This window comes from Pistacia vera, unplaced genomic scaffold (genome assembly GCF_008641045.1).
Source record: "Pistacia vera cultivar Batoury unplaced genomic scaffold, PisVer_v2 Contig320, whole genome shotgun sequence".
In the NCBI taxonomy this organism is placed as follows: domain Eukaryota; kingdom Viridiplantae; phylum Streptophyta; class Magnoliopsida; order Sapindales; family Anacardiaceae; genus Pistacia; species Pistacia vera.
Window position 1 is genome coordinate 2,101,084 of NW_022196136.1, and position 72,089 is coordinate 2,173,172.

General features: G+C 33.3%; 5 protein-coding genes across 10 annotated transcripts; 3 read left to right on the plus strand and 2 right to left on the minus strand.

Moving 5' to 3' along the window:
• Window positions 1-2,685: 2,685 nt before the first annotated feature.
• LOC116137108 lies at window positions 2,686-5,947 on the minus strand. The gene is made up of 5 exons (XM_031422799.1): window positions 5,786-5,947; window positions 4,911-4,964; window positions 4,235-4,338; window positions 3,158-3,196; window positions 2,686-3,078 (listed from the first exon to the last, which is right to left on the minus strand). The coding sequence occupies exons 1-5, from the start codon at window positions 5,868-5,870 to the stop codon at window positions 2,938-2,940; spliced, it is 423 nt and encodes a 140-aa protein (XP_031278659.1). The 5' UTR covers window positions 5,871-5,947; the 3' UTR covers window positions 2,686-2,937.
• An 11,231-nt stretch (window positions 5,948-17,178) lies between these two features.
• On the plus strand, window positions 17,179-23,358 carry LOC116137042 (allantoinase). Of its 2 annotated transcripts, none has more exons than XM_031422727.1 (16): window positions 17,179-17,553; window positions 18,701-18,794; window positions 19,048-19,168; window positions 19,444-19,517; window positions 19,606-19,682; window positions 19,843-19,879; window positions 19,955-20,040; window positions 20,410-20,469; window positions 20,584-20,732; window positions 20,955-21,081; window positions 21,296-21,451; window positions 21,531-21,641; window positions 21,741-21,851; window positions 21,933-22,031; window positions 22,857-22,993; window positions 23,079-23,358. In XM_031422727.1, exons 1-15 carry the CDS (start codon window positions 17,467-17,469, stop codon window positions 22,983-22,985), a joined length of 1,518 nt encoding a protein of 505 aa, XP_031278587.1. In that variant the 5' UTR covers window positions 17,179-17,466; the 3' UTR covers window positions 22,986-22,993; window positions 23,079-23,358. The 2 variants fall into 2 exon arrangements, with proteins under 2 accessions (XP_031278587.1, XP_031278588.1); XM_031422728.1 differs by lacking the exon at window positions 17,179-17,553 and adding an exon at window positions 18,372-18,376.
• Window positions 23,359-25,176: 1,818 nt separating this feature from the next.
• LOC116136924 (endonuclease MutS2) lies at window positions 25,177-31,258 on the plus strand. 3 transcript variants are annotated; one of them, XM_031422596.1, is made up of 6 exons: window positions 25,177-25,752; window positions 26,766-27,717; window positions 27,802-28,326; window positions 29,010-29,471; window positions 30,518-30,866; window positions 31,023-31,258. In XM_031422596.1, exons 1-5 carry the CDS (start codon window positions 25,262-25,264, stop codon window positions 30,827-30,829), a joined length of 2,742 nt encoding a protein of 913 aa, XP_031278456.1. In that variant the 5' UTR covers window positions 25,177-25,261; the 3' UTR covers window positions 30,830-30,866; window positions 31,023-31,258. The 3 variants fall into 3 exon arrangements, with proteins under 3 accessions (XP_031278456.1, XP_031278457.1, XP_031278455.1); XM_031422597.1 differs by having other exon boundaries at window positions 31,058-31,258; XM_031422595.1 differs by having other exon boundaries at window positions 30,518-31,258.
• LOC116136925 (stem-specific protein TSJT1-like) lies at window positions 30,872-32,705 on the plus strand. Of its 3 annotated transcripts, none has more exons than XM_031422599.1 (5): window positions 30,872-31,257; window positions 31,338-31,587; window positions 31,905-32,145; window positions 32,225-32,345; window positions 32,495-32,705. In XM_031422599.1, exons 2-5 carry the CDS (start codon window positions 31,388-31,390, stop codon window positions 32,692-32,694), a joined length of 762 nt encoding a protein of 253 aa, XP_031278459.1. In that variant the 5' UTR covers window positions 30,872-31,257; window positions 31,338-31,387; the 3' UTR covers window positions 32,695-32,705. The 3 variants fall into 3 exon arrangements, with proteins under 3 accessions (XP_031278459.1, XP_031278460.1, XP_031278458.1); XM_031422600.1 differs by having other exon boundaries at window positions 31,383-31,587; XM_031422598.1 differs by having other exon boundaries at window positions 30,872-31,587.
• Window positions 32,706-34,542: 1,837 nt separating this feature from the next.
• On the minus strand, window positions 34,543-38,969 carry LOC116137051. The gene is given in 7 exon segments (XM_031422740.1): window positions 34,543-35,089; window positions 35,517-35,589; window positions 35,821-37,472; window positions 37,584-37,691; window positions 37,843-38,039; window positions 38,150-38,350; window positions 38,824-38,969. Coding segments are annotated over 6 exon segments (2,295 nt in total). The 5' UTR covers window positions 38,256-38,350; window positions 38,824-38,969; the 3' UTR covers window positions 34,543-34,930.
• Window positions 38,970-72,089: the final 33,120 nt, after the last annotated feature.

The following is a 72,089-nucleotide window of genomic DNA, read 5'->3' on the forward strand; positions in this document are numbered from 1 at the left end:
TAATATTTGATAATTTCATATAGTTTTGAAATGTGTGTAATTAGAAAAATAATTCGTATTAAAATTATATTAATTTAAAATTTAATTTATTATTTTCATAATAACTAAAAATAGCAAAATATAAAATAGGTGACCAAAAGCCAAGGCTAATGCCATTGTGGCCTAGCTTGGCCTAAGCAGAGCCACGCCAAGTCGCCACCCTTTGCTAGTCACTGAAATGGCCACATATGGCCAGATTGGATATAGCCTAAACCACCTGATACCTCCATCGAGTTATTTTTTAAAATGCCCTACGGTACTCGATAGGATCAAATAGGAAAGTATCAGGCTAAATTACAGAATATCCAATTCCCAATACCTTTTGATATCACCCTACGAGGGGTTTCGTCACCACTTTAAATTGTCGCCCACTTGTGCCTGATGAGGGCTGTCGAATAGGTCGTCACAGTCACAAAATTAAACTTAAATATCGTAGTTAGTAGTAAGCAGGGTCGAATCCACAGAGAGCAAGACTAACAACCTAATGTATTTTGAGTAGCGGAAATGAAATTGGCAATGTGATTAATTAAACTAAACAAACTAAATACAAATAATAAAAGCGTGAAATTAAAACAAATGAACACTTTATAATAAAAATGTTGCCGTTACAGTTTGGGTTCAACACGAGACTGACTCACACAATTCTCCTCCACCCTCTACGATCCCCTAAACCTACAAGGTAAGGTAAATCAATGAAATGGCTTCCTGGTACTCTAGGTATAATCTATCATGTCTCACCCTATCATTCAAATTCGATTGGTTAAAGACTATAATTGAACGTCGATAAACGCTACACGACAATGCCACTAGTTGGTACGCGATTAACAAATACAATTTGTCAACACATATCTTCCAATCAACCAACTTCACAATAAACGCATCAATAATAGAAATTAAATTAAATCCAAACACAGCTCAATTACAATTGATGCGAAGTAATGAAAAGTAATATTCATCATTCAATTATTTCAAACCAACGTTTATCATTCAACCAGTTCTATGAAAACATTAAATCACAATAGACAACAATATTCATCACAAATTATGCTCAAATCATATTAAAGTATCGAAATCAAACATGAAACGAAAAAAAATATAATTCGAAACACAATACTACCAAATGTTCGAGAGCTGATGAGCAGAGCCATGGAGTCAATCTCGATCTCACCTACGCCGTAACAGACAATCGGAAACTCAGCCGCTCATGGTGGTGATGATGGAGGCTGAAACGGTGGAAACGAAGCTGATCATGGCGGAGAGGAAGTAACCGATAGCGATATGATGCGAAGAAGGGGCGAAAACTACCAACGGACAGCCCGGAATACGAATAGTTGCACTCACCGGAAATCGTTAATTTTCCGACGGGTCTTCCGGAAAATGGTGGCAAAAATGGGATCCGAATGTACCAATGGAAAGCTCTGGTGATGGAGAGTTTAGATCAGGTCCTGAGGAGATGAAAGGTCGTCGGAAATGAGCGAGATCGTGGCTGGAAAATGAAAAGGCGCGGCGGCTAGATGGCGGACTTCGGCGGTTTTGGCAACAGCTGAAGCTTGGAAGTGCTAGATCCAACCGTGGGGAAGGAAGATCAATAACCAAGAAGCTGAAACATCGCCAGAAACTGCAGAAATCACTGCTGGAAGATGAAGAGTTGCGGCGGCGATTGTGCGTGATTTGCGGTGGTGATAACGGCTGATGAAGATCGGTGCACAGGGAAGATGGATCATCGTTGGAGGCCGTCGGAAAGGAAGACGAAGAGTTTCCGGAAAATGGATGAACAGCGCACCCCCCTGTAACGTGACCTTTCTTTTTCTTTTTATAGACAAACTGCAAAATTCTTTGGTCCCTGCATGATTGAAAAGTGACAAAATCAACCCTTATAAATATGACAATTTACCCCCTAAAAAGCATAAATGAGACAAAATCACCCCTAATCCATAAACCATAACATAATATCAGCTCATATCTTTTCCAAAATCATTCCAAACATGTTAAATTCATAAGAAAAATATTAGGAAGCGATTTTCGTGAATAAATTCATAAATTCTTTAATTGTCTCAATATACTTCAATTTAATCACATTTGGAGTATTTTTATCACCAAAATAGAGTCACTTTCATGACTCTAACAAGGGCTATTGGGCAAAATTTGCAGTCCATTTCGTGGCTACCTATCACTCCTATTTATTAGTTTCTTCCAACAAAACAACAAAATCACTTCTTCACAAACACCTAATCCCATAATCAAGCAATAAACTTTTTCTATCAATTCTATTATGTGATGATACATCTTATACAAAAAATTTATTCAACCTATTTCATACAAACCAACAAATAATTATTCTTTTGTGCATCCAATGCATGTAAAATTACCCAATGAAAGTGTACCATACCAGCATGCGTGTATGAGTATGACATATGCCCCCTTACTAGACAGTTGTACGTGCATCGAATGTACAAAAAATTGTTCCTACGCTAAAGCAAATGAAAAAAAAGGCAAACACGTTGAGCAGCATGAGGACGGTTTTTCAGTCGATGGAACTCTATCTCAATAGAAATTTTCACTTACCTCTAAACTAATCTTTAATTTTCTTTTTACCAAAATCTGGAGATCAAATCCAAAGCTTTATATAATATATAAATCTTCTGAAATTATCAATATCAACAGATTCCATCTGCCATTAATTTAATGTATCAAATTTTACATTTCCAGTTATCTCAGGTGACGGAGAAAGCTTATAAACCCCGACCAGGACAAAATCTAAGCCTCAGCTGACGAGAACCAAAGACTACTGATTTATATCATCAGTATGCAAGTAGCAAGTATAATGTTCCCGCAAACTATTAAGCCAACAAAACTTTTAGTATAAATTTCTCTGCTAAAAATTGCATTTGTATCTGACTATGCTGAGGTGGCAGGTACATCTTCTGAAGGTCCACGGTGTTCCACAGTGGGAGGATGTGGCTTTGAGACAGGGGGAGGTGGAAGTGGAAGTGGCCTGTTTGGACGAACTTGATCAACTTTCTCTGGGTGAATGTCAAACTACAATGCACAGACATCAATGAGTTTATGAAACTCCGGGACCAAGAAGTAACCAAAGGCCTTAAAATTGACAACCAACCTTATAACCACAGCCAGCAACACAAGCATGGAAACATTCCTGTATAAAGAAAGAGATCAGTGGTCATTAAGAAACTGCAATACTACACAAAGACAAGTCGTGCGACTAAATTTAACTTGAGATAAATTTAACTTGAGATGTCCTTAATAAAATGATTTAAACATAACAAAATTCTTTTAATACTAATTTCTAATACTAGAGGCAGAAATGTATAAAATCCCAAATAATGACATCGGCCATTGCAACAAGCAGCATTTCATCTTTGGTTTGGAGTTTATAAGTGGTTAGCATAATGGACTGCTATTTGTTCTTATCAAGCTCACCAATGTTGTACAGGTTGCAAGATGGTGTGGTATAAATCAAAACTCCAGATGAAGCTCAGGCCCTTTTGTGACAGGCTTACACTAGCTCAAAATACATGTAAATCGAAAGTAAACCTTTCAAATATACTAGCTTACTTGAAGATGGTGAATTTTTTCTTAGCACCTCAATCGACCTAGCAAAACTACTAGCTACAAATTGGGATAGTACCAAAATTGCATTTAAGAGACCATTAATTACCCTCCATATGCAACACTTGGATGAAATCAACAAAACTTTCAGATACAACATGTCACCCAGACCAAAATTTGTTCAAACTTCAAATTTCTTCTCACACTCAGAATTTTATACAGAACTTGCAATATCCAGATGACATATATTCTGAATTACCAAGTACGATCTGTTTGATGCGACCCAGGTTGAATGGTGGAGGACACTAGCACAGCCTTAGTGCCTAGGAGTTTCAAACTTCAGATGTTACGAGAAGATATATATAATTTAAAATGCATGACTTCTATTTTCAGCATTTCATCTACATTGTCTCTCATTATTCCCTATCTGTTCCAATCTGCTTACTTCCTAGAGCTATCTATCAGCTTCAAAGTACAATTTCATAGAATGCAGAGGTCATCAGCCTTTGTTTCTTATCATTGTTATGATGTTTAAATAACATCACATTAAGTTCAGAAAGTGGTATAAAATCACGAAAATTACTGGGATGTATAAAAGTGTGAAAATAGCTAGAAGATAAAATACCTCAGAGTAATTAGCAGCTCCAGGAGAACGGTCAATGTATGCACTCCATTGGTGGTCCTTTAATACAGGATCCTTATAACAAATCTCATTACACTCTTCCAAGCCTGGAGATCCAATAATCATAACAAATGAAGCTTACAGGAACTAGAAGCCAATATATTGGCTCTACACTCATCTTTTTGCAGTATTTGATTACTTGCAAATTATCCAGCTAAATAAAAGCATACTTCAGATTGCTCTTCAAACCAGTGATATCTTTATGTACCAATTTCCAGTTAATGAACAGATTATTAAAATCAAAGAAATTACAAGCCATGAACCAACAATAAGCTGTAAGAACATCATTCTTTATATTATGAGATAAGTGCATTCCTACAATAATTTCAAGCATCACTACAAGGAAAATACTGCATCCTACATAAAATAATCACATTCAATGCCAAGTAATATTTTCTTTTAAAAGAAAAGAATAACGTATAAACAGAACCTGGATCTCAATAGATTCTAATGCTATGCAAATCCTTAATAAAGGAAGCTGTAAAAGTTGTGTTAATTTGAAGCTTGAAAGCATTGTGCGTGGTGGTCAGGTCTGAACATACTATCAAATGCATAATCTCAATTCTAAATTCCAAATAAGGGCAAACATAAATAAATAACAAAGCAGAGAAACGCTTACATTCTTCCCATGTGTCTCCATCAGCACCACAACCTTTTTTGCAAAATACTCTCCCTAGAAAAAGCCATAACAATTAGTACATTGGTTTACAAAAGCATTAGACACAATTAAAATCGATTGTGAATAATCAAGAAGCAATATTAAAATACTTGAAAGCAACCAAAAAATTTGTTTCAACCTGTGATGTCTATTTAAAAATAATTCAAGTTTGCAAATGAAACTATGAAGGATCTTTACCACAGTTAAATAATAGACAATGAGACTCCTACATGGAACAATTTGGTAAAAGAACTAATACAGGTAATGATATGGTCCAGTTGGTTACCAAGGAACAATTTCAGACACAAAAAGTAAAAATTCATTCCATACTAGAAAGATCAAATGTAATTACATTGCATTACCTCAGCTATATCTCTTACCAAAAGACAAATGAACGCGATTTATTATGCATATTGAAGACATGGAGTAACTTGAAAGATAGTTCTACAATGACTGAATAATTTTCGAATTTTAAGAGTGAGCATTCCATTTGAGGTATGTAGAAAGGGAGATCCAGCTACTAACTCCCAGAATAGAGAGAAAACATAGTGAAGTTATTATTTCCAGAAATTTCAGTATAAAGTATCAAGAAACTATCATCAATACAGCACCAAACAATACTAAATTAAATGTCAAAACGTCAGAAAAAAAATTTAAAATTTCCACAACATAAGCATATAATATAAATCCATCCACGTAAAACATGCAAAATTCGACTTTAATCAACAAGTAATATACGAAATTACGGATCTAATGAACAGAAATTGGCGTATTAAAATTAAATTAAAAATATTAAAATTGCATTGCTTTGACGAAAGAGTGAAAAGAAATGTTACACGGAATCTGCGTGAGAGCTGCGTACTTGTGTGTGCATTGATTTCCGCAGGGAGACGCCCATTGTTGCGGTATCATCTGATTCATAATTTTTTCTCTGTGTGTTTCTATTGTCCACAAAAACGAGGGGAAATGTAACGATGGTCGATGAAGAAGGAGGTTCGAATTACCCAAAAAAATTCGTTTTAGAGGGATATTTTGGTCATTTTGGTTTTGACTTTGGACCATGACTTGCTCGCTGCTAACCGGCCTCAGCTTGTGTGGGAAATGCAAATATGCAATGCCAATGGATATGTGAATTTAGTATTTAGGGACATTTTGAAGGATTTTGTTCACTAGTTTAAGGGGCGCTTGGTTCAAGGAAGGTTGGTTTACTGGAAAATTAAGGGTCCATTCGGTTCTTTATTTTCTACCATATTCCCAAAATAATTGTTTGTTTCATTATTTAGGAAATACTATTATATTTTATTTAATCTTTTAGAACCCTTAAGTTTATTAATTTAATCAAACACCCCCTGAAAAAAAGTTTAAAAATTAACAAAAACACCGCCATCCACCCATAGTTGTTAGATTGACGGTGGTGGCCGGAATCTATCACAATGGCATAAAAATGATCAGAACTGGCCGGTAATTCACCGATCTGGCCTTTTCTGGCTAGATCCATTTTGGATCTGGTCGGAAAATGCCAAATCTAGCCTTCGTTGACTTGTTGACCATCAACGACGGCCATCTCTTTGGTCGTCTTTGACAGCCAGATCTAGCCTTTTCCGACCGTTGACGATTAGATCTGGTCATAGATATGGCTTTTTCCGGCCGTTGACGGTTAAATCTGGTAGTAGATCTGACCTTTTCCGGCCAGATCCATGGTGGATCTGGTCAGAAAATACTAGATCGATGCACGACTGGCTAGATTTGACTGGTATGCATCGTAACGTTAGATTCCGATGGTGGTAGCTGGAATCTGGCACTGTGGGTGAGTGGGGTGTTTTTGTCATTTTACAAATTTTTTATATATTGGGGTGTTTAGTTAAATTAGCAAACCTATGGGGTTTTTTGCTAAATTTTAAATTTTACCTCTTAATAATTACCCTATTCAACTACCCAATACTATTTCCAAAATCCTATCTAAAATAACAAACCAAACGAACCCTAAATTACCTTGAAGATTACTAGGAATATTTAGGAAAATGTGTTTGGTTAATTGGTAGGTATATTATATTAATATGTTTGATTGGGAGGAGTAAATTAGTGGGTATGTTATTTAAATTACTGAATTGTCCTCTAATTAAATATTATTATTACATTATTTTTTTAATATTGATTATTATTTAGATTATATAACCCCCATCTGCATTTAAAAACTTAGCAAAAACAACCCCATAATAAAAGTTTGGAAAATCAACAAAGTACCCCCACCAACCCAGCCACTGTCGGCCGTTGGCAGCCACCACAAGCCGCCGGCATCCGACAATCTAACGGCGCACGAAAGGCAGGAAATGGCCTCTGTGCGTCGTTTGACCATTTCTAGCCGAAAATGGCCATATCGATGCACTGCGGCCATTTTCGGTCTTTCGTGCGTCATTCTAGCTATGACGGCGGCTGGCCGCGGCAGTGGTTGCCAGCGGTAGGCTGCGGCAGGTAGGTGGGGGTGGTGGCTTGGGTAGGCTGCAATTTATTTTGAATTCAAGGATAATTTTGTCCAAAAAGTTAATTAATTGGGGTGAAATAGTAAAAGTCATATTCATGTAAATAAATTTAAAAATAAGGGCATTATTGTCCTAAAATTTTATTAATAAGGGATAGAATTGTAACAAAAAAAAAGATAACCCTAGTAATCTTAAAATACTTAAGAAAATGGAAGTAATCAGATTACCTCCAATATTACCAATAGTAACCACTATTGGTATTTGAAGATTACCGCTATCTTATATTACTTGACAACCAAACATGGTAATTAAGTAATATAAGATGACTTAACCCTAGTTGTAACAACTTCTTTCTACTATCATATTCATAAAATATATTAATAAAAAGACAAGTATATTTATCAAAATGATTGGGCCCAAAAATTTTCTTTACTTAATAAATATATTCTTTACATACATCATCATTTGTACAAAAAGACTCTCAAAAACAGTAGACAGTGCAGCCAAGTCTCCCCGCTTGCCGACGTCCATCCGACCACGTCCTCACCTGTGTCCTGCAAAAACATAGAAAACAACGGGATGAGCACAAAGATGCTCAGTAAGTAATCCTCTACTCCGCTACCCCCATGTGTCACTTTTCAATTCTTTCCTTACTCTTGTCACTTTCTCAAATTCAATCTCTCTTGTTCTTTCTCTGTTTCTACTGTTCTTTTCTTTCTTTCTATTCTTTCTTTCTCTCTATTCTCATCAGCCATGAGAGATATCATGCTAACATGTACGGATGAGATGCATATGCACTAATGCAAGGCAATGCATTTTCTTTCTTTTCTTGTCTTTCTCATTCTTATTCTTATTCTTATTCTTTCTTATTCTTATTCTTTGCCGATCGGTCTTGGTCGATACATGGATTCGTAACCCTTGACCATGTGAGTGTACTCTCTCTCGTGTATAGCTCTCATCTGCATGTATTCTCACGGCTATACAAATTCTTTTTCTCATTCTCATTCCGCTCTCTCAAGGCGAAGACCGCTCTCTCATGGCGGTTACACGCAGATAATTTCTACACTCACAGGCTCCTTATCGCACAATCTATTCTCTTTTCTCTTCTGTAGCACTTATTATTCATTTTATTCTCTAGTGCTAATTCTTTCTTTCTCTTTATTCTAAGAGAATTAGTTCTTTTCTTTATCTCTATTCTTAAAGTGTTTCTTTCTCATTTCTCATATTTCTTTCTTATGTGATTACTCAATTAAACATATGCATATGGATGGCTCATGCCTAAAATCTTTCTTATATGCATTCATGAAATGCAAATATGCTATGTTGCATAAAGTAAGGTTCTCTACTTCTACTCATGCTTCTTTTAGACATTTCATCAAACAATATGTGTGCATACATAAACGTTATTCTAACTTTAATTATACTTCTTTCTTAACCATCCAAAATTGGAGTTCAACTCCTTTAAATCATCACACATCCTGCAAAGAAAGCACACTTCAAATATTCCTCTCAAATTCTTCTAATTCTATCCATACTTCTACCAAATTTTATCAACACAATCCACCTTCTCATGGTGGAAATTTCTCCATAAATCAACATTAAATTCCTTCATAAATCCATCAACTCATTTCAAATATAAAAATCCAAACATTTATCATATATAAATCTCTACACATCATTCAATCATGCAAATCACAAATTAGGTGCATTTACTTACCTTAGGCTCAAGTAGAATCCATTTATGCTCTCTACTCTTGATGGCTTGATACTTTCTCTTAAACCTTAAACACAAACTCAATAAGGATCCTGCTCTTTCACCAATAAAATTCACATCTAGAGTAAGGATTCTCACCTTTAAGTGCTTAGGATCAACTTGTATCAATTTTTGGTCAAAAGCTCTTCAAAGATCCTTGGAAAATTGAATGAAAGTTTGAAAGAATTGAAAGATGAAAGAGGCGGTGGAAAGGGAGAAATGAAAAGGTTTCTAAAGCTAAACCCTTCATATCTCATATTTTCTCCACTCTTTCCCATTATACCCTTACTCCTTCTTAGAAATTCCACCTATGCCCTTTAATTCTTTGCAAAAACATCCCCATTCAAACTATTCTCCATGCAATTTCCTAGCATTTCACTCCCCATTTTTCCTGCTAATTAGGGGTAGAATGGTCATTGAGCCCCAAAAGGAAGAATTCTCTAAAAACTCAAGGGAAATTTCAGCCGAGTATTCACCCCGGCGAAAACTTACAGCAACTACACGGGGGTTGTAGCACTTCATTGCCGCGGCAAAGCCTCTTCTTCGCCCTAGCGAAGACTGTAACATTAAGATTTTGCCAAGTCTTACAATTTTTAGGGTAAGCACTCATCCAAACTAATACACCCTTTCAACCAAGGGCCAACCAAACAATATTAACAACATACAGACTCAAATAAGGATAAATCAATAAACATTCAAGCCATTCATCAAATCTTAACTACGTACCTCAAGTGGGGCATTACACTAGTAATCCCACATAACCTCTAACCAAACGCCCCTTAGGGTTAAAAGAATAGAGTCTCTTAGGAATGATAAAATAACAAAAAATTGCTTGAGGTTTTGAAATAACAAAATTCCACTACTGTCAATGAACTGTCAATGAGCGGTTAAAATTTACATTTTTAAAAGTTTGTAAATATTATCAAAATACTCTCTTCTCATTTATTTTAATGTTTAAAAACTTAATGATAGAAATTTATGCTATTTCCGAAATCTCAAAGATATATATATATTTTTTTTTGTCACATTTTTGGGAGATTTGATGCCATTAACCCTTAAGTTAATAGGTCTCAATTTGAAAAATAAAATAAAAAAATAAATAAGTCTAAACGTGTAAAATCGAATAATATGTTTGGTTTTTTTTTTTTTTTTTTTCATACGTAAATAATAATTGTTAAGCTGTTTATTTTTATAGTGATGTTATTGTCACACACTTATTACTTATTAGCTCTTGCTTTCAACTTTGGTAAAGGTTAAAATTGGAAGTTACTTTTTTATGAGTGATGTTATTAGCCCCCATAATTTATCATTTTACATCCCAACTATTATTATTGTTATTTTAATTACAATTTTATCCCTTAGTAAAATTATTAAATAAGACATAAAAAAGTTTTACTTAGTTGGTATTTAATTTGATAATAATTGTCTTCTCCATGTTTTAGCATACAACAGGTTTTATTATGTCTTTTACAATGGATATATAAGACCGTGTTATATCTTTGTTTAGTTTCATTGAAAAAAACAATAAAATATGTCCATTGATAGTTATTTTCAAGTGCAAATGTCCAAGTTCTAAAAAAATTCTGGATCAAAAATCAAAACTGGCAATCAATTATCACCTTATATTTTTACATTTCCTGGACTTTCAGTAAAGATTATTATTTCTATTTAAAAAGTTTCTTATAAACCATAGATACCTGTAAACCCTTTTTGCGGATCAAAGGTTTTTTTTTGTTTTTGTTTTTTTTAACCACCACTTTGTGGCCTAATGGTCAACTAGGACTCTTGGGTATATTACTTAAAAGATCTTGAGTTCGACCCACTTGAGTTGCTAATAGAGAACTTCAGAGCCTTGATGTATTAGTTGAAGTGCACATAAGCTGTCCGGATACCCCTTGTCACGAATTTTTTTTTTTTTTAATCACCGGACTATTGATCGTGTAAGAGCCCTAGTGACCACCTTTATTAATGTCTATGGGAACTCGAACTTAGGAATTCATAGAAAATCATTTTGCTCTTTTACCACTAGACCACCTAGTGGTGGTTCGGATCTAGGGACATAGCCAGGATTCTAAGTCAGTGGATTCAAAACATCAAAGTTGATAAATTTACAATAAAATATATACTGAAGTAATAAACATAAAAAATATACTTTTAAAAGTTATATATACCAAATTATCAATTCTATAATTGTCCTCGGTGATTTTTCATATTTTGAAAACGTTGCATAATTGCTTCATTGACAATTCTATCAAATCTCTCTCTCTCTCTCTCTCTCTCTCTCTCTCAATATATATATATATAATGAGACAATCATTTAATAATTGATCTCCCATTTGATTCTGTAGTCGATTTTTCACAATCTTCATCGCAGAAAATATTTTTTCAACACTTGCAGTTGCAACAGGTAATATCAATGCTAATTTCATGTCTAAAAAGATAACAACATTAACAAAAGCACTTTCTTTTTCTACACTATACTCCAACCAATTTGCATATTCTCTAAACCAAATGGGATTAAAACGACGCATTAAATTCTCAATTGCTCGCTTTTTAAAATTATGATTGTGTGGTTGGCAATGTTCTTTTTGCAAGTATGTCTTCTCACTTCGTCTCTATCATTAGGATGATATTCTAAAATTTTAATCCTCAATCCAGGATCTGCAGGAAGACTACTCAAGCTAAGTTTAACATATGTTTAGGGCTGTTCAAAAAAATCCGATATCCGATATCCGATCCTGATCCGCTCCGCTCCGATCCGAAAAAAATCAGATATCCGAAAATTCAAATCGGATACGGATCATAATTTTAGAAAATCCGAATATTCGGATCGGATACCGGATCGGGATTGTTAAAAAAGCGAATATCCGTATCCGATCCAAATTTTACTAAAACTACGTCGTTTTGATTTTTAAAATAACCCTACAAACACAATTTTAATTTAACTCAAACTCAACTCTCTCAGTCTCTCTCGCTCGGCACTCGACAGACGACAGTCACAAACTCACGACTCAACCTCACCATCGCCATCTTCATTCTTCAGTCTTCACTTACAGTCACTAACTCACCATCGCCATCTCTCTCACTCACTCCTTCCACCATCAAAGCGAAGATCGTCAACAACCCCAAATCGTCAGTTCCTCTCCTAAATCCCTAATTGAAGCCCCAAATCGATCGTAAGTATTTATTCATCTCCATATCTCATCTCTTCTTTTACCTTCCATCTCCATATCGTAAATACAAATAATCCCTAATTTTTTGTAGTTGTTGGTTTCTTTTTTTGGTAAATACCAAGAAATGGGTTTTTAAATTTCTTTAGATTTGCTGAATTTTCTTTTTCCCTTTCGAAATCGTAGTGTTTTCCATTATAAATTGCTGAATTTTCTACCTTGTTTTGTGATGGATGCTTTGACTATGGATTGTTGGATCTTCATTCATAGTTTGTTTTCTGCTACAGGACAGTGAAGAAAAAAATGGTTTGTTTTTTGATATCATAATGATAATCTTAAATACAAGTTCGATTTTTGATCTTTCTGTTTTTATGTTAGGGTCTAATTGAAAATTGCTTGGAGTTTAAGGGGAAATTTTGATTCAAACTGCCTACATTTTATGCATTGATCTCAATGCATCTGATGCATTTTAATTTCCTTGTGTTCTTGACATTGAGGCATGTGATTCTGAATCATTTATAAATTAAGATACAGCTGAATTGTTGCGTTCAATTTTTGAATTCAATTTCCTTAGTTATTTACATTTTGAAATATTTATGAGTTTATGGTTTGATTTGAAGTGGGAATTCTTATTTGTGCGAATGTTCATCTGCAGTCATTTGAGTCAAATTATCTTTGATAATAGAGGGACTAAGTTAAAGCTTGTACTTTTCGTGGGAAATTTGATGAATTTGATGATTAATTTTGTGGTTCAAATAATTGAAATAGGTGGATTACCAGTAAACAGGTTAAATAATAGGTAAACATTTATATACGGAATCCAAATAAAAAGTTTTTGCTCACAATAGGTTCAACATAAGACAGAATCCGATGGTAATACATTGATATTGACATATTGTTTCTGTAGTTTTATGATCATTGATGCTTTTTTTAAGACTTAAAGTTGCAGGATGCTTATCTTGTTCACTTATGAAATTGAACTACTTCTGTTCTACTGTACTACCTACAGTTATTATGGACTACTTTATTCAGTATCTGTAATACTTAAAACTTGGGACATGGTTAAAATTCCTTTTGATTTATTCTCCCACCCCAAACAAAGAATTTGTAGGTTTGGTATATTGATCATCTTAAGGCTAAAAATTATGTGCTCTTATTTGTTTATACTACTTAAACATTAGCTATTTATTGATATCATAATGATAATCTTAGAAGAGTCATCTATAATCATACACAAACTTACCCTGCTAATATAATGTTGTCTTTATATATTAGTAGGCTGAATTAAATTTTAGGGATGAATAATTAAAGAAGCATAATTCTAAACTTAAAGTTTGTATTTTGTAAATTATAGGTAGCTTTAACTTGAGAATGAAGAACCTTGCTCGCACTTCAGTCCAGGAAGGAAATAGAGTGAAGTGGGTGTGATGAAGTTGGCATGAAGATAAAAAAAAAATGTATTAGTATTAAGTTGGCTATTTTGTTTGTCTTTTTATTAAATTTGTAATTGTAATTTGGGTAATAGACTCTTTGTTAAGTTGGCATTAAACAACTTGTGGATTAATTTGTGGATAATCATGCATTGTATTTTCAATTTTATTAGAAGAATTATTTGATTTTAATTTTTTAATAAGAATTTTCAAAAATTCGGATAGATTTCGGATATCCAGTTATCCGATCCGAAAAATCGGATATCCGAAAAACCGGATATCCACATATTTCAGATCAGATACGGATCAGGATATATCCTGATCCAAAAATTCGGATAGGATCAGAAATAAAGCCATTCGGATCGGATATCCAGATTTGAACAACCCTACATATGTTTGTCTTGAACTAGATTCCATAGGCTCATTGTGAAGACTATCTTGACGCCTTATGTTTTGTTCAATTATAGTTCTTCATTAGAAAACTTTCTTTCAGTAAAAAACTTGTCCATAACTAAAAAAAATAAAAGAATTTTTATTATCAAAAATACAATTTATTTGCAATTACAATTAAAAAACAACACAAAGTTATCAAAATTCAACTCATAACTTAGGTTTTTCAAACAATTTCTACTAAGCCAATAAAATTCAACTTATAAACCCATAAAAACTTATCAGATCCAACTCTAAATATCAAGCAACTAACCAATATATCGAAATTAAACAAAATCCCCAAATCTCTAAAACTTAGGGTTTCATCAATTCTTTAAACCATATTCAAAATTAACTAAATAACGAACCACAATTTATCAAACCCAACTTAAAACAGCAATTAATTAACCCATACCCCAACATAAATAAGATTAAATCAAAACCCATATCAAAATCTAGGAATTATTTTAAACTCAAGAAAAACTCATAACTTATGATATTTCATTAATTAAGAAAACTAAAAAAAAAAAAAAGAATTAATTTTAAGTAAACAAATAAAAATAAAATTAGTATCATCTTATCTTGTAACCTAAAGGAATAACATTTCTTGAGTATCCAACCAAAGGAAAAATATAATATAAGAGGAAAAGAGAGAAAATAAAGAAAAGAGAAAAGTTTAAAAAATATTAATTAATAATTTATTTTATGGGATTAACATGAAGTTAAATATAGTTAAAATTGTAAAATCTATAAATTATTATACTTTTTTGAAATTTTTGAAAAGTTCAATTGAACCCACAAACCACTATATGGCTACGTGCCTGTTCGGATCAAAGTTTATAAACAAGAATATACACATATCATGTCATAATCTACGATTTTCATTTTCATACTTGTTATTTGAGTCTAATGGTGTCTAACCCGGTTTACATGCATCTCAATTAAATTTTTAGAACTCTGAAACTACCAATTAAGTAACAATTTCATTCGGTTTACGTGTATCTCAATTAATTTTTTAGAACTCTGAAACTACCAATTAAGTAACAATTTCATTTGCCACCTCTATTAGCAATCGATGAAGGACTCAAATTCAGAACAGTTTTAGTAATACATTCAAGAGTTCCTATAAAACCACTAAACCACTTAGAATTGGTTATAATATTTCAATTTCACTTTAACGGAAAATAGTTCTTTTATAATCACAAAAAAAGGTTTAATAATTATTATTTTTTAACGGACAAATCAAATTGATTATTAGCTTTTTTCTTTTTTTTTTTAATTTTTTAGTATTTCATACCAATGCTCTGATTAATAACATTATCAATTTTATGAAGACAAAAAAATAATTACATTATTATTAAAGGATAATTAGTAATGGGTTATGAAATTGTTTTTAATAATTGTGAGTAGCCATTATATTAATTGATCCCATAATAGTTATATAATAAGGATACTACAGTATATGGTTTTTGTCTTAAAATAAGCCGCCACTTTTGAAATATTATAAAAAGTTAGAGATATGTAAAATCACAATCACAAAGCGATCATGCTTTAAATTACTTTTCAAACTAGGACACTATAGAGAATTTGAAATGATAACCTTTTTGATTCCTTTTATATTATTCAGATTCATTCATTAGTGTCTAAACACAAAACATCAAGAATCTTTCATAAAATAACAGTTAGGCCCTTTATGTCTTTGAAGTTGACACTTACCTCCTTTACATTTTAAATAGTATCAATCACATCACAGGTTCTCGTTCGTGTTGACAAATGTTTATAATGTATTTGAGCGGTTAAAGTAATCATTTTGCTCTTTATTCACATAAAGTGCAACTGTTACAAATTTGACTTCAAATTCATGGATAATTTCACATAAAACAACGGGAAAAATAGGGGGAAAGAGGAATTATTTGTAGTGGAATTAATTAAAATAATTCCATATTATATCTTTTGAAAAGAAAACATTTTTTTAATACATTATAATGATACTATATATATAACACAAGTTTAAGGCCATTGGATAAAAGCATCGTGGTTGGGATTCAATACAATTTGCATAATTAATGCACTTTGAAAAATACCATATTTAGATGTAATCTCAATTATTCACATGCATCAATCTAACTAGTCAATATAAATTAGTTGGATCCTTAAAATAGTTAATTTTCAATTTGGTATTGTAATTGTTGTATGAATATTTGGTTTATTTATTTATTTATTTTTTTTTTTGTGATCGGGAGTGTTTAAAATAGCTTGCGTGTTTCTCGACTAATCTCTCCAGACCCTGAAGTTAACGATTGGGTAAACCTTCAAGTGGTCCACCCCTAATAGCAATTCAGATAAATCAAACATTTTTTATCAATTGTTCCAAGCAAGTTGACTGCATTTGATGGTTGATTTTGATTTGTGCAGCTATGATAAATAAAGAAGACAAAAATATATAATGCAAAAGTTTTTGAAAGAAATAAAATTATATATAAATTTAATAGGAACAACATAATGAATAAATAAAAATATTATTAATTCAGATGTTTTAGTATTTAGATAAAAGCCAATTTTTTTTTGGCTTTTTGATATACAAATAAGTGAGTAGAGCGGAATCTACAAATATTAACTTGGTCAAAATAGAAAACTAAGTGAAATTAATAATTTGTTTTATGGGTGAGGTCATCAGCTCCCTTGTGGCATGAAAAGACAAAATTGTATCGGGAGTTGATAAATATTTTTGAAAATGTTTGAGGAGGTAAGTGTTACTTTCATATACGTGAAGGGTCTATGTGTTGTTTATTACGTATTAATAATTTATAATTCCTTTCCTCTTTAAGATTCTCTTAGGATTCGGTCCACGTGTCAGATAATGACTGGTCCTTCAACGAATCCGAACGAATCTTCTCCATTATCCCCGCCATCTACCAAGACTAAGATCTTACTCATTCTTTAATCACCACAACCTATAAAAAAATACATAAACACACGAACCTATCGGAATCATGATGGATTTACCATATCGACAACACGTGAGTGGACAATGATCCACTCTCCAACAAGCGCAAGTGGGCAGTAATTTTGCTGCCACATTTAGAAAAAACAGGGTTCCTCTGGATTCCAATACGTTTTGTTTGGATACGTTCATGAATCAGCATGGACCGGAAATAACCAATCTTATTGGTCCACTTTTCCTATAGAAAGGGAAACAATTGAGACGGTTGCACACACACACTCGGCGTGAAAGAAAGAGAGAGAGAAAGAGAAATGGAGAATCTTCAATGGAGGCTGTTTCCTGTGTTGACACTCGTCGCTTCTTTTCTCTTCTTGCTCTACTTTCGTGAATCTTCCGAGGTCTTTTAACGACGCCGTCTAACTTTCTGTCTTTGCATGTGTTTGTTAATGTACTGTTTTCGTTTTCTGTGAAGGATCTTCTGTTTGGTTAGTGAAAAAATGGAGGAAAATATAACTTCGATTTTATAGATCCTATTCAATTCCAATTTCACACGGACTATTTATAGTTTGTTACTTTGTTTTCGTGAATCTTCCGAGGTCTGAGAACGATACCGTTTAACTTTCCGTCTTTGCATGTGTTTGTTAATGTAGTATTTTCATTTTATGCGAAGGATGTTCTGTTTGGTAGGCGAGAAAATGGAGGAAAACATAACTTTGATTTTATATATTCTATATTTCGTTTTTTATTCCAAATAGAGTATTCATGGTTTGTTTCTGGTTCTGTTTGTGTTCGGAGTTACTTTCTTCAGCCAAAATTTGAATCCACCGCTCAAGTTTGTAATGATGAATTCTCAATTAATTTCTAGTTTATTTTTTAATTGGTGTTACTGTACTTTAGTGAATCTTCCGAGGTCTGATAACGACACCGTTTATCTTTCCGTCTATGCATGCGTTTGTTAATGTAGTAATTTCATTTTCTGTGAAGGATGTTCTGTTTGGTTGGTGAGAAAATGAAGGAAATTATATAACTTTGATTTTCATAGACTGTAGATTTCAATTTCAATTCCAAATAGTGGACATCGTTTGTTTCTGGTTCTTTTTGTAGACAGAGTTATTTTTAACTGCCAAAATTTGAATCCAGTGCTTAAGTTTATAACGAGGATCCTCAATTAATTCTAGTTTATTTTAATTGATTTTACTCTACTTTCGAGAATCTTCCGAGGTCTGATAACGATTATGTTAACTTTCTGTTTTTGCATGTGTTTGTCAATTTAGTATTTTCAGTCTGTGAAGGATGTTCTATTTGGTTGGTGAGAAAATGGAAGAAATAAAAGATTAGGGGAAAATAACTGAACAAAAAAACAGTTATTTATTTATTTTATAGACTGTATATTTCAATTTTAATTCCAACAGAGCATTTCATAGTTTGTTTCTTGTTCTGTTTGTGTACAGAGTTACTTGCTACAGAAAAAATTTGAATCCAGCGCTCGGGTTCATAACGATGAATTCTCATTTAATTTATAGTTTATTTTAATTGATGTTGCAGCTGTCTCAAAGTGTGTGTAGTCTTCTTCCTTATGACCACTACTGGATGACCGGCAAGCGGGTGGTCACGCCACAAGGGGTTATATCTGGTGCAGGTAATTTTGTGTCTTTTATTTGATTTTTAACTAGATTTTAATGATTTTATACTTCATATTTGTTTTCCTAAGTTAAAAAAATAAATAAACAACTAAATTTAGCTCATAAGCAGAAGTGAAATTGACTTGGTTTGTTTGATAAGATAGGAAGAACATGTTAAAGTGATTAACATATCAATTCTATAAATAATTTTTTGTTTATCTATCACGACCTAATTAATTGATATTAATTTTCAAACTTGAGAATAAACAGTTGAAATAAAGGATGGCAATATCATATCCATTGTTAAGGCAGAGGATTGGCGTAAGAAGTCCAAGACGGTACCAGTAATTGATTATGGAGAGGCTGTTATCATGCCTGGCTTGATTGATGTGTAAGACTTGAAAATTATCCCCTTTATGTATATGTTTTAGCAGATGAAAACAAAAAAGTAAGGATTTCTTCGTCGAGCTTAACTGACAGCTTGACAAATGCATTATAACTCAAAAAATTCAGGTGTTTCGTTAATATTAAAAGTTGAACATTCCAATTTCTGGATTTTGCTTAGCCATGCAAAACTATCTTCGTTATAAGTAAGAATTAAACATATCAGATTTATGAGTGCTAAATATGAGATAAAGTTTCTTTATTTGGCGATGTCCATGACAGGCATTCGCATCTTGATGATCCTGGAAGAGTTGAATGGGAAGGATTTCCTTCAGGGACTAGAGCGGCTACTGCTGGTAAGCTATTATTCTTGTATTTATTACCTACCTGTGAAAATGAAATTACTGTTTTCCAACAAATTTTCTGTATCTTATGTTTCTTCAGGTGGTATAACTACATTGATTGACATGCCCCTAAATAGTTATCCCTCAACTATTTCTACAGAAACTCTGAAACTCAAGGTATGAAGAGTTGAGTAAGAGTTAATCACTCTGTTTTAATTGTCAATATATTGGTTCTTATGAATTTAAAGTTTCATTGTAGTTTTCTTTTGATAGCAGTTGTACCACACATGACTAACTACTACTCTGTATCATAATGTTGTTGGCGTTGGTGTTATAGATTGAGGCTGCCAAGAAGAATATCTATGTTGATGTTGGTATGATCTTGAAACTATTCTGTAGCCAACTGATTTATGAAAAATTTCTGTTTGTTAACCATGCTATATAAACAGGTTTCTGGGGAGGCCTGGTTCCAGAAAATGCTTTCAATGCAACTGCTCTAGAAGCTCTCCTCAATGCTGGTGCCCTTGGATTGAAGGTAACTATCTAAGGAACAACTTTAATGAATTATTTTTCCTTGTTACATGCATAGAATAGTATATCAGTTGCATTAGAACATGTTTTGCAGCTTAAATTTCTGATACATGTACTCCTAATACAGATTCCATTAATGTTGCTCTAAATTCAAGCAATGACCATATAGTACAAACTTCTATGAGTTTACAATTATTTACAGATCGAGTTACTTGTCGGTTTACTAATTCAACAATGTCAATGTCATTAGGTTGTATGTGCGTGTAGTATTATTTATATTGATTTAAACTAACCGATTTCCCTAGTAAATGTTCCTCTATGTTGTTTAATATTGAATTTATCATCTAACAGCTTTCCTATTTCTATTTTGTAGTCTTTTATGTGTCCTTCAGGGATCAATGACTTTCCTATGACAAATGCTAGTCATATTAAGGTTTGTTTGCTGATGCACGAGAAAGCTGAGTTTCCATATGAATTAGATAGCAGTCTTTGTAATGTTAATATAATTTAGTTTGTTCTCTTTGTTTTCTAAATTTGGTTCTTCCAGGAAGGCCTATCTGTATTGGCAAGATACAAAAGGCCTTTACTTGTACATGCTGAGATTCAGCAAGACTCTGAAAGTCACTTAGAAGTTGCACATGGTAAAAATGATGCTCGATCTAATTCAACCTATTTGAAGTCTAGGCCGCCTTCATGGTAAGATTAACTCCTTTTAATTTCAAGTACTTTATACACATTTTCATTAAGTTATGATTCTTTGAAAAAAGAAAAGTTGTTTAGTACCACTTTTTCCTTGAAAGCCAGCGAGAATCAGATCTGCTGTGGTGTTTTTCATAGGAATCTAATATATTTCTCATTGCTTTGATTTCTGGTTTTGTCATTTTACATAAGTTATGCTTTCCTTGACCTCCCAAACAGGGAAGAGGCAGCTATCAAAGAACTCTTGACAATAACAAAGGACACAAGGTCTGGTGGCCCTGCAGAGGGAGCTCATCTTCACATTGTTCATCTATCTGATGCTAGTTCTTCCTTAGATCTTATAAAGGTATCTATTAAAATCTCTTTTGATGGTTGTTGATAAATTTTCTGCAATATGTTCCTTTTACATAGATGATCTCAGCTGTCAGTTTATCTGATTTTACTGAGAGGAACATAACTGAGATTGTTTATCCATCCTCTTTGTTTTCGTTTCTTAACTATATTATCTATCCTTTTCAGTTGTTTTCGTTTCATATCTTTTTTATTCTTTTTCTATGCAGGAAGCAAGAAACAATGGTGACAGCATAACTGTTGAGACATGCCCCCATTACTTAGCTTTCTCAGCTGAAGAGATTCCGGATGGAGACACACGTTTTAAATGTGCTCCACCCATTCGAGATGGAGCAAACAGAGAAAAATTATGGGAGGCTCTAATGGTACTTAGATATTCATATATATATATATATATATATCATGGTTTCCTCTCTCATCCCTGATTTTAAATTTTTGTTACAGGAAGGACAGATTGATATGCTAAGTTCAGATCATTCACCAACCGAGCCAGAACTTAAACTCCTTAATGATGGTGACTTTTTAAGAGCTTGGGGCGGTATCTCATCTTTGCAGGTATGTTTTTTAGTGCAAGGAATAAAATCATATGAATTGTTATTGTAATTTTGCCACTGATTTTGGACACTATGGGCATTATTTCGAGATTATCTGCAGTTTGTTCTTCCAGTGACTTGGTCATATGGGCAAAAATATGGAGTAACTTTAGAGCAATTAGCTTCATGGTGGAGTGAGAGGCCTGCCAAGCTTGCTGCACAACATTCCAAGGTTTGCAAAATTATCTGAACTTATCTTTTCATCAATTTTGTTAATGGATCATGTCACATTAATTTGAAATACATTTTGCAGGGGACCATTGCAATTGGAAACCATGCTGACATTGTTGTATGGGAACCTGAAATGGAGTTTGACCTCAACGATGACCATCCTATTTACATTAAACATCCAGTAAGTGTTTCATAAATTTTTTCTCAACATAGTTATTCATTGTTTCCTTTGTGTCTTATTTTCCCCCTTGTACTGTTTTGTGTATAGCATCTTAAGATGCAATTCTAACATCAAATTTCTGCCCCCGTACCATGGGTATGGCGGTGAGAAACAGAAGGAATTCGTACATTGACATTAGCAGCAATTTTTGTGATGTTTATACAAATAAATGGGTAAAACTAAGGGCTAAGACTATACCTAAAAAATGATAATCTATCCACTAAAATTATATATTTCAAAATTGTTAAATAAAACTCTAGATATAGACATCTAATCTCACTTTGTATACTTCTATATTTCAAAATTGTTAAATGAAAATCTAGATATAGAAACCATTCAAAGCTCTCTAAGTTCAAAATGCCAAATTTTGAAGGGTATGCTTGGAATTCTACCTTAGAGTGGGGATACTTCTGAATCTAAGTAAATTCCTATTAAAAGATACAGTATCTCCTTAATATGTACTCAGTTTTATTAATCCTATTCTTGTGCAGGTATCTTTTAAGGGCCCATTTGGTTTTAATCCAAAATAATATTTCAATATGTATTTAATATTTTAAAATATGTTTATTAAATTATTCTGACTTCAAAAAAAAAAAAAAAAACTGACATTTTTTTAAATTTTGGGATTAATTTTAAAAAATGTTTTAAAAAATATTGTAACTCATTTGGACTAAACATATTATTGTAAGATTTTCATATATTTTCAATAAGAAAATTATTGCATTTAAATTCCATATTGAAAATTTGAATATGGGTTTTCTAATGTTGGAATCACATTCTATTTAGCAAATCTCTGCGTACCTCGGAAGAAGACTCTCTGGAAAAGTATTGGGCACATTTGTTAGAGGAAATCTTGTCTATAAAGAAGGAGGACATGCTCCCGCTGCCTGTGGTGTACCAATCCTAGCCAAGTGAACTCAGGAGTAATTCCCATTACTTCATCTTTTGTTTGTTTTCTTTCTCTGGTTTTATGTTTTCCTCACCCTCTGGTTTGTATGATCTCTTCAGAACATCTCCACGTTCCAAATCCAAACTTCCCATCACGATCACCAATAAGAGGAATGGAGGGAGAGGGAGGTTGAATGATATAATGAAAAGTGAAGTAAAGATCATCACTATCCAATACTAAGGCTTGGAAGAAAGCCATGGATCAAGATAGTGCAGTGTTTATAATTGTCAGTTTCAGTGGAGGATGTGGATGAGCCGTCAGTAATCTCTGACATCTCATCATAAATGACTTGTACCTCTATCAGTAAATGAAGTTAAATGCATTTAAATTTATAAATTTGAAAAACTCAATCAATCTTTTTTTCCTCTTGTTCAATATCACCAAATAAACCAAGACAAACACAACCAAATCAACATGAAATACCACGATGTGATGTAAACCACACATACAAAACTTTCACTACCAAATAAACGGGTTATAGCAAGTTTCTTTCCTAGGGGCATACACCTAACAAGTACATCCACGCAAAATTTGGGTTTCTCAACAACAAAACAAAATAGGAGAAGAGTTGACGATGCAAACCGTTTGATGTAAAGCTCGGATTACCATCAACAACATACTGAAATTTCATAGAAATCAGAGAAAGTTTCACCGTTGGATTTGAGCTCCTAAAGCCCCCCAAAAAACCCCATTTTCTCTCTTCTTTTACACTCTTCCTTTCAACACTGAGGGGCTGCACTTTTCAGAAGGTAAATTTGCTTTTGTGTGTTGTTTTTTCGTTTACTTGTTTTGGGCTTTGGGCTTGCAAGCCAATTCTGTTAAAGCCCACACTTAGGTGGACAGCCCAACACATAACATGAGAGGTCATATAGGTATTGCTTAAAAGTATGGTTAACTCCACGACTCAATCTTACAACTTTCTATCACAATCTCCATATGGTAGTTTGTAATTAATCTATTCATAAATAAGTTTTATCTACGTATTAAGAGTCTCACCTACTAATTACAAATTATCACATCGGAGATGAAGATTATAAAATTAGATTATAAACATAAACCAAAATAACTTTATTTGATTTTATCAATGTATTCCGTTGGAAGAAAGACGAATTGGATTTCACGGAAATTAGTATGGGTTAGTTTATGCCAATTTGGATTAAAGATTCGCCTAAAATTATCCAGTTTCTAAAATTTGGTTAATTTATTAATACCCGTGATATTGAAAAAGTTCCAGAATTGAATTCGTGAATTTCTTTCATCTTGGCTTCGTTTGGTTCAAAATTTGGGGGTTTTGGGAAAAGTTTTTTGAAAAAAGTTAAAAAAAAAGTTGAATTGGGCGGGTATTACGATGTAGAATTTATAAATTAATAAAATACCTTTTATGTTTGTTTTTTTACAAAATACCCCCTATAATAAAACATTAAAAGTTAACAAAAATACCCCTAACCCACCCTCAAACACCCCCAGCCAGCGACCACCACCGGAGATGGCCGGAGTCGCCTTATGGGCGCATGACCGGTTGGATCTTGTCAGTCATGCGTCGCTATGGCCTTTTCTGGCCAGATCCACGGTGGATCTGGCCGGAAAAGGCCAGATCTGGCCGTATTTGCTCTCAACAACGGCCAACAAACGGTGGTCGTTGATGGTCAACGACGACCGTTTGTTGGCCGTCGTGACCGAGTGTTACGGCCAAAGATCTGGCCGTCAACGGCCAGATCTTTGGCCTTAGATCTGGTCTTTTCCGGCCAGATCCACGGTGGATCTGGCCGAAAAAGGCTAGATTGGCGCACTACCGGCCAGATTCAGCCGGTAGTGCGCCATCCTACCAAATTCTGGCCATTTTCTGGTAGTGGGGGCCGAAATCTGGTAAATATGGATTGTTGGGGTGTTTTTGTAATTTAAAAAAAAATATTTAGAGGTATTTAATTAAATTAACAAATTTAGAGGGTTTAAAAAAAATTAAATAATATTAAAAATAATATTCCCAAAAATGAGAGATTTTGAGTATTTTACTGTTTAACTTTTTTGGGAATACCAAGAGTAGTATTCCCAATCTTGAACCAAAGCGGAGCCCTTAATTTTGTTGGCATTCTCTACCAATCATAATTCATAGGTTCGTAACCCAGATGGTGCCACGTCAGTAACAGTAACACAGAGCCGTGCGACCCTTCGAACTGAAATGGATAAGACAGACACAATATAGCGGAAACTACAGCTTTCTCCAATCTCCACTGCTCTTCCAATGCAACTCTCCAATCACTTTCTCTCCCTCCAAAACCCTCCAATCCTCTTTCGTCATCACAACCACACGCTTATCTGCAAATCCACCACTCTTGCACTCGCGAACTCGCCCAAACCCAGCGCCTCTGAATCTCTCCAACAAGAAACCCTCAGAAGCCTGGAATGGCCCACGCTTTGCCACCAACTCTCCTCCTTCACACAGACCTCCATGGGCCTTTCCGTCGCCCGAGAGGCCCGAATCCCCTTCGGCAAATCCCCAGACCAGAGCCAGAATCTTCTGAATCAGACTTCGGCCGCCCTGGCGATCATGCAATCTCAGCAGATCGATTTGTCTAAAATCGAAGACATCTCCAGAATTATAAATTCCGCTGTTTCGGGTCAGTTGCTTTCTCTGAGTGAAATTTGTGCTGTTAGAAGGACACTGAGAGAGGTCAGTGCCGTGTGGGAGAAGCTAAAGAAGGCAACGGCTCTGAATGGAGATTCTTCGGAGAGGTATTAATATCATAGTCTTTGTCTTCATCTTTTTAATTATTGTTATTGTTTCACATTTAAAATGTATAAATTGTTGGTTGATTAGTGTCAAGTTTATGGCCTCAACGGAGAGAAATATTTGTACAGAAAGAGTAAGTAATTTTTGTGTTTTAGATTATTTAAATTATACCCCGTATGAAGAAATGTTAGAATTATGGGTTTTCAATGGTTCCCCCGTATGAAGAAATGTTAGAATTATGGGTTTTCAATGGTTCTGGTGTCTGAAGGTTTTGCTAATTGACTATTTGACGAACTAGTCCAATTAAATGGTTGAGGCATTAGTCTAGTGTTTGATGAGTTTCTAACTTTCCAAAGATTGTAACTTTTGGAGGGAGTCTTAATTTTTAACTTAAGTTTGCTAAGCATGTTTGCGAGATTTTTGGGTTAACAGAAAAGATGTGTGATCTAGCAAGAAATAGAAATATGGTGGACCTCTGTTGTAATGCATATCAAGTAGGCTTTAACTGATTGGAAAATGGTATATTCTTTTTCTTCTGGAAAGAGTTTATTGCTCAAAATTTCTATTTAGATTGTTAAGTATTTTGCTAGAATTAATTAAGACTGAAAAAAGGTAACATTTTAATGTTCTTTATGTTTGAGATGATAGACAACTACTTAATTCAGCGCGTTCATATGCTAGGGATATAATTTTTTGTATTAGGCATCGTGTGCTTTGAAGGCCTTATTGTAAAATGATCTTGTGTAAGTAATATATCTAATGCATTTGTGGATAGGTCATCTTTTTTGCTTGACACTAGATGGAGAGAGGCATAGGTCTTACAATAGTGATGGATTCTTGTGTCTCAATATGGCCTGGAAAATCATTTTGAAGGTACTGTTGCATAAGGAGTGCATTGTTATTTCTTTTTTTTTTTTTAAAAAAAACTAGAACAAAAAGCTGGCTTCATGAAATCCAATTTAGTAACGAAGAGCAGTTTCATGTGGTCTCATCTATCTGATTGTATTCTGAACAGGTATTCTCCTCTGCTTGAGATACTCAAGGGTTGCAATTTTCAGACGGGGTTAGAGCAAAAAATAGGATTTTGCATTGACTGCAATCTTTCAATTATCCTTGACAGAGCTAGTGAGGATTTAGAGGTTATTAGGGCAGAAAGGAAAAGGAACATGCAAAATCTGGATTCTTTATTGAAGGACGTATCAGCTAAAATTTATCAGGCTGGTGGCATTGACAAGCCTCTAATAACCAAGCGTCGTTCTAGGATGTGTGTGGGTATTAGGGCTTCTCTCAAGTATTTGCTTCCAGATGGTGCAATTCTAAATGTTAGTAGTTCTGGTGCAACATACTTTATGGAACCCAAAGATGCGGTGGAGTTGAACAATAAGGAAGTAAGGCTTTCAAACTCTGAGAAAGCCGAGGAGATGGCCATTCTAAGCCTGCTTACATCGGAAATAGCGAAATCTGAAATTGAGATAAAATATTTACTCGATAGAGTTCTAGAAGTTGATCTTGCTTTTGCAAGAGCTGGGTATGCTCAGTGGATGAATGGGGTCTGTCCAGTTTTAAGTTCAGAGAATCATGAGGGTTTTAATTCCTGTGGAAACAATTGTTCTTTATCAGTAAACATTGAAGGTATTAAACATCCACTGCTCCTTGCTTCCCCTTTAACACCTGTTGTTTCTCCCAACTCTAGAAATCCAGCCCTGTTGGAAGTGACAAATGGTGTAACGAATATTGGAAGTTTGTCAAAAGGTGTTTCTGATTTTCCTATACCAATAGACATAAAAGTTAAGCATGGGACCAGAGTAGTTGTGATCTCAGGACCTAATACAGGAGGGAAAACTGCTTCAATGAAAACTCTGGGCCTGGCATCTCTTATGTCAAAGGCTGGCATGTTTTTGCCTTCTAAGAACAACCCAAGGCTTCCATGGTTTGATCTTGTTCTTGCAGATATTGGGGATCATCAGGTAGCATTTTACCTTGTTATAACAGATAATTTCTTAGGGTTTTCTTTTTGTAGCTTGTTCTAACTCTGTCTTCTTTGTTTGAAGTCTCTTGAACAAAATCTCTCGACTTTCAGCGGGCATATATCAAGGATTATTGAAATCATGGAAGTTGTTTCAAGAGAATCACTTGTCCTCATTGATGAAATTGGAAGTGGAACTGATCCTTCGGAAGGTGTAGCTCTGGCTACCGGTATCCTGCAGTATCTGAAAGATCGTGTTGGTTTAGCTATTGTTACTACTCATTATGCTGATTTAAGCTGTCTGAAAGACAAAGATTCTCAGTTTGAGAATGCTGCCATGGAATTTTCAATGGAAACTCTACAACCTACTTATCGAATTCTTTGGGGAAGTCGTGGTGATTCAAATGCACTGACTATTGCTAAAACAATTGGTTTTGATAGAAATATAATTGAACGTGCAAAAGAGTGGGTGGAGAGGTTAAGGCCAGAAGAGCAGGAGCAGTGGAAAGGTGTGCTGTATCAATCATTAATGGAGGAAAGAAGCAAATTAGAAAGTCAGGCCAGGAGAGCTGCATCTCTTCATGTAGAAATTATGGATCTTTACCATGAGGTATAGTTTTGACAAATTTTTAGTCCCGAACAACATGCTTTTATTTCTTTTTTGACATTCCTTATATATTGATTTTCTTTGAATTTGTACATAGGGTTAAGATTAAATCTGAAACCTCAATTCAGTTTTATTAGGTTCTGGGCATTGGAAATGATTGATTCTTTATCACATGAGCCAACTGGGAGTATTAAATTGCCAAGTTATTATGCATAACTTACCCTGTGAACTTGGGCTTGCTCTGCCTGCTGACCTTGACGGTTGACAACCAGACAAACAACTGAGCATTGATCCCATTTTTTTATTTTGGCCTTCATCTTTGTATCTAGATTCCATGTTTAAGTTCTATTGTTGCTTATTCTTAAAAGATTTTTGCTAAACTTCCAATCTGCTTGGTCAAAAGCGGATTTTATGAGCTGCCCAAATTATTTCACATGAGTAGGAGCATATATTTCATCTGCTTTTGTGAGGGATATGGTTTTGAAAACAAGATGGAACTCAAGAAATCTAGGCCATGCAGATATTTTATAAATAAAGTCTTCACAAATTCTCATCATTAATTTTCAGTGTCTATTTAGTTACTTTGGATTCTGAGGGCAAAAGATTTTCCTTGCAGTTTTCAGATTATTATGGTGATTTAATGTTTCTATCTCTTTTCCTATCCCTTTTTTAATTTGTGGTTGTAGATTCAAGATGAGGCAAAAGATATAGATAGACGTGAGGCAGTTCTCAGGGCAAAGGAAACACAACAGGTCCAGCAAGAACTAAATGCTGCAAAGTCAAAGATAGAAACTGTGGTCCAGGAGTTTGAAAACCAACTCAAAACTGCCAGTGTTGATCAGTTTAATTCTTTGATCAAAAAATCAGAATCTGCAATTGCATCAATTGTTGAAGCTCACCGCCCCGCCGATGATGTCTTTGTCAGTGAAAAAACTACCATTTCATTTACACCCAAATTTGGGGAGCAAGTGCATGTGAATGGCTTGGGAGATAAATTGGCTACTGTAGTTGAAGCACCTGGAGATGATGAGACCATCTTAGTCCAATATGGTAAAATAAGGGTTCGTGTGAAGAAAAACAACATTAAGCCTATTCCCAGTAACAAAAGAAATGCTGCAACTACCTCCACCCCACATTTGAAAAAGCAGGTATGATCAGTTTTTTACTTGACACAAAAGCTTAAATTAATAAGGGCCCAATAATTGTATTCAAGCTCTAAAAATATGTATAGTTCTCTAGAAAAGTCGAGACATTATTTTGGTTGCTTAATTTGTTTCTCTTATGTTAAGTCTTCTTTTTTGGAAGAATACGTTGACCATGAATTAGAGTACCTATTTCCTATTGGATAAGTAATCCATCTAGTTTACATCCCAAGGTTTGATAGATTGGATGACTGGTTTCTCAAGCTGACTTTGAAATGGGTTTTAACGTCTTTCTATATCTTCACATTTTCCAGCCCCTTATGTTTTCTTCCATATGAAGATGATAATTTCATGTCATTGTCAACTTATTACTGTAGTTGTGCAAAACACTTATCTGAAATTCCACCAACACCCTTGCTGTGTAAAGATTTTTTCCTTCATTCATGTTGTTTTTCTACTTGGTCTGTATTTTCCACAAATCTGTTGCTGGTGAAACATGGCTTTTTGATGGTCAGAATTATGGTAAATTCATATATATGTAGGTTTCATTGAATCTCACTGGCATTGTTTTCATTCCACCCCTCAGACTTCAGTAGATCTCTATGGCTTGTTTTCATTCTCTCGTTCTTCTAAATTCTGCTATGACATGTGGTGCATCATTGGAACTTCATGGCATAATTTTATTCTCAGTACAATGCGAACCTTTAGCAGTTTTGTAGATTCTTTTATGACTTGTCTTAAGGTGTGTCCTTAAGGCACACGTTAAGACCACGAACAGATAAAAGAACTTGATTTTTTTGATACACTTTATTACCCAATACATTGATGTGATCATTTTTTTATCTGTGTGTGATTTTAACGTGTAACCTTGGGACATATGCATTTAATAACTGTAGCACATGGATTTAGTAAATAAAGGCTCCTCCCTTCACTTAGATATTTAGTTATACTAGTTTTAACTAGCATAAAGATAGTTCCATTTGTGCCATTTTCGGGTAATTTTTCTATCTTTATCCTGCAATGCTTACTATGATAAGCTGAAATTATGTTAGGCATACCAGAGCAATGAGTTCCAGAATCATTCAATGGGAAGCAATGATGAAGAGGCACCTTATGGCCCCCGGGTTCAAACATCCAAAAATACTGTGGATCTCCGTGGAATGCGAGTAGAAGAAGCTGCTCACCACCTCGATATGGCCATCTCTGCAACAGACTCACGTTCAATTCTCTTTGTTGTACATGGTATGGGCACCGGGGTTGTTAAAGAACGTGCACTGGAGATACTGAGAAGTCATCAACGCGTGACCAAGTATGAACCAGAAAGTCCAATGAATTATGGTTGTACAGTTGCTTATATCAAGTAAAATATGTATGATTATCTCATCAAATGGGCTTGTATTGGTATGAATAATGTGTTTATGATTTAGGTTCTTTATCAATCTTTGGCTGACTTGGCCAATTTTGATTTGTATGTGAATGGGATTAAATAACTCCTGTTTTTCGTAGTCTTCTTTTGGAAAGGGGGGTGTCCCTTTTAAAATTTGAACTTGGGTGTAGGAAAGCAATGCTCACATGCTTCATCATCCATCCAGATGTCACCTTGGACTTTTCTGAATAGTTCAATCATTTCTATTTATTGGAAAGCTCAACAGACTGGTGAGTCCACCGGAAGATAAAGCAAAACATGTTGGCTCTATCCTTGTACGTTACCCTTTACTTTAGCTACATGTCATACACGTATGACAAGACAGAACTTAGAGCTGCCACATGCATAATCCCACGCAAGACTCTTGTAAGTTTGCTAACTGCATTTGTGTTTCGGTTAGGACATATAGAGATAAGTTTACATTATTTATTCTGAGATATACACACAGTTCTAGCCTTAGCACAAGCCTGGAGCACTCTTGAGATTTGCAGGAAAAATGTTAGCTGTGTTCGAGAAAGCAATTGGCAACCCACCTGAGGAATTGAGTCTTCCCTCTACTGGGTTGACAAATTCTAAAAACCGGCAAGAAATTGCGGAGATTTTTCAGTCACTATGGCCGGAGTCAACCCTGTTCAACCACTCAAATGGGAATTTCATGGCTTTGTCACATGAAGATGAAAGTCCATTGCTTCCTAGGTATTGAAGTCCAATCGATCTTGTTCAGTTTTTAATGCATGCATAGCTGTGTCATTTTCTACTTCGGTCCTGGTATTTCGAAGTGCAAGCCCAATTGATATTTGCCTTTACTGCTCTTAAATATGAATGATATATGTGAGACTGCTAGCTCAAAGAAGTTGAATTTAGCTCGGGAAATACGAGAATAAAATAAATTTAACTTTCAACATAAATATGCATGTTAAAAGGAAAAGCTGGCAAGCTCAAACTTTCTTACTGAAAATTAACCCATTCTCAACATCATATTAAGAAACTTTGCTTGTTTTGAATTTAATCAGGTCTATCGTTGTCATGGATGACATCTTTTGCATATTTATTGGGACTCTAGAAAACATGTGTGAACTTAAGCGACACTATGGTCTTTCAAGACAAGCAACAGAAGCAATGGTTTTGATTGAAGCTTATAAGGTCCTAAGGGATCGAGCACCGTATCCACCTGATCAAGTCGTCAAAGATCTTGAAGGAAAATTTGCATTTGTTCTCTTTGATGCTAAATCTCATACTCTTTTCACAACCAGGGTGAGTTCAATCTCATACTCTTACAATAGTGTTTTTGTACATGTAACATTGTTAAATTATTGTTCACAATGTTAACTAGGACCGTGATGGTAGCGTGGATTTCAAATGGGGAATGGCTGGCGACGGGTCCCTGATATGTTCTAATGACACCGACATTATTAGAGAAGCTTGTGGAAAATCTTGGGCTCCTTTTCCTCCAGGTTAGCTCTAATATTCTTTCTTACCTTTTCCTTGATTGATGCTCGTTTGAATTAGAAATTTCTGAAACCGGGGTAACTGGTTTCAGGTTATACAATCAGAGAAGCATAACAATGTACTGCTGAAGAATGTTTTTCACTTGTTTACACAGGATGCATTTTTATGAATGGAACCGGGCTTATGAGCTTTGTTCATCCACTTCATAAAGTTAGAGCAATTGTGCGTGAAGATGACGATGGACAAATTTGTGGAGTTACTTTTCAGGTGGACATGTTCACGCGGCTTCGCAGCATTCCACGCACTGGTAGTGCTGCAAATTGGGCAGATGCCGCTGTCATCGAGGCAGAATGATGTGTCGCCTGGTGAGAAATCCAACTGAACTCTGTAGACTAGTGTTATAAAACCTTCAAAAGTTGAAATGGAACTTGTTTATGAGTTCTTGTCTGATAAACCAGAGTGGCTATGTGCCTTGACAAAATCTGGTAATTGCATGCCTTTATCAGAACGTTGTTTATGTTTGCTATTGATTGTCTTTGGCTTTTAGTAAGTAATTAAATGCAATTTTGAGAAAAAAAATTAGTCATTAACGGATTTCATCGCTCTACAGAACTTGAAGAAATGTTGTAACCTTTTCTAATAAACTGGAAAGCTATAGTACCATTACCATATATAATTGAACCAACTGAAATTGATTCCGACTTCAGAAGATCTTATTCCATATTAAACATAAGGCATGCCTTATCATACAATCAAGTACATTAGTTTCTATTTTGATATGCCCAGCCAGAGTTGGGTGCTACAGCTTCTGCAGTTTTACCCTTGTTTTCATAAGCCTGTTCTTGGTTGCTAGCATGCTCATTGTTGTCTTGCTTTGAATCATTAATGGAGGCATTTTCATTAAGAGCACTAGAACCAAAATCGAAAGACTGCCCAGTTCCACGTAAGGCATTACCATTCCAATATTGAGGCTGGCGTAACAACTTACAGACCAGAAACCCTTTCCCATAATAGACATGACAAGGTCGAGCAACACCGCCGCCAAAACTTACACCACGTAAAATGTCGTCACCAAGGCCAGACACCACAGTGCCTCCATCACCACTAACTCCACCATTGACACCCCCACCAATATTAAAACCAGGAATAACGATGCCACCGTGGGCACCACCACCAATATTGGCACCACCACCGATAATAAAACCAGGAATGCCGATACCACCACCAATGCCACCACCAAAGCCGCCACCAATACCACCACCAATGCCCCATTTTTCTTCACCATCGATATTATTATCTTGTTTATATGATTCTTCTTCTTTGACAGCTGGAAGCTCTCTCTGAGAAGAGAGGCATACTCCTGAGCTTAGTAAAATTAAATATACTAAGTTAACCCATTTAATTTCTGCCATTTCTAGATGACTTTTCATGACCTTAACCATCAAGTCTTTGAATTTATACTTATAAAACTGAAGCTAGTTGTGCATAGTTTTATCATTTGCAGTAAAAAAAGGCCGGAATTCTGGAGTTGGTTAAGTAGAGATTGCAAGTAAATGGAAAGACGCATGGTTCAGGTTGTCATGATTCTTGTATGAACCAAGAATCTGTGGGCTCTGTTAATCCAGTTTTACCATATAATTGGTGCCCTAAATTTTGATATTTACATCTAAGTGATTTTGACATTAATCTAAACCGTTATATAATGTTAATCATTTAAACAATAATCCTGAATTATTATTTTTACACTATTGCTGATATAAAACTTGTTCTTTATTGGAATCTGTTTAGTTGTACACTTTAAACAAAGCCAAATGCTGTGAGCCAAGTTTAACATAAAAATATATAGGAATTTGCAGCTAGATTAGGATGGATATATTTTATGCAAGAGCCTATAGTCAAACTGTAACGTGCATATATTAACATATAGTATGTAAATTATGTTTGGCTCTGCGTTCGTAATCTAAACAGTAACCTAATATGCCTGTCATCATTAGTTAAAATCACAGTATTCCCCAGACATTGCATGCAATTGCTAACTGTACACAGAAAACGCTATAACCGATAAAAAGAGGGAATGCATATTCACAGTCAGCAAGCTTGATGCTCTGAAGTTTGAGTGGCTCTATCACTCATCTACCTTTCGCTCTTCTTTGACGTTTATATTGCACCGATTACATTACACAAGGTTTTTCAGATATAAGTGATCAATGCAAACTATTCATCACTGCTCCTGTAAGGAGAAGAAATAATATTCAAGGCTCGTTATTAAACAGTGGACATTACTCAGAGAATTGACACGGAATATTCAATATGAGCTGCATGGGAAAGAACTGGGTGACTAGCAATGCACTTAACAAGATTTCCTCACCAACAAAAATACTCTGAAAAAAATGTGATGTTCACAGGTCTTTACAAGCTCTCATCCTCTTAGGTTGTAACTAGATACCATTATATCAGATCCGATTTATATTGACATGATGTTTAACCATCAGAAGCAACTAATCACCAGTCCACTATGAAATGAGATTAGAGAGGCAGAGAAGATAGTAAAATGTATTTACATGAGAAAACCGACCGCAATGACAACATTTCATTTGGCTCTTGGACTTCCTTTGCACATGTTTCTCCATTTATCCTTCAAGTCTATGGTCGTACGACCTTTCAGAAACACGGAACTACCAAATTCTAAAATCATCTTCCAAGGAATATTTCTATCATCGACACTAGTAGTAAATCTCTTTACCCCTTTCTGCAAAAGTAGAAGCAATATTAATATTTAACAATACATAATAAAAACAAAATTTTTCAATGATGGAAAGAAATGCTGTCACTCAATGAACCATGAATTCCAGATCATATTTCATAGTGTGAAAAACCAAATTTATAATCGCAAGTCTGATATAATCTAAATAATTATAATGCCTGCATGATATAGCACACGACACATGTAGTACTATATGCAATTCTTAAATTTTGAAAGCAAAAATACACGACATTAAATTTCAAACTTTCAAAAGATTTGTACCAAAAAATTCAATCATCTTATGTACAATACAACATGCAGAAGAAAGAAAATCCCTAGTTGTACATTGTGTTTGTTTGAAGCAACATATATATATAGACAAAACTTGTATAAAAAATGGGGCTCTTTAGCCTAACCCTATATATCAACTTACCTTAAGCATCTCTTCTTCTTTAGCTGTCCATGGAATTGGTTTTCGTCTCAACTGAGGAATTGCAGGGTATGTACTGGAATAAGAAAAATGTAAATCACCTGTTAATAAAATTACATCTATATGATGTGCTACTTTTAACTTTCTACTTAAAAAAGCATGCATGTGCAAATATAAGAGATAGCATGATTCTTACAAGCAATTTTGGTTCCCATTTTTACGTTATGTTTCTAAGAGTATCAAGTCTAAGGGTAGACAAAAGTCTAGAACTAGAAATGTCATGAAGCACTATGGATAAAAAACTTACTACTGCCTCTCTTGCCTGCGGACACGTATGTAATAATTAGAAATATTGAACTTATTGTTTTCCCCTTCAGCTTCTCTCAGATCCACAGGGGCTACATCTGTATCTCTACATGCTAAATTATCAGCATCAGACCTACAATTAGCTGGTGCTTGATCCTGTTGTTCTTCAAGCACTTTTACAGATGGGCACTCTTTAACCATATTCTTTTTCCCTACCTTTTCTCTGTTAGAAACACAAACTGTCGCACTAACTACATTTGCCATTTCTTCTCTACAAGGAAAATTGTTATTGAAACATGGCTCTGATTGATTCCTATTACCAATACTTTCCTGACATAGATGATCACTGAAATCATACACATGCTGGCCATTTTGTTTCATTTGGTTATGTTCTCGCCCTCCCAAGTGACCGTTCTCATAAATTTCCTTATTTCCATTTTGTCTTGAATGAGTTTTCTCTTTTCTGTGCAACTCCTTGGCAGGTTCCTTCGGGTGCTGCTCCAAACTCTTATGAAAAAATTTAGCTAATCTCTTCCTTGCTATGGAGGCTTTTTTCTTAGCTTCCAGGTATTCAGAAATTGCAAGAGAATATGCACAAAAAGGACAATAAAAATTTCCCGTTTCATCAAAGTTCACAGGGAAACCCAAGCAATTCTCGTGAACCACCAATGGGCAATTACTAGTGTTACAAACCAACAACTTACCATCTTTGTTACATTTCACACAAAGGTTTTGTTCTGTCAAGCTGCTTGCTACCAGGAAATCATTACCCAAGAAGCATTGGGAGCTGAAGAAATGACTCTTCCTCTTGGCAACATCAATTCTCTCATTCAGATATTCATCATTATCACTTGACATTTCTTCTTCATGCAAAGGCTCCGTCTGACCTTTGGACTCATCTGCATTATCATTTTGCTGAGTTTCCAAAAAGGCTGCCTCTGTTGATGTTCTTGGTTCAGTAACATTGACATCATCCACTAACACATTTTGAATAGATTCATCCCCAGATGTATCTTGAGGCATTTTATCAGGAATATGATCAACCACTGTTTGATTATGCTTGATTTGATCATCATTAAGATCACCATTCCGTCCAAGCCTCTCTGAACAGCCATCCTCTGGAAACTGGCTTTCCTCCATGCCTGCATCTTGAGATTGGTTTGCAACATCACAACCTTCTCCTTAATTAACTCCAACAACTCTTTCAGGAAGATTTTCTAACGACTCACAATGAGGCTGAGGAACTGAGTTCTGTTCTATAGATAGGTCAGTATAATTTGCATCCAGCTTAAGCTTTTTGACATTAGAATGGAGATCAAATTCCCCTTGGATTTCATTGAAGTCTCCTGCCATATTTTCATCATTAGCCAAATTATTTGACTCATTTCTGTTTCTCTTAGAAGGTAATAAATTTGTATTATGAGAATTATCTCCCGATAGTTCATTCCCATTTTCACAGGTAGGAGGGATCAAACTCTCATTCATAGCCGTTGTTTGGACATGAGTGCCTGCTTCATTAAATCTCCATGTCCTTGCATTATGATTGACATCATAAGTGTGGGTTCTGCCACTCCCATTTACACACATCAGTCCACTACTTTCCTTCAAGGAGGCAGCCAACGGATTATTACCTTCAAGAATCATATCTTTCAGCTGTTTGTAGACAACAATAAAAAGCACAATCACAAACAGCTAATTGAAATTGATAATCTACTATTCCTTCCCCTGCAACAAGAAAAGCAATAGAGCAAGAATTCGCTTTACCTGTTGTAAAGCACATTTAGGCATAAAAGCTCTTTTATGCATAATAAAGGGATGAACATCCCATTTCAACAACTCCGGTCCATCCACTTTGAGATCTGATGCCGATGTCTGAGAAACAAGAATTTAACAACTAAATTTAGAAAAAACCAGCCAGTACCAACAGGATTTCAAAAAGAAATGGCAGATTAAATTATTTTTATTTCTTTAAAGCCCGCAGCCTAACTATTAAAAATCAGAAAAAAAATATGTAGAATATTACCTCCTGCAGTATGTGTTGAAGAACATCTTCACAGCTTTCTGATAAAGCAAATCCAACTTTCTCCTTTGTATCTGAAAGGCAGTCATTAACATGTTCATTTGTATCACCAAACATATCCTCCAAACATCTAAAAGCAACCATTTCCCTCGCATTTTTTGCCAAATCCATAGGTAACTGTGGGGCCATTTCAACCAAATCTGAAATATGAAAAAGCCACAGCAGACCCTTATTAATAAAAACCTATCAAAACAAGAAGAAACCATCATATCCATCTTTAAGCACATACTTTCAATCTGCACATACATACCGTGTAAAACAGACGTGTCTACTTGCTTGAAGCTGGCTAAATACTCAATAATCCAAAGCCATGGAAGGTTTGGATTACCAGAAGAAAACTCAGTCACAGAAACCATTTATCGCAAAAATCAAAACTTCGAAATCGTTTGACCTTGTCCACGCTAGTACTCCATGCAATCGCTTCAGTTGATAAGCAAGCACTTAACTTAATCTAAATTTAAAACATAGAACAAATTGTAAGAGTTTTCCATTCAAAATTCAAAATTTGCACAAATTCACCAAAAACAAAAACAAAAATGCATATATCAATTAGGTTCAGTTCACAAATTTATGACATTTTCATCCGATGTTCACGGTATAAACAAAAAAAAGAAAACTAACGAAGGAGCAAGTATAATCCTTATTAGAAAAAGAAACAAACTGTCAGCTTCTTATGAGTAATAACTGCCAATTATACTTCAACATTAGTGCTTACATATGTCGTTGAATGCCTATTAGTACATAAAACAAATCAAGAATCAAGAAACCGTGTTATCCAGAGAAAAGGATATTCGATTTTGACCAAAAAAAAAAATATTGCAATTCGCTGGCATTTACTCGGAAGAAGAACCAAATGCTAAAAAGAAGTTCAAAACAACATAAAGAAATTCGAGGGAAGAAAAATAAAGTTGGAACAAGAAAAACCTTTTTCTAAGGCAGCTGCCGGGTACGGCATCGGAATTTGCAGTAAAACGGCCGGTGAGTTTTGAGAATGAGACGAGGTTCGATTAGGTTAGAGAAGAGAAGGGAATCGGCAAAAAATTATTATGTCAATTATTCCTCGTTCATATGTGGACAAGACCATGGTAACACAAAGACGTCGCCAAGTAGGACTTAACACATGTATTGTAAGGGTCCGATGGGGAGTTTTATGGCAGCCAATACGAAAGTAAACTATCGTAACAGTTTTGAAGATAAACAATCATATTAATTTTGAGAGGTTTTTAGTTACCAACTTTTAAAATACCCAATCCTTGAACGGTTCTGACAATTTTTTAATATGATAAATTTACATAAATGTCTAAAAAAATCTAAACTTCAATCCGTATTTAGGAGTTTTGTTTTTTCAATTACAAGGTAAGACTTTTTTATTTGTTTTCTACTTATTGGTATTTTATAACTTCAAATGTGATAAAATCTTCTTATCTTTCTATGTCATTCTTTGCGGTATCTAGAATAATTGAAAAATTGTAACTCCATTTCTTCAAGAAAATATCTAGAAATGAGATTTTAATCATTTTTTTTATGATTGTTTAAAATTATTTTATATTTAATATGGTTGGAGACGTGCATAATATGATTGATTTTTTATTTTTTTTAATATAATTGAGATAGTTTTGTAGTGGATAGAGAATTTGTGGAATAAAATTTTAAAACCAACCAAAACACCCTGATTTGGGGTGTTTTATAAACCCCTAAAAAATATACTACCAATCTAATTAAAAACCTCTTAAAACCAATGGAAAAAAAACTCCCAAACAGACCCTAAAATATTGTATGAATATCTCTTAATTCTATTAAATTGTGCAACTTATTTAATTTCTTTTTAATAAAAAAACAATTCTCATAGCTTTTCAATTTCTCTCTCTCTCTCTCTCTCTCTCTCTCTCTCTCTTCTATATAGATATATATATATATATATATATATATATATATAATATATATATTGTACGAATTTATCTTTGACATCCATTTCTAAACTTTTAAATTATAATATTTCTAATTTGATCTAAAATGCAATTATCTTTTGATAATACATATATTATTTTATTATTAGTTTTACTTTTCATGAACTAAATAATTGATACCTTAATATATGGTGTCATACACTTAGTACGACTAAATGTTATTCTAACCCAGTTATAAATACGTACGACAAAAAAACTGTACGGGAATTTTACGGTTATAATACGACAAACGTGAAAAAACGTTTATAAAAATCGGCCATAAAATTCGGATACGGGAAAAATAGGTACGGGTATATACGGTTTAATACGGTGCATTGTCATAATCTTTTTGAAAAATACGGCAATATTAATCTTAGTTTTAACACTTTTATGGACTACCTGGTTAAAATCAACATGCACTTCAAATGCAAAGTATTCAATTAACCAATAAACACAATACATAATACATAACTGAATTCAAATTATAGTCTCCAGACTCAAACACTATTTAGCCAAGATTCAACTATAGTTCAAATTAAACACATAAGTCAAACAAAATCAAATTCAAAGTCGAATAAGAGCTCCAAACAAATAAAATACACAATAATACAACAAAGATTCAATTATAGTTTGTAACAAAAACTCATAAAGTACATAAACAACAATAGTCATAACAACTCAAAAAGAGCATCGTCCAACCAAGCAATGTCATCATTATCCATTAAGTCATCCATGTAACCCCAACTGTTGGTGTGGAATTACATCTCGTCCATATGAATTTCTTCATATTCATAGTCTGGAAGCTCTCCCAATTTCTCAATTATAGGTTCCAAGTCACGACTCATCGTGGAAGTGAATTATCCATCATCATCGTGTTCATCCTCACATACACAAGTGTGTCAGCATTTCATTGTGACAACCTATTCCTTTTTTTTTGTTTGAGCAGCTTCAAAGCACTCCAATTTCTCTCACATGATGAAGCGCTACAAGGTGCCTCAGAATTCGATGGCATACTTCTTGAGCACAGGAAATCATCCCCATTGTAATCCCACCATATTCTTGCAAATGACATAAAACTTTCTTGAATATAAAGAGAAAAGCAATGTACATAAAGATATTGAAATTTTTTAAACACCTTACGAGGATGACTTGTTTGTAACATCGTTTTTGTCCGTTGCAGTAAATAAGGTACTGGCCTACTACATACAACTGAACCTCTCTCATAAATGGATGCTTTTCTTCTATTAGAAGCAGGTTTTCATGAATGAAATTGATGCCATCTTCATCTCCCTATCCTCTCTAAAATTTTGTGAGCAAAAGTAAGCTAGATTAGAAAGGCAGCTGCAGCTGTATAGGATGAATGATGTTGTTGACCCCGACGATTCTCAAACAATTCCCAAATTCTCTCATACTTGCTTGCCTCACTTTACATCTTTCTTTGATTGCAACTTTTGCCCTGTCATTGCTTCATATAAGTAACCAGCAGTAGATCCATCACCATCAACCAAACGAAGAACTCGACCAATGGCTCAATGGTTTTTATAACCTCCCTTCCTCTAGCCCAAAATCACTCTGAACAATTTCAGTGACCCTTTTACCTGATTCGGTCTTACAATAATCAAAACCCCTCCATTCAGATGAAGCAACAAGAGTCGAAGTTCATTCTCCAAATCCAACACATTGAAGCATTAAAAAATTTGAAGCAAATCTTGTGGCACAAGGTTGTCTTAATTGTCTATCTTTGGTGAACTCTTTCATTGCTGCATGAAGAACTGTGTACCGTGTCATAACATAACTATTATTCTTGCTTCATCTGTGGCAACTTTTACCCAATTAACTTCTTCATATATGTCTTTCAAAGAAGCTGAATTCCATGAGCACACACCTCTTCTTATACATTCAGGATACAATCCAATGAGCATGTCACTAGCAGATGTGAAATTGCTACCATTACAGTTATGAATTGCACAACATGATCTTGTCCAATTGATTCAATAACAGAAACAACAATTTCTTTCAGATAAATCCCAGTTTTTCTTTCTCGAAAACATCCAATGATTTTATAACACTGCACCACCAGGTGAATATGCCACAAGATAATAAAAGATCGATGCCTTATATCAGTCCATTATCGACATTATAGTGCAACCAGATCCAGATGTATCCCAAGAATGCTTCCACCATAGCAACATACTCACAACACATTTTCTAGATTCTGGAATTAACTTAGTTTGAAGAGTTGAATAAGAGTGGAAGCTTGTATCCTGCACCATATTCAGCCACTGCCTTGACAAATCTCCAAAAGCACCAGTTTGAACAACATTAAAGCATATTGTCTCACCACAAAACACTTCGCAAGCATTTTATCAACAACTCCTTGTCTTTTTTCTTATTCATTTCTAGTAAAGATGCTTGACTTTGACGTCTTTGGCTACCCTTAGAAAGTAATGAAAATGGTGAATCTGTTTCCTCCTCATGATCATTAGAGTTTAAAGCTAGAAGAACCGCTGAACTTTTTAATTTTTTGTTACTTCCACTTCCAGACAGTGCTACGAATGCACATGCTTGTCTCATGATTGACTATTCCAAATCTCAACATCATGGCCAGTAATTCCAGACAAGTGGCTTTAATTCTGTAAGCCCCCCCCACTAATACTTTTTGACAAATTACATTTCCATTTATTCCCTTGGAGCTCCTCAACATGCTCCCAAATTTTATCTTTTTTTCGTACCATATTGATTTGAGTCTGTATTTACAGAACATAAAAAGAACATCATCAAATACAAAAGAAAAAAAGTTAGCATATAATCTTTTTTTCTTTCCTACGCATTATAGCATGTAATCTTTTATTTCCTATGCATTGTATTTAGAATAATCATCTTTAATTTAGAAATTAGAATCAACTTTCAATATATCATTATTCAGAATAATTCGCAATAAAGACTATTACATTTTCCACAAAATTATGATTTGGTTCATGCGCATAAGAGACAAAAATAAGTAAAAAATACAGCTATATCTGCAATATCTTTCCATCTAAAGGCGCATAAAAATTTCAACTTCTAGTGACCTTACTCTATCCCCACACTACAATTAATGAGCATTATCTGATCATACAACTTGTGATTGGTTGCAATTATTTCTCCTAATACAATATTCCCCAGCTAGCCATTCATCTATCAAGTGATAGAAATTATGGGAAAGAAAGATGCTGTTATGAGTGAAAGAAAATCACAAAGTGCTGTTTTTTTCCTCTCACATGCATGAACAAACAAAATAGTCCCCTTTCACATAAATAAAGTTGCTTAATTGATTTCCCAAGTCTTCTTGATTTTTAATGGATTTTTAAATAGGCAGATGAGGCAATCAAAGAAAAATGAAGGGGCAAAGGTTTATTTAATCGACAATGTCTACATACACATGAATAATACATAGGGTACTGATATATTCTTGCTTTTCCATCTAATCATCTTAATTTCTCTACTTTGAATAATTATGAGGCAGACCCACTTGATGTTTGGTACTGATATATTCTTGCTTTTCCAGCTATATTCCAATTATGCACTACAGAAAGTTTGAAACCCACACACTCAATATTCCTATATATTTATTATTACTAAAAAATAAAACTAAATTTTGATTCTTCTATTCTCTCAAAACAAGGCTGCGAAAATGCAAACATGAATAATGTGGCTATGAAGATTTTCTTGAAGAATAATCCAATTCTATGCTTAATCAGAACAGCAGTGAAGATATATCAAAGAGTTTACAGTCTTGTATACAGATGCAACTTACATTATTTTTGCTACAACATTAGATCAAATGCACTGCGTTTAAGATCTCATTTACCATATGGTCTGCATAGCATTACTCACACTGCTTTTCTGCAATCTAATAATCTTTTTTCTCAAGGAACTAAAGCATTTTCAAGGATCAGATTAGATATATGTCTGAAAATCTTTCAGAACCTTTCTTTATACAGCCAAATCAAATGAACTGTTGGACTACTTTTTCTGATGGGATACAATTTCCAGTAAGCATTAATTATCAGTCACTTCTTTTTTAACAATATAACTTCCAAATTTTTCAGGGTACTCTGCTATATAGAATGAAATATTTTTCTCTAAATTTTATACTTGTTCAGTAACATCTTTCTTGATTGCGCACTTGTTCTCCATGGTCAGTAACTTATACCCATAATCTTTGGAAGATCCCCAACAAAAGAATCACTCAAATAGTGCAGAATTCATAACAAAACCATACGCAGAAACAAACCCTCACAACTGATGGTTTACAAACAAGAGCAAACAGAGAAGACAAAATCCCAAAGACTTGTATTTATGAATTCAGAATCATACAAGAAATACAATACCCAAAAAATATGCAGGATTATAAGCAAATCATCAAACAGCAAAACATATCATACCAGAAATACAATACCCAAAAAAAGGTTAACTACCCAGTAAAGAAAACAATCCAAATAGAAAAAGTTCGTAAGAAAATAACAGAAATATCAAACACCATACTCCTCACAAGAAGAACCACGTTTCAAACAAATCCAGCAATCATTACCATAGCAAATCCATCAATCCACAAAAGAGAAGAGACAAGTGTTAAGTGTGTACCTTGAAGTCCCGAACTTGAAGTTGAAGCTTGGAAAGAGAACAAGAGATGAAAAGCTGAAAACGTGAAGATTAGGAAGAAGAGCTGAAGTAAGAAGAACAGAAGAACTGAAGAACTGAAGACCAGATCTGCTTTATTTTTTAGTAAAAACCCACAAACGACGTCGTTTTGGGGTGACCTTTTTTTTTTTTTTTTCAATAATTCCGAATAATTCGGGAGAGCTTAAAATACACGTATAATTTGGCAAATTTTGGAAAATACGTATACGTGTTTTATACGCGAATTATACAACTGTCCGATAATTCCGTATAATACGCTTTTTTACTAACTAGGATTCTAACTAAAAATCTTAAGAAACTTATAACTGGTAAAACAATTCAAAGAAAGACATATTTATTTCTGACTTTTGCATCACATAATACTATTTTAGATATGAATATATATATACCACTTAGGATATAAGTCAATTAATGAAGTTGTTGAACTAATATCATAAAAATTGCAAAATTCATATAATATTTATCGGCCAAAAATCGTATTGGACATTGTAGCCCCATAACGAAATACATTATAATACAACTTAATGTCTTATCCAATTCTGATTGGACCCACACTTAAATTCATCTTGAAGATTGACCATCCAATGGGATGCCCAACTTGGTAAGGAGGTTCATTCTATGAGTCAGCCCATTCTAGGAGCTGGATTGCACCACAAGTCAGTCATCTCCACGAGCTAGGCTAGTTTACGAGTTGAATCACTCAATGATCAAGGCAACCATACGAACTGGGCCAACTTACGTTTTGGGTCATTCTACGAGTTGGACAAGTTTACAAGTTAAGCTAAATTGGGCTCCAGTCCATTAGCCCATGTTCACTCCAAAATAGGACTCAAAGTCCTACTTACTTCCTAGTTTATCCAAGATTTATAATCTTACATGAACTAGTGTTTCTACTTCTATAGGGATAGACATTACGAATTTCATATTAACTGGAACTCCTAAACTTATAGAACTCAAAGTTCTACTATGAATCAAACCTCCTGAGCTCACTATATAAGCAACGGTCAAGTCTCTCAGTATACATTCACATACAATCCATAGCTATAGCTCTCAAAATTCTTGCTCTTAAGAACGCCGCCTTTTCCCGCTGTAAAGCTTAGTTCCGACTAACCTTACCTCCCTTAGTCGCCGTAAAGTCGTGTTCTAGCCACTTTACGCCGATAGTCTTGCCTTAGCCAAACACTCTCGATAAACTCTTTCCCGCTCTTAGCCTTCACTTTAATATTCCCTTCAACTGTGCTGACTTGAGCCTCAAAGTGTTTACGGTAGACACCACACGGGTGTCCCTAGAGCCTTCATGTTTGCTTTCTTTGTCCTTGTAGGTCTACGTGTTGTTAGTGGTCTCGTCCTCACATGATCAACCTTGCTCGAATCAACCGTAGATTTTACCGTCTATATATATTAATACTTATTTAAATAAATTAAGGTTAATAAATATATATTGTAATTTATTATAAAACTATTTTATGAACTAAAATATGTTTATTTTGGTTATCATATTTAAAATAATGTAATTGAATTTACCACACTTATAACATTTAAAGAGCATGATAATTTTAGAAGTGAAGTTATAAAATGCTATAAATTTGTTTGAAACTAATTATTATTAATAAGCCCTAAATGGTTAACTTGGAAATTATAGCATCCCAAAATTGGACCAAGTTAGTTGATTTCCTTAAGCTATATATTTAACTTCAATAAACGGGATCCAAATAATAAATTGTATAATCATATTTATATTTTATATCATAACATCCATATTAGATAATTAAAATTTAATAAATGTATCGGTAAAATATGTATAATTTTTATCAACAAATGTTTACTTCTGATTTTAAGTGAAAATAACTTTTTTATTTAAATATATATATTAAAATTAAGAATTACTAATAAATCAAATATTACTATTATGAAATGTGCTCATACTGAGTCTATGATTCTATGCAGAAGGGTTGATATTTATTAGTTCTAGAAGCAATCAAGATTGGTGCAAATACTAATAATAATAATAATAAATAATATGAGTATATTTAGAAATTAGACTTGAAACTGAAACAATTTAATTAAAATATGATATGTAAAACATGAAACAAATAACATTGTATTTTAAAGCAAGATCGGATACCTAATAACAATAGATTTGAAACATTCAACTTGGGATTGAAACATATAAATAAAACTTGAAAACATTACCGGTAAACTTGAAATTCAAGAGACTTTGATATTAATAATGTTATACTTGAAACTTTTTGTGTTAATTTTGAAACTATAAATAATACTTGAAAACTAGAATCTTATACATGAAATTGACAATATAAAACGTGAAACCTATAACATATAATTTGAAATCTTAAAAAACCTGAACCAAAAACATTTCTTTTGAAACTTATAACGTCACACTTGAAAACTTTAACATTTATTTAATATTTATACATAGTACTTAAAACCTCTAACATTTATTTAATATTTATACATAGTACTTAAAACCTCCGATAATATATATGAAACTCAAAATATAGTTTTTGAAACTTAGAAAATTGAGTTTGATGCTTACCAAACCACACTTGAAACCTATAAATAGTTGAATAATTTTTGAAACTTAAAATAATATATTGCAAACTCAAGTCTGTGTTTGTTTCACTATTATGAATACTTTCCTATCCAATCATATCCAAAATATATATTTGTTTCAATATTTTCAAAATCCAATCTTATTCTATTCAACTCAAAATATTTAGATTTTTTTTCAACCCTCTAGGTTTGTTAATTTAACTAAACACCTCCAACAATAAACGTTTATAAATTAACAAAAACACCTCCACCCACCCACCCGCATATTCCCGGCAGCTAGCCACCATCACCAGAAGGTGGTCAGAATCTGCAGGAATGATGCACGACTTGCTAATTGTGGCCGGTGTGCATCGATTTGGCCTTTTTCGACAGATCCACCATGTATCTGGCCAAAAAAGGCCAAATCAACGCATACCAGCCAAATCTGGCCACACCTGGTCGTCAAGGACCACCATATCTTGGTTTTCGTTGATGAACAAATGACAACCAAGATATGGTCGTCGTTAACGGCCAGATTTGGTCATCAACAGCCAGATCTTTGACCGTAAATTTGACAATTTTTGGTCAGATCAACACACTACAGGCCAGATCTAGCTGGTAGTGTACCATCCTGATGACTTTCGGCCATTGTTCGCAGTGGTGGCCGACTGCCAACATTTAATGGGTGAGTGGATGTGTTTTTGTTAATTTTAAAACTTTTATTGTAGGGGGTATTTAGCTAAATTAACAAATGTAGGGATTTGAATATTTTCAAAAAATGTTTCCAAAAATTTACTAAACACATTTTTAAATTCAAATCTTATTCTAGTAATAACAACCCAATTCAACTTTTTCAAAAATACTATTCTAAATACTCTACCAAACACAGTCCACAATATTATAAATGAAACTATAAACATTAAAATAAAACTAATAAGATTTTGATAAATTCTTTTCCGACATTGAGATTACTTACCGTCATAGATTTTGGTATGCATATCATAAATAGATTTATTATACAATATTTTATGTTACAAAATAATTATTTGATTTATTATACAATATTTTATGTTACAAAATAATTATTAATTTATTATACAATATTTTATAAATTGAAATATTTCAATTTTGATTATTGTATTTGTAACAACAAAGTCAAATTTATTAGTCGTACATATATAACATTTTGAAACCGTAACAATTTTAAAAGTCTAGAGAATTATAATAAATTATAATGATTTGATTTACTTATATTGTCTGACATAAAATATAATGTATCTAGTAAATTTTATAATATATTTAGATAATTAATTAATTAAATAGTTAAAGACGTTTACTTAATCAAATTTATTAATGCTATGAATGAGTAAATCAGTTAACTTGAAATACAACTGAAAATTGTATACATTCATTGTAAATAAGTTTACATAAAACATTAAATTACATGATCTTTGAATTTCAAGAATTTTACATGTTATAAAACAATAATAAACTGTTAATTAGAAAAGACATAACCTGAGTCATGATACTAGTTGATGATGATTTCTTTGATTAAGAATACTGGTTTCTCTCTCCTTTCTACTCTTTAATTTTCCAAACTTTTGTTTTGCTAATGGATGAAGAAAATACGTTTTAACTTTCTTTAATAAGGAGAGAGAGAGGATCAAGTTTCTAGGAAATAAACTTCCCTCAACTACACGTTTCATTAATGTGTGTAACTGTTAAAATAATAATTGGATAATATTCAATTTATTATTAAACCATAATAATATTATTTATATATTAATGAGCCACATCTAATTTTAATTTACATTCTCTCACTTGGCCCATATGACAGAATAAATCTTCATAGTTTAATAAATAAAACACAATGCGCATAACATAAAACTATAATATCTCAAATATTGGTCAAATCATAATGTCATTATTAAGTATAGACTAATATGAGTCATGGTGGTTCAGTGTCATTAAATCAACATATAGTCCCTTCCAGGTAGCACAATATTAGCTTTCTGCTTAACATTACCTATAAGTAAAAATTACATAATGGTCCACCATAATGTCTCTATTAGAGACCAAACCCTATCAAATCATTTAAAGTAATTTATGTATATACAAATAATAATATGAACAAGATATCCATAAATATCATAAACAATACATAATCAAGCTCCAAATGTCAATTACATCAAAATCTTATAAAGTCATTAAAATTTCTTAATAATGCCCATCCTATCGATATGTCTAATAAATGTCTTAGGAGTCAATCCCTTAGTCATTGGATCCGCAATCATGAGATTTGTCAATATGTTCAATTGACACCTTTTGTTTCTGAACTTCTTTTTAATGGCAAGGTATTTCAATTCCATATGTTTATCATCCTTGGAATAATTGTCATTTTTTTAGAAGAAGACTACTGCGGAATTATCACAATAAATTTTCAGCGGCCTGACAATACTGTCGACTATTCCAAGTCCTGAAATAAAGTTCCACAACCAATTCCCTTGAATTGCTGCCTTAAAACAAGCCACAAGTTAGCTTTCATAGTGGATGCATCAATAATAGACTGCTTCGCACTCTTTCATGATATAGCTCCTCCAGCTAAAAGGAACAAATAGCCAAATGTGGATTTTCTTATGTCAACACACCCAACAAAATCTAAATCTGAATATTCAATCACCTCGAGATGATCAGATCTCTTATAAGTAAGCATATGATCTTTTGTTCCTTGCAAGTACCTCAGAACTTTCTTCACATCCTTCTAGTGATCCATCCCTGGATTACTCTAATATCGACTGAGCATTCCAACAGCAAAACTGATGTTTGGCCTAGTACAAGTTTGTGCATACATTAAACTCCCAACTACTGACGCGTATGGAATCCCTTCCATTTGTTTGCGTTCCAATTCATTTCCTAGAAATTGCGAAAGGCTAAATTTATCTCTTTTCTGAATTAAAACAACACGTGATGCGCACTTTTCCATTCTAAATCTTTTGAGAACTTTACTAATGTATATTTTTTTGGACAACCCTAACAGTCCTTGTGATCTATCTTGGAATATTTCTATCCCAATCACATAAGATGCCTCTCCCATATCTTTCATTTCAAACTTCTTAGAAAGAAATTTCTTGGTCTCATGTAATAAGTCAAGATTATTAGTAGCCAGCAAAATGTTATCAACATACAGAACCAAAATTATAAACTTACTCCTATTGACTTTCAGATATATACACCGATCAACAACGTTTTCTTTAAATCCAAAAGAAGTGATGGTATCATTAAACTTAAGATACCATTGGCGGAAGCTTGTCACCATGGTTTTTTTTCCCTCAATGGTAAAATCCTTAGGTTGATCCATATAAACCTCTTCTTCTAAATTCCCATTCAGAAAGGCAGTTTTCACATCTATTTGGTGCAACTCTAAATCATAATGAGCTACTAAAGCTATAATAATTCTAAAAGAGTCTTTCTTAGAAACTAGTGAAAAAGTTTCCTTATAGTCAATACCATCTTTATGTGTAAAACCTTTGGCAACAAGTCTGACATTGTTTCGTTCGATATTGCCATTTGAGTCACACTTGGTTTTAAAAACCCATTTACATCCAACTCTTTCACAACCTTTAGGCAATTTAACAAGGTCCCAAACATCATTCTGCTCCATAGACTTTAGATCATCTTTCATGGCATCTATCCATTTAGTAGAATTATCACTTTCAATCGCTTGTGAAAACAAAACTGGATCTGCCTCAATTTTTAAGTCAAATTATGACTCTTGTAGATATACCGCGTAGTCCTCAGAAATAACACCTTCTTGGTCTTTGAGACCTCCTTAATACTATTTCTTGTGGTTCACCTAATGTAGGTTCATCAACATTATTTTCATTGTGGGTTGGCTGATCATTCATTTGTTGTTTTTGCCTACTATTTAACTGTTCAACAATAGGAGGAACAACAACTTTAAGAGAAATTGAGGGTAAAGGAACTTGCACCCTAACTTCTTGAATTTCCACTTTTTGTGGTTTTGAACTTCCACTTACTTCATTATTTTCTATGGACCTATCATTTATAGTTTCAACAATTCTTGTACTATGGCTAGAATAATAAAATCTATAACCTTTAGACTTTTCTGGATAACCAATAAAGAAACCACTGGTTGTTCTTGAATCCAATTTCTTTTCATGTGGATTATATATCCTTGATTCTGCCTAGCAACCCCAAACATGCAGATGTCTTAAACTAGGTTTCCTACTAGTCCACAGTTCAAAAGGAGTCTTAGGAACTGCCTTACTAGGAACCTTGTTTAACAAGCACACGACAATTTTTAATGCATAAGTCCACAATGACATGAGTAAAGATGAATTATTTATCATGCTTCTAACCATATCCAATAAGGTACGATCATGCCTTTCTGTTACACTGTTTGGTGTGGTGTACCTGGCATATTGTATTGGGCACATATGCCATGTTTTTCCAGGAAGTTAGCAAATGAATATGGGCATTGCCTTGTTTCATCATATGTTCCATAATATTCATCGCCTCTATCAAACCTAACAATTTTTACTTTTATGTCTAATTGTCTCTCGACCTCATTAATAAAAACCTCTAATGCATCTATTGATTGAGATTTTTCATTCCACAAGTAAACAAAACAATAACGTGAAAATCGTCAATAACGGTGATAAAATGGGTTTTAATATTTTTTAACATCTCGTGTTGTTTTCAAAATGCTCACATCTGTTTGTGGAATATCTTCAATGAAATTTTGAATGTATTTATCTTTGGTAAAGGAATAAAAACGCTCAAAATACAACAACTCTTAAATACGTACCTCAAGTGGGATATTACAAGAAGGTAGTCAGAATCTGTAGGAATGATGCACGACTTGCTAGTTATGGCCGGTGTGCATCGATTTGGCCTTTTTCGACAGATCCACCATGGATCTGGCCAAAAAAGGCTAGATCGGCGCACATCGGCCAAATCTGGCCATACCTGATCGTCAAGGACCACCATATCTTGGTTGTCGTTGACGAACAAATGACAACCAAGATATGGTTGTCGTTAACAGCTAGATTTGGCCAGATTTGGTCATCAACAGCTATATCTTTTACCGTAGATCTGACAATTTTTGATCAAATCGACACACTACAGACCAGATCTAGTTGGTAGTGTACCATCCTGATGACTTTCGGCCATTGTTCGCAGTGGTGGCCGACTGCCAACATTTAATGGATGAGTGGATGTGTTTTTGTTAGTTTAAAACTTTTATTGTAGGGGGTATTTAGCTAAATTAACAAATGTAGGGATTTGAATATTTTCAAAAAATGTTTCCAAAAATTTACCAAACACATTTTTAAATTCAAATCTTATTCTAGTAATAACAACCCAATTCAACTTTTTTAAAAATATTATTCTAAATACTCTATAAAACACAGTCCACAATATTATAAATGAAACTATAAACATTAAAATAAAACTAATAAGATTTTGATAAATTCTTTTCCGACATTGAGATTACTTACTGTCATAGATTTTGGTATGCATATCATAAATAGTGATTTATTATACAATATTTTATGTTAAAAAATAATTATTAATTTATTATACAATATTTTATAAATTGAAATATTTCAACTTTGATTATTGTATTTGTAACAACAAAGTCAAATTTATTAGTCGTACATATATAACATTTTGAAACCGTAACTTAAAAGTCTATGGAATTATAATAAATTATAATGATTTGATTTACTTATATTGTCTGACATAAAATATAATGTATCTAGTAAATTTTATAATATATTTAGATAATTAATTAATTAAATAGTTAAAGTCGTTTACTTTATCAAATTTATTAATGCTATGAATGAGCAAATCAGTTAACTTGAAATACAACTGAAAATTGTATACATTCATTGTAAATAAGTTTACATGAAACATTAAATTACAGGATATTTGAATTTTAAGAATTTTATATGTTATAAAACAATAATAAGCTGTTAATTAGAAAAGACATAACCTGAGTCATGATAATAATTGATGATGATTTCTTTGATTAAGAATACTGATTTCTCTCTCCTTTCTACTCTTTAATTTTCTAAAACTTTTGTTTTGCTAATGGATGAAGAAAATACGTTTCAACTTTCTTTAATAAGGAGAGGGAGAGAGGACTAAGTTTCTAGGAAATAAACTTCCCCTCAAATACACGTTCTATTAATGTGTGTAACTGTTAAAATAATAATTGAATAAAGTTCAATTTATTATTAAACCATAATAATATTATTTATATATTAATGAGCCACATCTAATTTTAATTTACATTCTCTCACTTGGCCCATATGACAGAATAAATCTTCATAGTTTAATAAATAAAACACAATGCGCATAACATAAAACTATAATATCTCAAATATTGGTCAAATCATAATGTCATTATTAAGTATAGACTAATATGATTCATGGTGGTTCAGTGTCATTAAATCAACATATAGCCCCTTTCCAGGTACCACAATATTAGCTTTCTACTTAACATGACCTATAAGTAAAAATTACGTAATGGTCCACTATAATGTCTCTATTAGAGACCAAACCCTATCAAATCATTTAAAGTAATTTATGTATATACAAATAATAATATGAACAAGATATCCATAAATATCATAAACAATACATAATCAAGCTCCAAATGTCAATTACATTTATTAGACATGTTGATAGGATGGGCATTTAGGAGTCAATCCCTTAGTCATTGGATCCGCAATCATGAGATTTGTCAATATGTTCAATTGACACCTTTTGTTTCTGAACTTCTTTTTAATGGCAAGGTATTTCAATTTCATATGTTTATCATCCTTGGAATAATTGTCGTTTTTTTAGAAGAAGACTACTGCGGAATTATCACAATAAATTTTCAGCGGCCTGACAATACTGTCGACTATTCCAAGTCCTAAAATAAAGTTCCACAACCAATTCCCTTGAATTGCTGCCTTAAAAGAAGCCACAAGTTAGCTTTCATAGTGGATGCATCAATAATAGACTGCTTCACACTCTTCCATGATATAGCTCCTCCAGCTAAAAGGGACAAATAGCCAAATGTGGATTTTCTTATGTCAACACACCCAACAAAATCTAAATCTGAATATTCAATCACCTCGAGATGATCATATCTCCTATAAGTAAGCATATGATCTTTTGTTCCTTGCAAGTACCTCAAAACTTTCTTCACAACCTTCTAGTGATCCATCCCTGGATTACTCTGATATCGACTGAGCATTCCAATAGCAAAACTGATGTTTGACCTAGTACAAGTTTGTGCATACATTAAACTCCCAACTACTGACGCATATGGAATCCCTTCCATTTGTTTGCGTTCCAATTCATTTCCTAGACATTGCGAAAGTCTAAATTTATCTCTTTTCTGAATTAAGACAACACGTGATGCGCACTTTTCCATTCTAAATCTTTTGAGAACGTTACTAATGTAAGTTTTTTTAGACAACCCTAATAGTCCTTGTGATCTATCTTGGAATATTTCTATCCAATCACATAAGATGCCTCTCCCATATCTTTCATTTCAAACTTCTTAGAAAGAAATTTCTTGGTCTCATGTAATAAGTCAAGATTATTAGTAGCCAACAAAATGTTATCAACATACGGAACCAAAATTATAAACTTACTCCCATTGACTTTTAGATATATACACCGATCAACAATGTTTTCTTTAAATCCAAAAGAAGATGGTATCATTAAACTTAAGGTACCATTGGCGGAAGCTTGTCACCATGGTTTTTTTCCCTCAAAGGTAAAATCCTTAGGTTGATCCATATAAACATCTTCTTCTAAATTCCCATTCAGAAAGGTAGTTTTCACATCTATTTGGTGCAACTCTAAATCATAATGAGCTACTAAAGTTATAATAATTCTAAAAGAGTCTTTCTTATAAACTAGTGAAAAAGTTTCCTTATAGTCAATACCATCTTTATGTGTAAAACCTTTGGCAACAAGTCTAACATTGTTTCGTTCAATATTGCCATTTGAGTCACACTTGGTTTTAAAAACCCATTTACATCCAACTTTTTCACAACCTTTAGGCAATTCAACAAGGTCCCAAACATCATTCTGCTCCATAGACTTTAGCTCATCTTTCATGGCATCTATCCATTTAGTAGAATTATCACTTTCAATCGCTTGTGAAAACAAAATTGGATCTACATCAATTTTTAAGTCAAATTATGACTCTTGTAGTTATACCACGTAGTCCTCAGAAATAACACCTTCTTGGTCTTTGAGACCTCCTTAATACTATTTCTTGTGGTTCACCCAATGTAGGTTCATCAACATTATTTTCATTGTGGGTTGGCTGATCATTCATTTGTTGTTTTTGCCTACTATTTAACTGTTCAACAATAGGAGGAACAACAACTTTAAGAGAAATTGAGGGTAAAGGAACTTGCATCCTAACTTCTTGAATTTCCACTTTTTGTGGTTTTGAACTTCCACTAACTTCATTATTTTCTATGGACCTATCATTTATAGTTTCAACAATTCTTGTACTATGGCTAGAATAATAAAATCTATAACCTTTAGACTTTTTTGGATAACCAACAAAGAAACCACTGGTTGTTCTTGAATCCAATTTCTTTTCATGTGGATTATATATCTTTGATTCTGCCTAGCAACCCCAAACATGCAGATGTCTTAAACTAGGTTTCCTACCAGTCCACAGTTCAAAAGGAGTCTTAGGAACTGCCTTACTAAGAACCTTGTTTAACAAGCACATGACAATTTTTAATGCATAAGTCCACAGTGACATGAGTAAAGATGAATTATTTATCATGCTCCTCACCATATCCATAAGTCCACAGTGACATGAGTAAAGATGAATTATTTATCATGCTCCTCACCATATCCAATAAGGTACGATTATGTCTTTCTGTTACGCTGTTTGGTGTGGTGTACCTAGCATAGTGCATTGGGCACATATGCCACATTTTTCTAGGAAGTTAGCAAATGAATATGGGCATTGCCTTGTTTCATCATATGTTCCATAATATTCATCGCCTCTATCAAACCTAACAATTTTAACTTTTATGTCTAATTGTCTCTCGACCTCATTAATAAAAACCTCTAATGCATCTAGTGATTGAGATTTTTCATTCCACAAGTAAACAAAACAATAACGTGAAAATCGTCAATAACGGTGATAAAATGGGTTTTAATATTTTTTAACATCTCGTGTTGTTTTCAAAATGCTCACATCTGTTTGTGGAATATCTTCAATGAAATTTTGAATGTATTTATCTTTCGTAAAGGAATAAAAAAGCTCAGTTCAATCCCTGTGAATTGATTTATTATATTTTATTTTATGCATTAGCGTATCTGATTATTTATGATTTGTAATGTGACTACAACTTAATTCATTTTGTCTTAACTTGATTCTACTTGATGTTTTGATGGTTTGCAAGCTGTGAGGCTTAGTTTTGTTAGTCCAGTATGTTGTGTTGGTGTATACTTTCTTGATGTTTTCTTAGATTATAGTTTATCTATGTGCAATTGTCTTGGTTAGGATCTTGTGAGAAATGTTGTTGGTTAATGCTTTAATATGAAAGGGGTAGTAGCACGCAGTATCCATACCTGCAATCTAGACTCTTGGATCGTGGACTAAGGGTTGATTGAATGATGATCTAATGGTCTGGGCAGGGGGCGATTTTACCTCCTTGTAGCATAAATTAATCGTGGTTTGACGAATTTTATGCATGTCTTCTTTTGTATGATTCTATATGCATCCTGAAATATTGTATTTTCATGTTTGTTTGCGAAACTAGGATTGTGTTTGTGGTCTTAAAATATCTTCTAACTTACTGATGAATTTGTAGATATGTTGCTACTTCTGGCTATATTTTTTGTTTCATGCTATAATTTCTGTTACTACTTGCTAAATACTTAAGAAAATGAAAAAACCATTAATCCTTTCCCCGGGCTTTGCAAGACTTGTTTTGTTAAGTAGATTTTTCGGTTTTGCTTACGAAACTTATCATTTTTTGTTGTTCCAGAGTGGAAGGAAATAGCATAATAGCTTGCTTTTATTCTTCAAATGTACTTTTGATAAGAAAACTTTCATCACTATTCACTAAACTTAACAAGAAGATGCAATGGGAGCCTCCAGCGGACCAAGGCTCTCTGGGATGCATAAGCAAATACTTGTGGTCTATGTAGAGGGTTTCTGCAAGCAGCTCGTTCCAAATTTCCTGACGATCGGCACCAGAATTCCAAGCAAGTAGATCGAAAAAATTTCATCTACATTGAATACATACTTCGCCATCGTAAAAAACAACTTGAGCAGCTCAAGAGCCCAGATGGCAGATACTGTCAGATTATCATCATTGAATGTAAGTTTACACAACAAACCAAAAATTCTGAGAAATGAATGAACAATATAAATTCATTTCTTATCAATTCTGCCAAGCTGAATTTCATTCGATCCATTCTTCGTGAAAAAGGGAACTAAATCGCATATTACAATAAACTATCAAATTGTACTCTTCACATCTCTAATATTACAGGAAATAAACTATCAAAGCATGCTCAGGCGAAATGATTGTCGCATAGGCTTCAAGGCATAGCATTGGCAACGATGATTTGCATGGTAGTGCCAAGGCGTGAAACTGGTAGGATAGAAATGCTATGGCAAGTACATATTTGTAAAATTATTTTATATCTATTATCTCTTTCCTTTTTTTCAATGCAATATTTTTCCTCATTTATCGTAAAAAAACATCTCTTTTAATTACTTTTTTTACAAAATCTCTCTCTCCCATATTGCTACCTTCCATTGACTTAAAAGTTTTTAATAAATAATTTTTTTCCCTTTTAATAAGTGAATGAAAAAAAAAAAAATTTTCTTGAATATTAATTTGTAGGGATTTTTTTAGCTTTTTCTTTTTCTTTTTTCATTTTTCAATATTTTATATTATTTTAGTTTTTTTGCATTGATGAGCAACATTGTATGATTAAAATATAAAGTTTTGTTTGAGGATATATGATAAAAAGAGTTTGAAAATATTAAAGAAGGGAAACGACTTACACTTATCCAGAATTTGCTTTAAAGACAAATTGGTATCCAAAAGGTTTTGAAATGACAAATACCAACTTTCCATCCAAATCAGTTAGTAAATCTGTTAACAAAAATGGTATTATCGACATTCTATCATTTTTGTGGGGGTAATTTTGACTTTTTGGTTTTAAGGTTTGTTCATAAAAAAAATGAGTTAAAAAAATTGCATTAATAAAATCTGCCCAAATCTCTTATCCTTTGTCTTCTTCTCCCCTTTCTCTTTCTCTGATTATCTCCCTTCTCTTTCTTCCCTTCCTTCTCCCTTTTTTTCCTCCAGTCACTAGGCAAGAACCCGGCACCGAAATATGGCCAGATCGAAAGTCTCTCTCCTCTCTCTCTTCCCATCTTCATCTTCTTCATCTCTCTCATAAAAGGGCAAAAAAATGGGGTCTTTTGCAAAGCTATTGCACTTCCCCACCCATTTTCTGGAAGCCCCGTCACCGAAAACCTTTCCTCTCCCCGCCAATTGTCTTTTTGATGTGCCCTCTCCAAAACCCCCATTTTCCCCGTCGTTGTTTGCTCACATTTCACCACCCATTGAATTCCTAGGGTTTTTGTTGTTTGTTGAATTGGGATTGATTGGTGTTTTTCGGAGTTTTTGATGAAAAATTGATGGTTGGAGATTAATTGGGAGTTTTTNTCCCTTCTCTTTCTTCCCTTCCTTCTCCCTCTTTTTCCTCCAGTCACTAGGCAAGAACCCGGCACCGGAATATGGCCAGATCGAAAGCCTCTCTCCTCTCTCTCTTCCCGTCTTCATCTTCTTCATCTCTCTCATAAAAGGGCAAAAAAATGGGGTCTTTTGCAAAGCTGTCGCACTTCCCCACCCATTTTCCAGAAGCCCTATCACCGAAAACCTTTCCTCTCCCCGCCAATCGTCTTTTCGATGTGCCCTCTCCAAAACCCCCATTTTCCCTTTCGTCGTTTGCTCACATTTCACCGCCCATTGAATTCCTAGGGTTTTTGTTGTTTGTTGAATTGGGATTGATTGGTGTTTTTCGGAGTTTTTGATGAAAAATTGATGGTTGGAGATTAATTGGGAGTGTTTTTTTTGTGTGTTTTTGTTTGATTTTTGGGGATTTCTGATCGGTTTTGGCATTGATGATTGATTTTCCAAGTTTTGGCACGCCACTTGTTTGAGGTTTTGCCCCAAACCTTGCGTGTTTTGGTTCTTTTGAGTGTTTGAGAGTGATTCTTTGGGATTTTTTGCATTGAATCTTTTGGTGATTTGAGTGAGGTTTTTTTGGGGTTTTGGTCGTTTTTGCTACTAGTTGTCCTGTGGTTATGGCGAGAGATGAAGACAAGATTTTAATTAAAATTAATTATAAAAATAAAATAATTAAAATTGAGAAGAAATGTTTTTATAAAATTAATATTAAAGAGAAAAATTGGGCAGAATGTTATATTTTTTTGTTGGATATAAAATTACCATGTTATCCTTTTTTAAACTAACTTTACTAACAGATTTCGGCGGAAGGTAGGTAATTAATGTTTTCAAACTTTTTAGGTATCACATTGTCTTTATAGCAAACTATAGGTGGGTGCATGTAGTTTGGCCTATTAAAGATTAATAAAAATAAATAAAATGATGACTTTGATAATTTGGTGAGTGCAGTAACACTTTGAGTACAATAATTTAATTTAACGTAGTTTATACATATATTTGAATGATGGCCCAAAAATAATATAAAATAATAGGAGTGACTTATTTTATTAATTTAATTTGTTTAAGGATACTTTTAAACAATTTGATTACTTTGATAAGTTAATTAATTAAATAAAGGCCCTGAGAATAAATTATGGGAGAGAGGTTTATATGTAATTAGTGAAGGGAGAGAGATTTTGTAAAATTAATTAGGAGAGAGGTTTTTACATTAAATGAAGAAAAAGATTGCATTAAGAAATATGAGAGATAATATATATAAATTAATTTATAAATATGTAATTTCCAACTAATTCTTATCTTGACCATTAATTTTTTTTGTTTGTTTGTCTTTTTTAATCATTCGAGTGTTTAGAACAGCTTGCACGCACCTCAACTAATTTATCAGAATCCTGAAATTATCGATAGGGTAAAAGTCATAGTGGCCACCCCTATTATTGCTTAGGGAGACTCGAATTCAAGAGTTCATGAAATCTCTTTTTGTTCTTTTATCATCACACCCACCAAGTGATGGTTAACCATTAGTTTTCTTTAATCTAAAGAACATGAACTTATTTTAAAATAAGAGGGGTTGTAGAACCTTCCCCTATATATAACAAACTCTTGACATATGAAACATTACAGCCACGGTAGAGTCCAACAAAGCCATCAGTTCTAATGGTTTTCTTGAAAACATCAATTAAACCATTGAATTCCTTTTGCTGACCTTCACAGACGTAGTATAGATGGTATCAGTTGCTAGACGTATATGAGCATATCTCAGGGGATGGAAAATAATAGAGACACCGGAAGTAGTGCACCGAATTTGTGCATCGAATGACATGACTCAATCTTGACTGTCAATTAATTATAACTATTAATCGACGGTCAGGATTGAGTCATGTCATTCAGTGCACAAATTCGGTGCACTACTCCTGGTGACTGTAGCATTTCTCCTCAGGGGATAAAGAATATAAAGAGATGCACCTACTGAAAAACTGATTGGTGCGACCAATCTCTTCAGGTAGTCACCTTTGTCTGGCTTGTGCTTTAAAGATCTCTCCAAATAAGATTTAGTAGCTGTGTTTAGAGTCTGTTTTTACATTTAATTTGAAAATATCAGGCTAGGATTCAGTGACATTAAACAACCAACAACAAATCTTTTTGCAAGCTCATGATTTCAAAATTGGGCAAATGCTATGTTAATGATTCAATATGAAGACAAATGAGATTAAAGGAAACTTATAAGTAAGCCAAAAAAAAAAAAAAAAGCCATAAAAGATAGGAATTCAAGGACATGTATGGTGTTGTCCCTCCAAAAAGAAATGACACCTTCATTTCTCAATGTTCTAAGAAAGCAATCACCAATTCCCTTATAAGGATGGGATAATCGACCGATCTTTATAATCTCATTGTGGAAAACTCATATTTGTCAAACTTATGAATTGTGTGTGTGTGCCTATGATCTGCATGCACACTAATTGTTAGACTTGAGTCTTGGCTTGTTTCGTTTAAAGTGTATGTGCACTTGCTTCAGATATTTGCAACTCAGCACGAGTTGCATGACTGAAAAAGTGAAAAATGTATTATTTATCTTTGTCTCTCACTTTTTAGGACATTTTACACGTGTCATAACATCCTTAAGTGGTGTTAGGGAATAAAGTACTTTTCCCAATTTGCTTTGTGGTCCAAACCAAAAGAAGGAAAACTTTCCTTATTTGGACAAACATGGGTCAGTCCCTTGTTGGCTGACTTGACACTATATTGTTGAGCAAGAAATCCTTCATTATATAATACCCCTTATTGCATGTATGAATCTAACCTTTTGAAACTTTTTTTCATTGTACTCTGATTCTCTTAGAGTATTTTTTCTCTCTTAAGGTTCAAGGTTCATTTCCATATTTTGTGCCAAAATCTCACCATATCAAACACGTTATAGATGGCTTTTGGAACATGGTTCCTTTGCTAATGCTGGTGCGTGGCATCGGTGGTTGAAGCTTGGTGGTTCACAAGTTGCTCACGAGTGTGTTCCTAGTGTGAAGAAGATCTGAAGAAGTTGCTATACGTTAAGGATTCAGAGTGTGGTGCTAAGTGTAAAGTTGAACAGGGAATTCTTTTTACTATAACTTAGATCAGCTTTGAACTATATCTTGTAATGTGTTTTTAACTTAGTGGATTGCTTTGATCTGGACAAAGTCCCATGGATGTAGGCTAAAAGTGGATTTAGCTGAACCATATATATGACTGTATTCTTTATTTTCTGCACTTGTGTTTGATGTGTTCAAATTGAAAATGTTTAATCTACTTGGTAAATATTCTACTGCACATAAAATGGGTAACAACACTCTCTAACGTGAGTTAAATCTCCAACTCTTTCTCCAACACTCATTCTGGCACTACATCAAGAGTTTCAATCACTCAATTGGGGTAGCTACCATCCTATTGAGAAACCCCATCTTTATGATAAAATCATCGTTGCCTTTCTTTAATGGGACTTCTAAAAAACCTGGTGACATTATTGGTGTTATAAAAGATGAAGCACTACCTTGACATGCTTGATTTAGAATGGGTAAACTCCCCTTAACATAAGCAAATGCACCACAATGGCTTTCTAGAGTTGAAAGGTGAGGTATGTGGAAATTCCTATTGAATTGGTGAGGTTGCCTTTGCAAGTGAGGGAATAGATTCGCGCAGTGAAAAAGACAAAATATAAAACAAAACGAATCTGATCATCACAATAACGACCCAAAATCCGGACAAAGATTATAACATTATAAACGAAAACCAAAGTAAACAAAATCTGTAAAATCAAAGTCTAACCCATACAAGGATTCAGAATACATTACCAACGTTTGAATGCTCCTTCAATATCTCTGATTTGATTTCGCTCCCGATTCAAAGTAGAATCGCACTCACGTCGTCCACACGAAGATAATCCGTAGAGCTATCAAGGGATTTGCCAGATCCTCTTGATGGCTTCAAGAATCAAGGTTTTCAATGAGTCAAGAAGAGAAATAATATTTCTCTTCAATCAATGAGGTGGGCGTGAGAGAGAGAGTAAAAATGGTGGCTAGGGTTTTTAATTATTGAATGACTGAATGAATTCTCTTGTTTTAATTTAAGTTGCAGTTATATAGTGCAACAATTAAAACCCTATTCCAATAAGAAATAGCCATGGGCTCCAACCACCCTAATTTACCCTTGCAACCAAACACACCCTTTATGGTATTTTAATTAATTAATTTTTATTATAATTAAAATCAATTAATATATAATAATATATTAACATTTAATTAATAATATTAATTCATTTAAATATATGCATAGATATATTTAAATATAATCTCAGTTATTTAATATTAATATTAAAATTAAATATAGGCAACAACCTCACCAGATTTAATTGCACAGTGAGATTACCAAAATACCCTTTCATCCTAAAAGACGAATATACCCTTCTCACAAATTGATTCTTAAATTATCTTCTAAGTGTGTGACCCGTAGGCTCCTCATCATATCGGCAGTGTGTAGTATCGCGACTAACACCAATTAATCGTCTCACTACACACAGACCAAGATTGACCCCTAGCAAGGCATCATGGCCACCCGATAGATTCGGATTCAGTGAAACCATAGCTTGTCAACGATATGGTTACTGTGCAATCAAATCATTTCATCATCTGTTATCTCATCGAGACTGAGGTATAAAAATAATGTCAACCTCAGATATCATCGACATGTTTGTATTCAGTTACTGGACCAATGACCAGAATAATAAATTGGATTGAGCAACAACTCAATCCCACTGTGGCCCCAGATTTAGTGTCATTGCCATTTACTAAATTACTCAATGAGATAACTTCTCCCGTACCTAGGAGTGATGAATCCTTTGTCGATACACCATAGTCTCGATGCACTTCTCAATGTAGCCAATCACTACTGTATTGATAGCTCTGAATAGAACTACGTTGGACTAGTGTCAAACTACACCAATTGGTGCACAAGGCGCTCTGGTGATCTCAAGTCTAAGGATCACATGCACCACCATCCGTTAGAGGATTTATTCCATAGACACTAGGGTTACCATCCATATGGAATTCTTTGGTGGGTCTGTCCAGTGAACTTGCCTCTAGCAAGCACCTATGCATTGCACTAGGTGCTCGGCAAACAACCTTGACAAGTGAGATCAGTCACTGTCTTTCGACAGGGTCGTTTAACACTATGGTAGCCTTACTGTATTATCTGTGTCCTTGGTCAGAATAATACTAGGGCTACGAACGTTTCTAGAATGACCACCATATGTGATCATAGGGTTCTCACTATCAAGATTTGAAACACTTAATACCCTCATCATGGTTCTACCATCCTAAGGACATATATCATTACATATAACTATGATTTACATGATATAGAAGAATATGCCTTTTATTGATAAATAAACATTTATTATAGAGTCAATTTTACAATAATAGATTTGCTCTAGGGCACCTACTCTAACAGCCTTTGTATCTTCATGACTATTGAAGGATACAATGATCGTTGTTCCATTTTATACCAAAGTCTACTGAATTTTATTAAATCAATCAATTAATCAATAAAGAGAACAACCCATGAATTGATTATCATATTCTAATTTTGGTTTATACATAAGCTCATAATCATAATTAAGATTGTTTTGGGTTGAAAAAGAAAAAGGCGTGCTAGTTTATTAAACCGTGTTTATTTCATTTATCCTCCTGCGAGATTGCTTACAACAAATGTATCTATTATTAAATACCCATGCTGGTTGTTCGCTAGGTGGCACGTTTTGTAACTCTAGAATTGTTCCATTTTGACACATAGGATTTGTGGTTCTTATATGGTTGAATTTTATTGGTGATGTTGTAGAAGATATTAATTGCTGAATTGGTATTCCGAATCCAATGGTAAAATTGGTTTAGGGTTGCTCTCTCTTGCCACGTTGGATGTGTGGTTTAATGAGATATTCTTAACTCTAAGATTCATGATTGTTCTCCATGAATACCCATGCGGATTTTTTGCCATGTGGCACATTTTGGAAGATCTAGAATTGCTCAATTTTGACACATTGGACAGTCAAATTGCTCTGCTGGGTTGGTATTTATTGTGTCATCTATAAATAATATTTAATAATAATAATAATAATACAGGTGCATTGCATTGGCATTCCAAAGATGTGAATTAATAACAAGTATACAGGTGTATTGGATTGCTATTACTTATTGCATTGTATTGACATTGGAAAATTGTCTTCGTATTTAATTGCGTTGGTATTCGAAATGTCTAAATAAGGGGTTATCAAAGGGGCGCATGTTCAGTTGTGGATCATCACAATTTGTTAATTGGTGTCAACAATACGTCTGGTCTTTTGTTAATTGTTTATAGGTCATGGTAGTTTGTGTCAATAATATGTCTGTTCTTTATTATTATTATTTATTATTATTTATGTTTTTGTTGTTGTTTACAGGTCAAAGATCATGAATCGGCATGGAATAAAGGCACGATGTACGATTGATACTGTCAGATGAGTTGTTATTTTGATTCGTGCTTCTGAACTGTAAGTATATCTTCCGAACGGTCAATCTGTTCCTTGATAATTTTAATATGAAAATTAATTAACTTTTGTTATTGCCGTTTCTAGGTACCAGTTTTTATACGAATGGATAATTGTTTGTTAACGATGTTGACATGAAGGTCGATTACTTTTTATTGTGTTTGTTTCAAGGGGATGAGGATATGCATTTGTTATTTCGTTTGTAGAGTCATTTTTATGTTGAGTCCATTTTTCCGATCAACCGGCATGAGATGTTAATTTGTTGATTCTATTGATTTCATTTTTAGGTTACAGGGGAAAAAGTTGACGTGTTCATACAATGGTCAGCGTGTTCTATATCAAGTTGTGTTTAGTAAGTCTTCGGTGAGGTTATTGATTTGGTATGTCTGTGGTTGCAGCTGAATTGTGTGAAGTACATGAAATAACATGAATCGATCGGCTTACGGTTTTGGCCGAACAGTGAGTATTTGTTGTCGGTATATTCATACTATGGGCAATTAGTTTTTCCCTGTATTGTTGACACTGAGTAACATTAAACGTTGATAATTTGTATTTTGTTTAAATATTTTTTTACTATTTTTTCTATCATGCTATCTATTTGTTCTAGTCGATATGTGAGTATTTGTTTTGGGACTGAACGTTTTATGTTAACAAGGCTTGTACTGGTACAGTTTTTGCTGGCTCTGTACTTAGGTGACACAATCGGCCCTCAAATATTATCGATTTGTGATGCTTGGTGCACTATTGTCACAAAGTAGCATTATCTGATAGTAGTTGAGGTTCGATTTCGTGATTTATGAATGGAATCATATTGTATTGGAGTTGGTCATTGTGGATGTCAACGATTCATTCAAGTCAACGGGAAAGTCCACGACATAAGATTTGGTTGTTCTGGTTTAGTGTTGCTGGATTGTGATAGTTGCTTTTGTGCAAGTTATTTTACCTGCATGAACATTTGCAATTTGAAATTTAATTATTTAAAGGTTTGTTGGTTCAATTCAATATAAGGTGATTTTGAGATATTTAACTGTGTCTCAACCATCTATGTATTTATTAATACTCAGGCAACATATCAAAGGTGTGCTTTCTGGATCATGATATTTTATGGGAATGAATTATAACAACAAATCAATTTTTTTAAACAAATTAGAAAAGCAATTAATTACATCGTGGTTATGATTTGGCAATGCAATGTAGACCTCGATGATACCTTCATCTATTGAAATTTCAAGCATTCTTAAATGATGGATGAATTAATATATCAAAGGTGTGCTGTCTCTATCATGATATTTTATGGGAATGAATTATAACAACAAATAGATTTTTTTAGACAAATTATAAATGCAATTAATTACATCATGGTTATGGTTCGGCAATGCAATGTAGACCTCGATGATACCTTCATCTGTTGAAATTTCAAGCATTCTTAAATGATAGATGAATTATATATCAGTGTTTGCCTTATTATTACCATTCTATAGCCAAATTGATGGTTTGATAGTGAAGTTATTGACCACAACAAGCTTTGAGGAATCATAATTATGGACAATGGTTGGGCAACAAATTCCATACAATTTGTTAGACAATTTTTTAAAGGTGCCTAACTATAATATTAATAAAAAAAATTGAAATGGTTCAAAGTCTCTTTCAGTTAAAAATTTCAGTATCAGTATATAAACGATAAAGTTTATGATTTGCATTGTAATAAACCATTTGCTGTAAGATATATATTTATCCAAAATTGATAGGTATAGTGTACTGTTATGTGATACTTTCAATGTGATATTAGTATTAATGGTCAGGATATCAGAATTTTGGTTTAATTATAGGTTAATGTACTTTCTTTTTGATTGATGTGTTCAGTATTACGATGATGCTTGGTATTCTGATATTTAATGTAATGTGATACTTTCAATGTGATATTAGTATTAATTGTTAGGATATCAGAATTTTGGTTTAATTATGGGTTCATGTACTTTCTTTTTTATTGATGTGTTCGGTATTACGATGATGTTTGATATTATGATATTTAATGTGGTTCTTAATATTGTGTTTTTATTAAAGTGTTGATAAAATAGGTGGTATTGTTTATGTCACATAATAGTATAAGTTTGTGTCATATGCGATTTAAATAAGAATTACAACTGTCTACATAAACAATTAGAATTTAATTTTGTTGTTTATTAAGCGTTATTGAAGTTGATGCAATTTTGTGGATATATATTTTTCTGAAAGAAATCGATACATTGTATTTGCTATGTATTATTGTTAATTCGAAATTAATGTGAATTGTGAAGAGTGTTTATCAGAATGTGAAGGGTTTTATAGATAACTCTTGAAATTAATGTGTTTGTACATCCTTAATTCATATATCAAGCTATCCAAATTTTGTCCATCCTTAAATCATGGGTGAGTATGCAAATCCATGGTTTAGCATTCTTCCCAGAAAAGTTATAAGAAATTATAAATGTAATATATCGTGATTATGGTTCGGCAATGGAATCTGGGTCTCAATGAAATTCTAAGCATTCTTAAATGATGGGTAAATTATGGATCAGTATTTGTGCTATTACCATTCTATAGCCAAATCAATGGTTTGACAGTGAAATTATTGATCATAGCAGGCTTTGAACAATTATAATTATGGACAATGGTTAGGCAACAAATTCCATACAATTTGTTAGTCAATTTTTTTACGATGCCGAACTATAATATTAATAAAACATGGAGTGACTTAATTTCTCTTTGAGTTTGTATCAGCAAAGTTGATTGATGCATTGTATTGTTATGTGATACTTTCAATGTGATATTGCTGTTAATGGTCAGGATATCAGAATTTTGGTTTAATTATGGGTTTTCGCATTTCCTTTTTGATTGATGTATGTTCAGTATTATGATGATGTTTGGTATTCTGCTATTTAATGTCGTTCTTAATGTAGTGTTCTCATTAAAGTGTTGATGAAATAAATGGTATTGTTTATGTCACATAATAGTATAAATTTGTGTCAAATGCAATTTAAATAAGAATTACAGCGATCCACATAAAAAAATTAAAAAGATAAAAAGATCCAAGATGTTATTTAATTTTGTTATTATTGTTATATTATTTATTCATTGTTATTGATGTTGATGCAATTTTGTGGATAGATATTTATCTGGAAGAGATCGATACATTGTATTTGCTATGTATTATCGTTAATGTGAAATTAATGCAAAGTGTAAAGAGTTTTGATCTAAATGTGAAAGATTTTACGCATAACTTTTGAAATTAATGTATTTGTTATATATATGTGGTTGTTTACGTTGTCGTACACGATTAAGAGGAATAAGTAAAGGTATTTGAAAGTACATCATTAGATCATTGTTTCAAAAAAAAAAAAAAAAAAAAAAAAAACAAACAAACAAACAAATTGCTAAAATAGTTGAGATATAGTTCGTGTTACACGTAAATGCGATACCTTCAATTATTTGCATTCTTCTATTGTGATACTGCATATGTTGGGTTATGAATTCGCCTATAAAAGCTACTAATTTGTGTATAATAATATTATACAATTGTAATAAAGAAATTGATAAACAATATTGTAGTGACGATTGTAAATTAGTAAGTTCTTTTCTAGAGTTTAAAATTATAGTGCCGAATAAAAAAATCCCACATACTATTAGATTGTGATAAGAAATATTTATAGTATGAATTAGATTATAACATTTGCTTTAATTGTAAAATTTCCATTGGGTATCGTTATTTCTTTTATTTGATTGTATTAAAGATGAATTTCTTTTTGCAGGCAATTCGTAACAATGTCTAATAATTTTCTCAAAGATATTGATGAATCAAGAGATTATTGGATAGTTACTGTCAGAGTATCTAGATTGTGGGAGTGTAGGAATTTCAGAATGGGTGACAAACTTATGAGCCTTGACATGATTTTGATTGATCAACAAGTATAAAATATACTCTAAAAATAATGTAAAGATTTTTATTTGCGAATTATACAGGTTTGTTGAAATTTGTAGTTTTCATTGGTTTTTTAGAATCAAGTTATGCACGCCTTGATACCAAAGAATAGGATTGCAAAGTTTAAAAATCAGCTTCATGAAGGGTCAATATATTTGATCAAACATATAAAAGTTATACCATCTGCTCCCTCTTATAAACCGGTTGAGGGATAATATCATATAAAATTTCTCATGATCATGACTGTATAAGAATTAAAAGAACCGAGGATTGTTATTCTAAGATATAAATTTGATTTTGCTGGTCTTGATGATCTTCAGAATAGGACAAATGATACAAGGTTATTATCAAGTACAATTAATTTGAATATTTATATTTTAAATGCATGAGAATTATTTTTGTACATCAAATATGATAAATTATATGCAGATATCATTGGAGTTTTGAATGCAATAGGAGAAATTGAAGAGATCAGATCAACGAAGATTGAAAAAAGAGACATCAGATTGCAGATGGCAAAGTAAGTTCTTTTGTTAATATTTTTACGTTCTTCTTCCACTTTAAATAATTTACGCTGATATTAATTTCAGGGAAGCAGTTGACATTACTTTATGGGGAAAGTTTTCTGAAGAAATAGGTGAAGATTTGCAATCAACGAGTACCAGCCCAATTGTCATAATAATTACTTCAATGAATGTTAAAGATTTCCAAGGTAATAAAACTATATTACATGGAATTAATATATTTTTGATTACTAATTGATGTTTTTTTCCATACAGGATGATTATATCTAAATACAACCTTGGCATCTGGAATTTATATATACTTAGATATTAGGGAGGTGCATTCTCTACAGAAAGAGTATGTATTTAAGAAATAGTTATTTAAAGTAATTTCATGGATAGAATAATATTTAATATTTTATCTACTCTCGGTTATTTCAGAATGAACATTCTGCTGGTAATTCAATTATAGAAAAAGGTTCTGAATCGAGTTCCGATTGAGAAGGAAATGTTTGAGAATAGAACATCACTGAAACATGTTACCAATCTCCTGTGGCATAATGTTGATGAGGTACAATATTCACTCAAAACGTTAAACTGATTATTATAACATAGTTTGTGAACAAAAATTATAATTGTATAGGTGATGCAGTATACAATTAAGGCCAAGATAATCAAAGTTGATGATAGGTATGGTTGGTGTTACAATTCCTACACCTATTGCAAGAAGAAAATTCCTGATATTAATAACTATTTATATTGTGACAAATGCAGCTAGGAATCGAAATCTCCTTAGATGAGGTATAACGTTGTTTATTTTTTGGTGTTTGTAATTATGTATTGTCAATGCAATAAGGAGTATATTCTGATTCAGGCATTTATTTGTAACAATGTTTAGTCAATGTTATAACAGGTACAAGGTAGAAATGAGAGTGTCGGATGGAATTGCCGAAGCAACTTTTATATTGTTTGATATAGTGATGCAGAGATTGGTTAGGTTATCATGTTCACAACTGTTGAACAAACAAGGTAATGATCAGAAGAATATCCCAAAAGTTTTAAGTGAGCAATCTGGACAGATGTTTGTTTATAAGATCAAGTTGAGAATTATGGATCTAAAGGAAGGATACGAATCTTATACTGTGACAAAGCGTTTTTCAATTGATGAGAATCTTGAGGATGAATATAAATTGCGAGAATTGCAAAAGGTTAGTATAATTTTTATTCTTAAATAGTTAATTTTCATAATTTTGAAGTGATATCAATGTTTTGTAAAAAACAATAGGCAAACAATGGAGAATATGGATCACAATCCTTGATGTCAGACGTGTCTGAATAAGAAATATTAACACCAAAAATCAAGGATGTGTCTGGAAAGTGGTGGCAGGAGTAGTTGCTGATGATGTTGAAGAGAGAATAGAGAATTCTTGTATAGACATGTTAGACACACCGAAAGAGAGGGAACGAGGAAATGAACAGAAAGAAAATGATGATGAGAATGTTAAAAGCAGGAGTAAGAGTTACAAAAGCAACCCGAGAAAAAAAGTTGAAGTGATCATGTCACATTTGATGGATTAAGTGTATAGTGTAATTTCAACTTCACTCGTGTAAATACTTTATCTTGATTGATGGATGACAACATAAATAAATATAACATTAAACCGCAATTAGTATAAAAAAATGACATCAAAATCAAGATATGATTGTTGTAATCCCGTATGTGTATTATACGGGATTAGAACAATTATATTTTGATTTTTATGATAGTTTTTAACACAAATTTCATAGTAATTACATAGACATTCAAAAATTTGGAATTGAATATTCAGCATTCAAATTTTTTATTCTTAAATAGTTAAATTGATTGAACCTTCGACTCTATTTTTTTTTAAATAATAAGGAAACTATAAAATTTCTAATCAATTATAGTTTTCAAATTATTCAATTTTTTGTTACTGTTTTAAATGATAAAAACAAGTATAACATATGTTTGTGGTTGGTCCTGCAATAGGACCATTATCCATTTAATTTTAGTAAATTTTATAGTAAAGTTATATCAGAAAAATGTAGATGTGACTGTGTCTGACAGAATTGTGAAAGTAATTTTTATGTTGTTTGATGTAGTAGTCCAGAAATTAATTGGATTATCATGTTCTCAATTATTAAACAAACAATTTTTTTGAATGAATTGTCTGAATTTAAATAGTTGATCTTGATAATATTCAGATG

Excerpts from the sequence above, each read along its gene's own strand:
- LOC116137108 (XM_031422799.1), bottom strand. The coding sequence starts at position 5,870 with ATGAATCAGATGATACCGCAACAATGGGCGTCTCCCTGCGGAAATCAA. Across the intron at positions 4,339-4,910 it reads TGGAGACACATGGGAAGAAT|GCTTGGAAGAGTGTAATGAG; the intron begins GTAAGCGTTTCT and ends TTGGATCTCCAG. Across the intron at positions 3,197-4,234 it reads GAGCTGCTAATTACTCTGAG|GAATGTTTCCATGCTTGTGT; the intron begins GTATTTTATCTT and ends TTCTTTATACAG.
- LOC116137042 (XM_031422727.1), top strand. The coding sequence starts at position 17,467 with ATGGAGAATCTTCAATGGAGGCTGTTTCCTGTGTTGACACTCGTCGCT. Across the intron at positions 20,470-20,583 it reads CAAATGCTAGTCATATTAAG|GAAGGCCTATCTGTATTGGC; the intron begins GTTTGTTTGCTG and ends TGGTTCTTCCAG. Across the intron at positions 22,032-22,856 it reads CTATTTACATTAAACATCCA|CAAATCTCTGCGTACCTCGG; the intron begins GTAAGTGTTTCA and ends CATTCTATTTAG.
- LOC116136924 (XM_031422595.1), top strand. The coding sequence starts at position 25,262 with ATGCAACTCTCCAATCACTTTCTCTCCCTCCAAAACCCTCCAATCCTC. Across the intron at positions 28,327-29,009 it reads TTATGGATCTTTACCATGAG|ATTCAAGATGAGGCAAAAGA; the intron begins GTATAGTTTTGA and ends TTGTGGTTGTAG. Across the intron at positions 29,472-30,517 it reads CCCCACATTTGAAAAAGCAG|GCATACCAGAGCAATGAGTT; the intron begins GTATGATCAGTT and ends AAATTATGTTAG.
- LOC116136925 (XM_031422598.1), top strand. The coding sequence starts at position 31,388 with ATGTTAGCTGTGTTCGAGAAAGCAATTGGCAACCCACCTGAGGAATTG. Across the intron at positions 31,588-31,904 it reads GAAAGTCCATTGCTTCCTAG|GTCTATCGTTGTCATGGATG; the intron begins GTATTGAAGTCC and ends GAATTTAATCAG. Across the intron at positions 32,346-32,494 it reads TTGGGCTCCTTTTCCTCCAG|GATGCATTTTTATGAATGGA; the intron begins GTTAGCTCTAAT and ends TTGTTTACACAG.